Source organism: Acomys russatus, chromosome X (assembly GCF_903995435.1).
Source record: "Acomys russatus chromosome X, mAcoRus1.1, whole genome shotgun sequence".
NCBI lineage: Eukaryota > Metazoa > Chordata > Mammalia > Rodentia > Muridae > Acomys > Acomys russatus.
Genome location: NC_067169.1, coordinates 5,490,856 through 5,551,803, shown reverse-complemented (window position 1 = coordinate 5,551,803; position 60,948 = coordinate 5,490,856). Strand labels below are relative to the sequence as shown.

Here is a 60,948-nt window from a genome sequence, read left to right as displayed (position 1 = left end):
AGACGTCACGTATGCTGGGCGCAGACCTTCAGTGAAACTGCTTTTAGAAAGCCAGGCGTAGTGGCGCATGCTTTTATTCCCAGTACTTGTGAGGCAGAGGCAGGTGGATCACTGTGAGTTCAAGGCCAGCCTGATCTACAAAGCAAGTCTAGGACAGCCAAGATAATACAAAGAAACCTTGCCTCAAAAACAAACAAACAAAACAAAACAACAACAACAAAAAACAAAGAAACTGCATTTAAGTCAATGCTCCTGTTCATAACCCCTAACTAATACTCTGTAAGTAAGCTTAATAAACTCATTGGTTCCTCAGGGTGAACTGAGGTGTAATCAAACGTAGCCTTGCCATTGGACCTTATGAGGAGGATGTACATATTGCCTAGTTACAGAAGGTTGTAAACAGTGACATGGGTGGTGGGACTCAAACCTAGGTACACTGAAGAGCCATAGGGCTCTTAACCACTGAGCCTTCTTTCCAGCTCCAATTAATTCCATTTAAACCTATGTTGTTGGGAGGTCCCGACAAGAAAACAAAAAAAGGCTAAGATAAAATTAAAACAATACAAAATCTTTTATTAGCCCGCCAGCAACTACACTGGGTGTTTAGGATCCCAGTGTAGCCCCCTGAGCCTTTCTCAGGGTGAGCTTTTAAGCACAAAAAACATAGTCTGGGTTAACATACTTCAGTTAACAAGAACAGTTAGCCAGAAGCAGAACTACAGAAGCCAAAAATCAAGGTTGGTACGTTTAGCAACTTCCCCAAAACTATGGCATTTGATGGCTTTGTTTTCATTTCTGGCAGCTAGTACTATCTGTGGCCCTAAAATTTGGGTTAAAACCCCTTTTGTAACATCTTTTGTTTTGTGGACAAACAGATGAAAAGGTTTCAAGACATCTGGAGGTGGTAGGACTGGAGCCCAAGTCAGAGTTGTTTTTAAAATCCCAAATGCCATTCTGTTTAGTCTCAATCCAAATTAGGGTCTCAGTGGCCCCCTTTGTGCTGGTGTTAGAGGTCTTGTTATTTCCTCACACTCTGGAATCCAGAGGCAGCAATACCTAGCTGCACCTAGGAATTCTTTTCTATTGGGCTCAGGCCAGGGGACTTTTCCCCTTCCATGCTTGTTTAAAGCAGGCATGGAGTAGAAGAAATGCTCACCCAGAGGATCTATTTCCCCCTCCTTGTGTGCATTCTGGATAGATAGTAGGGGCCCTGGTTGAGAGGCCTGGCACCTCTACATCTCTACATAGGGACCAATCCTGACTGTGAACAGGAGTCAAGCAACAAAATAGGCAAGCACTCGTTGAGTAAAACACTTGGAGGTTTGGGATGGGGATTTCCTCTGGGCAACCTGGCAGGATTAGGGCCCTCAACAGAAGGGAGCACAGGCCTTAAGCCAGGGAATTCTCACATCAGAGAAAGCCACTGATCAATACAGGGAACCAGAACTGACAGAAACACACACACACACGCACACACACACACACACACACACACAGAGAGAGAGAGAGAGAGAGAGAGAGAGAGAGAGAGAGAGAGAGAGAGAGAGAGAGGTCCTGCATAAAAGGAACAGATAGAGAGTAATAGAGAAGGCACTTGTGGCTGATTTTGGCTTCTTATGCACTGTCCAGACACATGCCTCTGCATGGTATACATGTACATGCACTCACATAAACACGTATGTGCACAAAAAAGGAAGAAATCTTTTAAAATATGGCAAATGATGAAAAATGTAATGGTTATAAGAAAAATTATAGTTGCCGAAGTATCGACATATTAGACATTGCTGCATCCTGTTTTTAATACATGTTTAATATACCCACATATTTGTAAAACATTTTTTCAAACTGAATTTGAAATTACTGGGTCAAAATTTAGTGAATGATCTATGAATATTTAAAGTAATCAGAATGTATCATTTCTAATGAGTTATGTGACATATATTAATATATTTGTGTAATAAGTAAGTAGCTAATGATAGAAAATGTACCTCTAACTGGGTCATGATAAGAAATAATTGATCTGCCATGGATAGTATGTGTTCAGTACAGGATAAGATGCTTCATTGAATTGGACTTAGTTTTGAGTTGTTCTCAATTAAGTTCTCTATTTGTAAAAAAAAAAAGAAAAAAAATCTGGGAAATAAAGACACAAAGATCCGCAGTTCAAGGCTAGCCTCACCTACATTGAGTTTGAGGCCAGGCTAGGCTGCATGAAACCCTGTCTCCTGAGGGGCAAAAATCATTTCGTATTTCACTCTCAAACTTAACCTGAAAGAGCCCCGGGACTAAGTCACTGTTCTTTTTCCTTGTGCTAGCTGCCATCTTGTGGTCTTTAAGTTACAATGCAGTGCACTTCCTTTAACTGAAAACACAAATTGTCTTCTTTCTTTCCTTCTTTACTCTCTCCCTTCCTTCCTTTACTCTCATTTCTTTTATTGCTGGGAGTTGGAGGTGGAGCCTAAGGCCAGCTGGGTAAGCTTTGTACCAGTGAGCTTATCATCAGAATGACCTCATACTGTGATCCTCCTGCCATTGCCTCTCCAGCTCAGAATGCTGACAATATTTAACCGGAAAATAAATATTTAACAGAAGACTAAAAATGTTACATATAAAAAGAAGTGCCTAATATATTCTACAGAAGCTTCATGCCACCTATTGTGACAATTTGGGATGAACTCCTATAGCATGATTTTGACTTTCATCTACACAGAAACCTAGTAAATAACAATAGCTTCCTATTTTCCTTGATGCATTGGCCACTGTCTTTAGAACATGGATTCTCAGCCTTACCACTGTTGATATCTGTCCTAATATTTTTTAAACGTGTTTTGCACATGAGTATTTATGTGTACCATGTACACACTTGGTATCCTAGGAACTGATGTCTCATCCTTCAAAAGAGCAAATGATCCATTTCTCTAGCCTAGGTCCTAATTCTTTTTTGTATAGCTTCATTTTTTTGTGGGATATATTAGTTATACACGTTTGTGACATTTTATACACATATATAATACAGTGTAATCATATTAATCCTGTCACACTTTTGCCCCTCTCCGACATGTCATTACCATTGTTTACAGCAACACAGGTGAGTTGTTTTTAAGACCACATGCACCTTATCAGTGGCTGTATCCCTGACAAAATTTATTTTTCCCTTAGCAATCATTCACTAATCTATAGGGATATCGATATTTAGGGAAGGGAGGACCTCGTGAGCTACTCCCCCAAGGCAGCTGTTAACTGCTAATAAATCCTCTTGAAGGGGTGTGCCACTTAACTCTCTTGTGGGACTGTTGCATGCTTGACAGGATGTTTAGCATCATCCCTGGCTTCTACCCACTTGATGGTAATATCACTTTTTTCTGGGTGCTGGACCCTGGGCTCCATCTATGCTAAGTGCATTTTCTACCCCAGAGCCTTCTACCCACAGGTCCTCCACAATTTTTAAACTTGAGAACAATTTTAAGGGTGTTTATACATGCACACACGTACATACACACACACATCATCATCATCATCTCTGGGGAGAGAAACTGTAAAACTCAGTACCTCTCCAAAGGAGGGAGATAGGAAAGAGACAAAAAGCTATGCCTGCCATATGGTGGACCGGCAGCTTTAGGGAAAGAGTGAAAAGGCCTGAAGTATTAGCTAATAAGGCTCTGGCCAGTAACAGAAAATGACACCAGAAAAAAAGCAAGTTACACCCTTCTCAGTAAGGTGGGCAGATCTAACAGAACCTCATGGTAGGTTGTAAGAACTGTTCTAGGCGACTGGGATTCTGGAAGAAAAAGTATATTATTTCAATAAAGGGCTGATTACTCCGTCTATATTGGTTGCATGGCTTCAGATGAACCTGCCTTTCTGAGGGGTACTCTCTTGGCCTGGTGACTGACATGCCCAACTAGATTGACTGTCTTAAAAGAATTATTTTTGATTGTATGTGTGTGTTATGTACACAAGTGCAGGTGCCTCAGAAGCCAAATGCATATCCCGTGCAGCTGCATTTACAGGTGGTTGAGCCATTTGACATAGTTACTAGGAACTGAACTCAGGTCCTCTTGAAGAAGAGTAACTGTTCCTAACTCCTGAACCATCTTTCTAGCCACTCAGATTAACTCAGGAGGAAACAATGGAACAACTCCACCTGGTTCCATTCTTTCTATAAATATATTTCAAATTATTTTTTGCTTTTGGTATCATAATGACATCATTTTCTCCTTCCATTTCCTCTCTATAGACCCTCCCATATACCTCTCTTCTTGTACTTAAATTCCATTTTTAGCTTGACAGTAAAACCATTTCCTTCACTGTTACTGTTTAGCCCTAAAACCATTTAGGAAGCCAACAAAGGACTTTTAGCTTTAAAAAAGTGCCATGACCACTGAGGGTGAACCACCACCCTCACTTTGCTAAGCAGCAATGGCAGGGAGATGAACATCTGGGAACAGGTCTCTGGGCCTGTTCTTTCAAGTACAGCAGTTAACCATCCTTTTGAATCACTTTCTGCCAGTGTTTAGTGTGTCATTTAGACCTGTTGAGTTACACTGGTAACATTAGAACAGAGAAAAAAGGGTGTAGTTTTTAACTTAGGAATGTCTATCAGTTGCTATGAGCAATCAGGAGCATTAAGTGTTTTTGCTTATTTGTAGTTACCCAGAGATGATCACACTATCAACACTGCTTAAGTAATAATAGATTCCTTCAAAGCAGAAATTTATCATTTGGTCATTATTTCTACCAGATGCAATAATAATAAATAAAGTTGCTGCATGTTGACACATTAATGACTGGATTTTTTGAGTGGATCAGAAAGTTTACTCCTACCTAAAAGTGAACACGAATCTGACAAAACTTCACCAAACCTACTTATGAAGATGATCAGATTAATTGTTCTGGGTATAATGGTGTATTCCTGTAATGACAGCACTTAGGGCAGTAAGACAATCTAAAGTTTGAGACCAGTTTGGGTGACAGGAAAGTCCAGGCCAACCTAGAATTAGTGAGACTGTGCCTCAATAAACAAGCAAAAGATAGAGGCTTATTACATATAGAAAGTACATCTTCGGAGTCTAATTGGAATGGGTGTATTAAGGTTCTCACAAATCCAGTTTACAAAGCTTTCAACTTCACTACAAGGCTGCTTTCTAATATTCTTACTGTAAGCTATCACTCAAATGGCACTTAGATCCCTATGTTCATTTTCAAATGCCTATCATTAATCACCTGCCAGGTGGCCAGTAATAAGCCCACACTCATAGTGATAGCTTTTCCAGGGAAAAGGGATTTGAATAGTGAGGGCATTCAAATTGAAGAAAGCAACAGGTAGATTCTTCTGGATACCAGGCCTCTTAACTACACGGAAAACAAAATTACCATAAAGTAACTGCTATACTTGGATGATGTAGTAGAGGAGTTCTGCTTAATATATGGCTAGCTATATATACTTAAAAATTCATATTTTAATTTCTTAAAAGAAATACAAACATATAAGCAACTACTTTTAGATTTCATCTAAATTGAAAATGTGAGTTTAGGGAAAGGATGGAGCCAGAAAGCTTTGTATTATTACAGATCAATGAGCATGGACTATGGGAGACAGGTATCCATATCGAAGCTGTGGATGGGGCTCACAACTCACTCTCTGTTCAAAGACTTTTGCAGAAATGTGAGCCACAGTGGACTGTTAAGAGTTCACACACTGAAGTAGCTTATCTGAGTCCAAAGTCTGATGTTGCCTATGCTAACTAGATATGTTAACATTGGGTAATTTACCCGAACTTCTTTCTTTATCTTACAATAAACAGTTGTGATAATAAAGTACAATGCCAGCCACATGGTATGTACTTCATAAATGGCAGCTATGTTGACTGTGAGTTTGCTCAACTTATTATTTCTTACTTTAGGAACAGAATGCTTTCTTCTGTTTAATGTCTACCTTGATCAGTAAATATCTTTGGACTGTGACATAGATTTTGATACTACCCAAGAAATTACAGCAACAAATCAATATGGTAACAACAGTGACCTTTATTGAGAAGGCCCAAACATCACAACTGAAGTATTTTTCAGTTAAGTTTGTCGAAATACTTCAGTTTTCCAGCTGGATCTGGGATTATCTGTTAAAAGAAAAAGCAAATTATTCATCTGAAAAAGCCAAAGTACATTATGAGTAGTTTGGCATTAATTGTCCTCCTCTTGACTAAAGATGTAACCACTGTCTTAGTATACCAAATCAGATTGTGTATCATGCTTAGGAAAAACTAGATTTGTTCTACCTACTAATCCTATCTATCCCCAAAAGCAAATAATATATTTACCATCAAATTAACATCACCTGTGCTCAAGCAACCCAAATTTTACCTACTGCTCTTCTTTTGGCCACCAAGTTTTCATGGCATATTTGAGTCTGACGTAATTAAATATATTGAAAGCATTGCCACAGGTGCTAATGTATTTTAAATTTTATCTGCTGATTTGATGTTATAATAATAACCTGAAAAAGGGGCAGTGTGTTCACTAAGAGTTTATCAAATGAAATTTTTGAGGTATTTTGAGTACTGGGTGTTGAACCCTGAGCCCTTTAACAGTTAAACAAAAGTATTATCACTGAGGTGTATATAAAGGTCCTTTTTTTTTGGTTATTTATGAGACAGGGTTTCTCTGTGTAGCCTTGGTTGTCCTGGACTCGCTTTGTAGACCAGGCTGGCCTCGAACTCACAGCGATCCGCCTGCCTCTGCCTCCCGAGTGCTGGAATTAAGGGCGTGCGCCACCACGCCTGGGTATAAAGGTCTTTTTAAAGCTTTTCATTTTTGAGATAGGACCTTGTATTTTCTATCCTAGTTTTGAACTCATATTCAAACTGGCTTATGTAGGCCATGAACTTTTAATCCTCCTACCTCAGCCTCCTAACTAGCTGGAATTACACATTTATATCACTGAACCTGGCTGATATAATACGATGTTTTATAATCTCAAGCTACAAAGTGAAAATGAAAACACAGATAAGTAATAACCTAGTAAATGAATACTCAGAAGAAAAAGAAATTCCTCCAAGTAGCATCTTAAAGGGGATATAAAATTACTGCAATAAAGGTATCTTGAGCTAGATAGTTCAGATGATAAATTTGCATAAAGTTGGTTTATATTTGGTTGATTACACAGGCTTACATCTATAACTATGAATCAGAAGCTATTGGTTTAAAAAGCATTTCTACTTTAAGTTAGTAGGCAATTCTGCATGTAGGTATATAGCAAACCAACCGGGACAAAAAAATAACATTGCAGGGATATTCTGAGTGTTCAGAGCCTGAAAGATCAATGAAAGTTCCCAAGGAGAAAAGATTCACTAGAAAAAGTATTATAGGATAAGTACTATACATTTCTGAAAATGTGTTACCTGCATAAACTTTTTTAAGAATCTGGTATAAAACCATAGATTTTCAGAAAAATGTGTATGTGTTAATATATACTGTATTTATTTTTTAATTGATAATAATTCCATAAGTTTCTGGGTTTGGGTCTTTTTTTCTTTCTTTTTTGGTTCTTTTTTCAATACACATTTACTGAGTACCAGCTATATGACAACAACTTAAACAATTAAGATTAGCCAGACAACATGCATTAATGAATTAGATAAATAATGTCTCTTGTCTTCAGATTTATATTCTGTCACGTTTGGACTTTGGTAAAGGTTTTTAAGAACAGGTTGATGGGCTGGTGGTGTCACATGTCTTTAAATCCCAAAAATTGGGAGGCAGAGGCAGGTGGAGCTCTGTGTGTTCAACGCCAGCCTGGTTTACAGACTGAGCTCCAGGACAACCAAGGCTACAGAGAGAAACCTTGTCTCGAAAATCAAAAACAAACCCAGGTTGATGTGATAGTGACAGAGTGCTGTGGAAAGACTTCCGAGATCACATATGAGTGAAAAGGAGGAGCCAGCCAGTCACACAGAGAACAATGCAGAAAGAACATTAAACAGGCTGACAAGATGGCTCAACTGGTAAAAGCCCTTGCCATGCAAGTTTGGTGATCCCTGGAAGCCACATAAAGGTGAAAGGGGAACAGACACAACTTGTCTTTTGCTCTCCAAATACACATAGTGGCATGCAGAGCCCTCTATCATGTAAACATACAATGCATAATAATTTTTCTTTAAAGAAAGAACAACAAAGATAAAGTCCAAAAAAGTTCAAAAAAGAGAAAGAAGTATATCTTAAGGTTAAAAGTTGACTACCACCCCTGGATGTCTCTGGCTAATGATGTTTTCTAAGATAATTTCTTCCATCAATTCCCTAATACTTTTCCTAACAACTGATTTTCAGAAGATTAAAAAAGCGGAATATTTCTACATGTTATTTAAGAAAAGGTTCAAGCAAGTTTACAAATCATTTTCTAGCTAAAGGCTACTTTGAGGACTGCTTAAAGACTGTGCCAGGATCCCAAAGTAAGAAAATACATTTGTTTGAATCTTTTTCGTTAAATGACAAGGAATGAACCATTAGCTTCAGTGTTTAGTAAAACTAGATTTTCTCAAAAGCATTCCACTATGCACAGAGAGATTTGGCTGGGACTGTCTTCTTGGCTCATAATATAAGATGAAATTCCATACCTATCCTCTAAATTTATTCTCCCTTATCTCTACTTCACCTTCTTGGTTTTGCCTTTTTATTTCTTAACATTATTTTTTTCTGGATATTTAGCTTTCAACTTCACAATATTATCCATATTCTGACTTCTCTGCTTTGAGCTATTCTCCCCATAGGCCAGGGACTCTCTGTGGTATAATTTCCGCTTAGTAATATTTGCCATTTTAGAAATCAGGGCAGTCTGATTATAAGGAAAGATTAAAGTTGGCATACATTTTTCGCTCCCCCCATGCCTTTAAAGAAACAACAAAATTAACATGACTTACTGTTTCACTACCAGGTTTCCAGCCAGCAGGGCAGACTAAAAGGAACAAAAAGAAAAAGGCAGTTTAAAAACAGTTTAATTTTCTCTAGTAACTCCTACAAAGCGAATCCAGGACAGCTACCTGTAACTCTTGACTCCAGGGGATGTGACTTCTGACTTCTCAAGTATCTGGACATAACCCCACACAGACATAGTAACAAACATGTATTTAAACAAAAAAAAAACAAAAACAGGCCTTTAATCTCAGCACTCAGGAAGCAGAGGCAGACAGACTGCTGTGAGTTCAAGGCCAGCCTGTTCTATAAAGCTAGTCCAGGACAGCCAAAGTTAACACAGAGAAACCCTGTCTGGAAAACAAACAAACAAACAAAAGCAAGAGTATTTTTAACAGCCTGAGTTATTTAAAAGAGTAAAAGGTGCTCAGATAAAATTTTTCCTCTGAGAATTCTACAGTTAGAATCTATAGTTAATTTTAATTAGTCTACTTTTTCATCTTACTAAAAAAAACTGAGGCAAAAAAATGTAACTTGGATTTTTAAAGTACAGAAATATTAAAGACAATGGGACTCAATGTTATAGTGTGATATGAAGATGTTAATATGAGATTTGGGGAATGAAGAATAAAGGAAAGATTATGGTTTTGGTTTAATAGAAGATAATTTCTGATTGTTTTATGGTTTTTCTTGCTGTATGTAGTTTTTTCAATTTATGTGTATATGCCAAAAAATAAAATCTTAAAAAAGTTGAAAGTCAAAAAAAAATTTGTGTATCAAATTGGAAAAAAATTAAATTATGACCCCCCCACCATACATCAAAACAAAGAAAAAAGGGTGAGAGGTCATAAGCCTTATGAGGTATCCTACGACTGTTGTTTTGCTCCACAGACATGATGTCAAACTGCCTTCTAACAATGTCTTGTGTTTATACATGCTGCTCTCAGGCATCATGTGAAAAACTATTTTGAAGTGCGTAGCAGTTAGTGCATAGATTCATAACTGGTTAAAGTGCTGAGAGTAAGTGACTGTTAAGTACTTAGCTCTAAAGAAGACAGCTGTATCACCCCCTCCAAGGCTCAGAGAACATATTGGAAGACAGACAGAAGCAGTGTTAAGAACCAGAGAATGAAGAGGAGTATTAGGAAGCTATGCCTTCTGGACATGATATGACAGTTATGCTCATGAGTACAGCAGTTATGGTTACCTGAACAAGATGGCCTATCAACATTCTACCATGGATAAGGGGAGGGATGCATAGACCCTATTCCATATCGAGCCTCTTAATGGGGGAGGAAGTGTCACTTTCTTCAGTGGTCTAGCTACTGATAAATTGTCCATGGTCCAGTAAATAATCCCACCCCTAGTTAACTCATACAAGCAACCCTAATTAAGCTCAATAAATCACCAATAATAATAACACAAGAGTTGAAGGGAGCTTGGCAGGAAGAAGAGTTTTGGTGGGAAAAGCAGATAAGCGGGTAACGAGGGGTGAAAAAAAGACCAAAATTCATTATAAGCACATATATTTTCAAATAAAAAATAAAGTTTTAGAAAGAAAGGTACCTTCCCCATGCTTGTCAGTGTACTGGAAAGCTTGAACCAAACGTAGTGTCTCGTCCACAGATCTACCCACAGGGAGGTCATTCAGAGTGATCTGCCTTAGAACTCCTTTGTCGTCAATAATAAAGAGGCCTCTGTGAAGCACAGGGATGGTAAAGGTGATCCCATTTCTTCTCAGTTAAGGTAAGTATTGTGCTATATAGAAGCAGCAGTATACTACCTGCCTACTCTATTGCCACATACATTCCTATTTTCCACTTACTATATACTTTTGAAATATCACCATTAAATGGTAGTTTGAAATTTTTGTTTTGGGGAACATACTGCTCTTCCAGAAGACCCAAGTCTTTCCAGCACCCACTCAGGTAGCTCATACACCTCTGGGCAGCAGATGCCTCTCTCTGAAGGCACCTTCACTCACATGTACACATCCATACACAGACATGCACAGTTACACATAATTTTAAAAATCTGTTTGAGGATGAGGGGGTTCTTCATATTTTTCAGGATTCATAAGCAGGTTCCAGAGGGGCTTAACCTCTCCTTGTATTTATAGGCAGTTAATGGCTGTTTGGAGAATAAAATACATCTTTCTTGGGCCACTGGTAAGGTTTTCAAGGTCCTATAAATCACCCTACTTAAAATTCATTGGGTCACACACATACACATACATATAAAAAAGATATGACAATAGAAGGACTAATTAGGAGAGGATCAGCAGGAGTAGGGCAAGAGAGTATAATGGGCAATTTAATATGATGAACATATATTCATTACATAAATGTGAGAAAATATTATAATGAAATTCAGCATTATATATAATTAATGTATGTTTTAAAAAATGCTTAATTTATCTGGTGGCTTTAATCTCAGCTCTGGGGAAGCAAAGGCAGTAGATTTTTGTTAGTTGGAGGTCAGCCAGTTCCAGCATAGCCAAGGCTCACTCTGCCTTAGAAAATAAATAATCTCTCTTAATCGCCCCCCCCCCCCCCGACTCTCTCTCTCTCTCTGAAGGAAAAAAAAAACCCTGAATCAGACTTTAAATAATCCTAGTACCTGGCTTGGGGGGGGAAAGGGGGAAGAGTAGAGGCAGGATAATTGGGAATTCAAATTCAAGGCCAGCCTGGGCTAAAGAAAAAAGAAGCTATTAATAAAAATAAAATAAAAGGGTAAATTCAGTATTAGGTAATATTACTTGGTCAATGTTCAATAACTTTTTAAAGTTAAAATTGCCCTTTTATGAAAGAATTCTATTTGCACTTATTAGCTCATGTAATCTAGTGAAAGCTTCTGGGTAAAGGTAGGAGGGTTTGGAAGCAGAGGCAGGCAGATCCCTGAGTATGAGGCCAGCTTGGTCTACAGAGTGAGTTCAAGAACTCATTCTGAAAAACTTTGAAAAATCAAAAAATGAAAAAGCTGCTAGGTGAAATAACACCATAACCTTTCCAAGGTATGGGTTTGTGATGTACTAAGTATGCATTAGAAAAACATTACTGAAACCAGTTCAGAAAAAAGAAAAAAGAGCTAAGGAGTTAGGAGTCCCAGATACAAGTCTGGTCTCTGCTATTAACTTATTCTGACCCACACACCTGTTTCTTTTATCAATAAATAGAGAGGTTGTCAAAGGCCTCCAGCAACTCTAGTTTAGTTTAAATAGGGCATCAACAGTTGAAAGACCATCTACAACATTCCTGCAAATACAGCAAAATATTTTTTTTGACTCAAAATATATATCTTGTGATGCCTAAGTATCACTTATTTTATGAGGATTATAAATGCACTTGGATGGTGTAATATGTTAACCAATGAACGGTACCTAAGGGTATGGCCTGAGTCCTCAAGGTATACACCATAGTCCTTTGAGATCTGATGGTTTAGGTCCGAAAGAAGTGGAATACTTATTGGCCCCAGCCCTCCCTGTCTTCGAGGGGTATTAATCCTGTAACAGAAAGAACATTTCACCTCTCAGAGATAAGTAAATAGCATACATTAAAAATCAACTTCACACATGAAGGTATATAAATAAAACTATATACATATACCACCTTTAAAACAAAAACAAGCTACTGTACTTTCTATTTTCATGCCTTTTTTCCCCTCACTGGGTGGTATATTCATATTCCTTAAGTACTAAATATAGATACACAAGACATTTTTAATATATGAAATACTGTATTTTACTGATCTCTACTGACAGACATAAAACTAGTAGCATTTTTCTTTTATAAACACTGCTGGAAGTATCCTATATTTTAATTTTTGTACACTTCTCTGTTGATTTCTAGAATTGATAGGTTAAAGGATGTGCAGAGTGTGCAGGATAATTAGGAAAACAGGCTGACCTCCAACTTACAGAGATATATTCACCTCTGCTACCCCAGTGCTAGGATTAAAGACATGGGCCACCATGCCCACACAGATGGAGGATTTTTGAAAGTTTTAAACACATATTAATTATATATTATACTGGATTTTTTATAATAAAAGGGTGTGTCTCAAGTCAGAGTAGATCACAAGATAAAGCCTTGGAAGACAGGTGGGATGCAACGAGAAGACCTTCCTTCCACTGCTTTGTAAGGCCAAAAATTACAAACTCTGTATGAAGAAGTACAGGAACTTAGTCATGATCTGAGATCCATCAATCCTCAGATTTAAGTATCTGTAACCTGAAATGACAGCACTTGTGGGCTGTTACCCCATGGAAGGATGCTGACATAGCAGCAAAAACAAAACAAAAATACAAATACTGCTCTGGAGGAGGTCTGCAGCCCTTGTTCTGACATCAAAGTAGAAACCTTAGCTAGTACTAGTATAAAACTTACCTAGTTGAGAACACAGCCTCTAATTCCCTTAGGAAAGCACACCTAAATTATTTGGAATGGTATAACTTTTTTCTTAACTGACATGCATTTTAATCCTAGAAGGACTTATAATCAATTACAAAAATAATAAAGCAAATGAATGTGTATATTCAATACTCTTCTATTAGCAACCAGGATATATGACTTTTAATTGTAGGTCTTCAACCAATTGGACTTTGTTATATATACTTAAACATTTTAATGTGTCTGTCTATAAAAACTGCATGTGAAAAAACATTCTGTTTTATATTTATAAGTTTAAAGAACTGAACATTACATTTTAAAATCAAAAGAATTCTCAATTATTTTTACTATGTGAAAAAATTTCAGCAAAAAACTCCTGACATTATTCAATACTCATATATACCCACATACACTTTTCAGATTTTGAGACATGTTGCCGAGCTCCTCTCAAGAAATGTTGAACCCTCAACTATGCCAGAATGTCATTCCTCCACATCTCTAGTGACAGTGAGCTTTTTTCAATCTTGGCCAATCAGACAGGGAAAAATGGCATGACTTATCATTTTCATGTTGGGAGATGGTCTGATGTATTGTGATGTCAATTAATAAAAAAGCCATCTCACCTGGGCAGGGCAGATGAGACAGGACTGGCTAAGGTTCCCAGGCTTAGAGAGAGACAGGGGAATCCTGGGAAGAAGAAGAAGAGGAAGACCCGAGGGTCTGAAGAAGGGAGGAAAGAAGAGGCTCCCAAGAAGAGAGGAGAAGGCTGCCATGGGTTAGATGGAAAAGAAGCACATAGCTGGCATGGATGTAGATTTGGTCCCGATAAAGAACATTAGCAAATATTTGGGATTATGGATGGGAGGTAGATTGATAGACATTACTAGAAGCAGATGGCATGGGATTGGGGCAGGTACCCCACTATGGGAAGTAGTTTAGAGGATTAATGCCTGCCTGGCCCTAGGTTAACTAAGGCTATTTTAAAATACAACAAGTGTCTGTGTCTTGATTGATTGCTAGCTGGGCATACTAATAATAAACAATTACTAGGCTAGAATTGATAATTTAAAAATAACATTTTAACTTGCAGTTCTTTATAACTTACTAGGTAAAACCTCTTCTCATAATATATTTTTACAGGTTACTTTTACAACTAATTCTTTGATTTTGAATTTTGGGACAGTATCTCACTTTGTAGCCTGCACTGGCCTTGATCTCATAGAGATCCTTCTTTTCAGTCACACTAGTCTAAAATTAATTTTTAAAAAATTACTGTTTTGAAAACTATAAAAGCTAATGACTTTGAACTAACACACCGATGACTATGTAGCAAAATGGAGTGTTTTAATTTTTCTCACATTAAGGATACCCAATATATAATTATAATATTACCATGTTAGGAGCTATGTGTCCACGACTAAGAAGTAAATCTATTCATTTTATCCAACTTTTAAGACAAAACACTGACCAGGCCAAGTGGGTAAACTGAGAATCAACAGAGCATGCTACCACTTCAGTATTTATAGCTCTGAATTCATCAATTCGGTCACCAAAAGCGATGATTTCAGTTGGACACACGAAGGTGCTAAAAGTCAAAAAAAGAAAAGTCAGTTTTCTCAAAGTAAGCAGATACCTGAACTTTCAAAAGAGTTTATATTGATTACAGATCCTCTGAGCATACAAAAAATACACTTTAAGAACAATTGATAGATTATTTTTCTTTAAGTGAAAGTCTATGACTATTGAATTAAATATTCAGAGAAATTTTGAGTTCTCAACTCCATTTCAACAAACATTCTTCTTATAAGTCAATTGACCAATGAGTGGTCAATGTTTTTTTCCCAGCTGCACCCCAATTTCATGAACTTTTAGTATTTTGTAGCTGTGTTTTTATAGGTTTTAAGGGATCTAAACACCGTCTATTATCATTCTGTTACTTGTTTTTCTTATTCCCATTGGATAGCTTCCTCTGCATGCATTTTATGAGAACAGCAGGTTGAGAGGATGTTACTCTGGGCAGTGGTTATGCTTATGAGTATGTTGCCTGTATGCTTGTCTGTGTCACATGTATATCCTTGGTGCCTGGCGAGATCAGAAGAGAGTATGAAGGCCCCTAGAACTAGAGGTACAGAGGGTTGTGAGAGGCTATGCGGGTGCTTGGAATTAAACTCTGGTCTTTTGGAAGAGCAGCCAGTGCTCTTAACCACTGAGCCATTTCTCTAGCCCCACTAGGAGTATTTTTTCAAACTACGATTAAACTGATTTAGTTAGCTGCAACCAATATTAAAACATAAGCAATGATAATACACCATACCTAGGGTAGTTATTTATTAAGACATAAATGTGTACGTTTGTATTCAGTAGTGATATTCAATCTCAGGTTTAGATCTCAAATTTTCAGAAAGTGACCACTTGGGAAAAGCAAATTGGAGAGGTGTGTGGGGAAATGGTTATTTACCACTTTGTATGGAATTTTCCAGTATTTTAACATTGTGTGGCTGTGCTTCTGCACACCAACTGAATGATACCCTGTGAATGTATCCACGCATATTGGGTGACAGACAATGAAATATGTGATTCTTAATTTATGAGTTATAGCTCAGGAATTTAAAAAAAAAAGACTTAGGGGACAGGTTCTTACTAGAGCACAACAGAGGATTTAAAATAATTCAGTTGTTCAAGCACATCACTGTCATGTGAACACAAACTATTCTAACTGCCCAGGTATGAATACTTCCAGCATTTTCTAAAAGGGAAAATGATCAGATTCTGCCTTCTTTCTTATTATCTCAAGATTTCTACTTCTGATGTCTGTTAGAAATTAACTTATTCTTTTAGGTAATGTAGACAGAGTATACTCTGATTAGATAGATAAGTTGTTTTGGCTTTAATGCTTTAATTTTTATTAGAATTCTTTCCACATGGCTTAGTACAAAAGTGTTGGCAAACTTTGTCCTACTGGCGAAAGCCTGTCCTTTATTGGTAAAATTTTTCTGCAGCAAAGCAACAATCATGCATGTATATTTTATCTATAACTCCAAGCATGAAAGGGGGAAGATGGACAGCTGCACAGAGATAACAAGATTAAAATCATTTACTGTTCTTTGTCCTATAGGGAAATATGTTAACTCTTGGGTTACAGTGTATAGAAATGAGTTTAATTTTCACCTTCACAGTTCTAGATTCATCTTACTGGAGAAAGGTACAATGGCAAAAATAGAGGAATCTTTTACTTATTTTATATAGCCCTCTGAAAAACTCAAATAGAAAAAAAATATAAGAGATTGAGATAACTATTTGGGGGGTTCTTTTCACTCTTGTAATGAGTAATGCATTCTCAGAATTGTATTTTTCCAAAATAAACTCCTGAATGTGAATAAAGCTATAAGACAATTTACTGTGAGTTGACTTTATGGCCATGCAAATAATGCTGTCAGAATTGAACCCCACAATCAAAAAGTATCACATATTTTAAATATACTACTATTAAGATGTTCAAATCTCAGGAAAATGACATAGCAAATAAAAATAGCAAAGCCTTTATAGTAAACAGAATTATTAACTCTTGTATTAACTTGCTAAATTATTACCAGTTTATTCACTTATCTTTGTGACTCAAATATATAATTGAAACTGCCTTTTTTCTCTTAGCTTGCCTTACTAAGAACCATCAGTTAAAAAAAAATTGTTTGTTGCTCTTGGATAACAAATGACAAAGACTGGCACTTCATTAATGGTTACTTGTGTATTACTTACAAATCCAGTGGGTAGAAGAAAAAAACCAAGTATTTCCCACGATAGTCAGTCAGTTTGAGCTCCTTGAATTCTCCGTTTATCACAGCTGTTCCTTCCCAATAAGGCGCTGGCTTGGAAACTGAGACAGAGAAACAATGTTCTGTAAACACTGAGAAAATTGTTGGAATGGCTTTAGCAAAACACTAAAAATTAAGGCTTCTAAATCTTTGGACTTCGTAGGCAGTCTGGAAGCTTGCAGACTTCTGAGAACTTAGAACAATAACTTTCTGTTAGAGAAAACATAAGATACATAGAATTAAAATGACACCAATTACACCAAAATGCAAGTATAAGTATTTTAAAAGTTGCTGATGGAGAGATACCTGTGTATCCATTCACAACACCTTCAAAGTGCAAATATGGGAATGACCCTCAAACTGTTAAGATAAATTGTCAGGATTCCTGCCATAGCTATCATACAGCATAAAAGTCTCTGTGACCCTATGGGCAACAAGTACAAGCAAGTACTTCTGGAGTGAGTGTGTGCTGTTGCCCATATACGTAACAGGAGGAAATTTCACTGTGACGACAGTAAAAATACTTTTAATATAGAATTTTTCATGGTTATCATAAATTATTAACACACATTTACTGAATAAAATTAGAAAAATGTTTCTGTCCATGCCCACAACGTCTTACATCTTATTCCTGCACGAAACCCTACTGGATATCTCACTAAAACTCCTCCAAGTTATCCCAGATCACGGAATAGTTTTCCTAGAAGGCTTTGAAAAAGAAGACCCCCCCCCAAAAAACTATAAACAGGTTTCAAGTGACCATATGAAAATTCAATACTGCTACTGTCCTGTAAGGGCACACTGTAACTCTAGCCAGCACCCTTTGATAACTATGTCCCTTTATGCTGTTGACACATTCAGATAACACTTTTAAAACTATTACATACAGTGAGATCGATGATACCTACTTGCAAGTTGAACTAAGGTTTCTAGAAACCAAGCCTCATACTCTTGTGTAAAAGCTGGCACTAACAGTCACTCAACAGAGACAAACTAAAGATGAATTCTGTGAAACTCATACATAATACGAGATTTCTTACCTTGACTCAGAACTACCTAATATAAATAATCCTGAATTTATTAAGAGACCAGAAAATAATATTAGAAATGTTCTAAAGTATGTATATTTTATATACAGTACTTCAAATGCTTAAACAAGAGGATACAAAATAATTGTAATGACCTCTTATGACACGCCCTTAAAGATTTTACATATACAGAAAACCGTATCTGGAAAATGAATCTTGCTCTGAATTTGATTTTGCAAGTTTTTCTTTTTGATTGAAAAATTGAGCTGGGCGCAGTGGTGCAAGCCTGCTATCGGGGAGGCAGAGTCAGGTGGATCTCTGTAAGTTCAAGGCCAGCCTGGTCTAAAATGAGAGTCCAAGACATACAAAGCTACACAGAGAACCCCTGTCTTGAAAAACCAAACAGAAAAAGAACAGAAAAATTGCAGTTACCTTGCTAAGATCTTTAAATACAATTCCCAAAGCTTCCCTTTGTATCTATTTTTAAAAACATGGTGATGCATTTTTTTAATTTAATTTAATTCAATTTAACTTAATTCAGGAGGCAGAGGCAGGTGGGTCTCTGAGAGTTTGAGGCCAGCCTGGTGTACATAGTGAGTTCTAGGAAAGCCAGGGTTACATAGTGAGATTGTCTCAACAAACCAACAATGCTATATTAAATATATATTAGCACAAGGACTCTGGTAAATATAGGAAAGTATAATGAAGACAATGAAATCCTTTCTGTATTCAATTTAACTACTCTAAACATTTTGCTGTTTCCCATTTTTTCATAACATAAATCTGGATTGTGTTGCATCACTTTTTCCTTCCATTGAGGAAAAGGTAAATTATAATTTTTACATGTTATTAAAATGATTTGGAAAATATAGGCAATCTACAAGATTCCCATTTGTGAATAAAAAATCCCCAATTTTCTCCAATTCTGGGTAAGCCTGTATGTGACACATACATGCACCAAATATATACAAAATTTGAAAGATTTTTGGTAACAGGAAGCTATTATAAATAGTAGTTTTTCTTTTGTATTTTCAAATACAGCTTTAGAATGGCTTGGTTTCCAAGAGGAAGTATATCTGAGTGAACATATTTCAGAATAGCTTCTTCAGGCAAGTGAAATAAATGAAACTTGGAAATAATTAGTTTTAAAGCAAAGAAGGCTTTCTAAAAACAGTCCCAAAGTAGTGAAATTGTACTATGAAACTACAAATGTTGAAGGAGGCAAAACAGGCTTTCTCATTCATGGCATGTGGTAGCAACATCCCATTATCTCTGGAGGTTCTTAACTATCAGGTAGCCAGATGTGGAGCAGCACATTCCTAACCCCAGCACTCTGCAAGCTGAAGTAGGAGGACCATAGAAATTGAAGCCGTTCTGTCAGATTTGTCTAGTCCCCATGTTCAAAGAACAGACCCAAAAACTATTTAATATAACCATGTTTTCCCTGAATACTAGCACAGAATATGCTGCAACAACCAAAATACTAACACACGCCTACAGAATGTTAAATAATCCCTAGGAAAAGTGCGTTATGGAAAAGCAAGCACGAAATGGTCTGCAACCGCATGCGCTGGTCACTTTTCTGGCAGTCTTAATATCCAGATGTAGCAGGCCTCAACTTTCTCAGTATCTACTTAGTCTGACGTGTCTTTCTGAGAGTGTCCACTGGCTTTAAACACTGGACAGAAAGACAAATAATGAAAAGCCCAGCTGGCAGTACACACGATTTACCATCAACCCAACTGCGCCACACACTTCCACCTCTACCTGGTTTCCCTCCAAAATACTTTATAAGAAAGTCTTCATTTAAAACAAACAAACAAAAAAGAAACATCGATATCCATTAACTCTACAAATTTTTTGGTAGATTGCTTTCAATAATAATCTTTGTAAGCTACGAAAAAAATTTGAACTTCTGAACATTTTGTGTAGCCACTTCTCTGTTTAATCAAACTTTCTGTGAATCATTATTCAACTTATCAATGTGCTTTCTTCCATGAAAAGGAAAAAAAAAAAAAAAAAAAAAGACAGGACTGCTGCAGGCACTTTCGGATATTTAAGGAAGTCTTTCAGTTTGCACAACATCCTCCACGCCTGAAAGCCCAGGACTGGGAACAACCCCATCTGTGGCTTTTGGGGTAACCGCTACCTCTCTTGAAATCAGGTCAGAGGAAACCATCTCTTTCTTCACCCCAGGAGCCCACCTCCATCCTTACACCAACAAAGGCAACAGGGTGGACCCAGAGTTCCCAGGCAGCCTTGGGGGTGCGGCCCAGCTCCACCCTTTCATAGCATCCACAATTAGGGTCTAAGTGTCCCCAAGTTCTGCCCCTATCCACCCAACCTCTGCAGGGTACCACCTACTCTTGGCTTTGCTTAGATGCAAGGAGTGATCTGCAACCGAAACCCGGGACACCTCTCCAGGGTATACTTGTCCACCAGCGTAGAAGTGGCACTCATTTTCGCGGGTCCGGAACCGCTCCTCAGTCTCCAAGCCCTGCCTAGCTTCGGTCCGCAATAGGAACAGCAGAAGTGGCGGCAGGAGCAGCACCAGTTTTCGGGTCCAGCGACGGAACGGAGTGGTAGCGTCCAGCAGCTTGGACCGAGCCTCCATGACCAAGCGAACGCGAAAACACGTCCCTCAGCTAAAACTCGCAAAGACCTGCCGCCAAGCAGCTAAAAGGGCGCGCTGGAGACCGCGGGAACTAGGGCGCGGCCTCGCGAGACTTGCTCCGCCCCACTCAGCTCCTTCCCTCCCCTCCCCCCGCCCGCGTCGCCACGTGGGAGTAGGCTCCGCCCCTCCCTGCCCACCCTCCCACAATGGCCTTCTGCGCCTGCGCAATAGGGTGGGCCAAGCTGACATGTTTTCCCAACTTGTCAAAAGTGGCTTCAAGAAGCTCTGGCTATCCATATCCCTGCTGGTGTTTCCTTGTCCATCTCTGTAACAGAGCCTCCCTTACCCCCTTATGCTATCCCCTCAGAAATTCAAAATAACCTATGTGCCTGTGAAGGACTTGCAATATAACTTTCTGATTTTTGGTTTGAGACAGCGTTTCTCTGTGTATCCTTGGCTGTCCTGTAATTCAGTAGACCAGGATCAACTCACAGATCCACCTGTCCCTGCCTCCCTGAGTGCTGGGGATTAAAGGTGTGTGGCATCAGGCTTGGTTACAATTTATAATTGTAATTAAAGTCACCTTCATAATTTTTTTGTTTTTCTTTTCTTTTTTTTGACAGATCATACTTGAACGTACTTATAGGGTACAGTCTGATGAATATAATGTGGGATGCAGATACCACTTCATTTACTTTTTATGGGAAAACATCCAAAACAGTTATTTTGAAATATGATTGACTATATTTGTCCTGTTGGTTACTGGATGTTTAGGAGGCTGGGAGGTCCCAGGCCATGGACAGTACAAACTTTCTGGAGTTAACAGACAAGTGTGTGTCCCCTGTCCTGCCCCGGAGTGATTTGTCTGTACAGTACCATGATTCTCCCATCTTTTCAGCCCTTTTCAGTCCCGGAAAATCTTGAAAGCAAGTAGCTAATCCTTTGCTTTTCTCTAGCTGGCAAAAAGAACTTTGGGTGAGTTAAATTAATTCAAAAGTTTTTTTTCCCAATCAAGACCTGAAAATTCTTGGGAATCCCTTCTATCTTCCTGCAACAGCACAATTACCCGTTTACCCATCTAGCCCTCTCCCTTGCCTGCTTTGCCTTTCCTACCCATGATACACTATAGCATACCCTGCAGCCATTCAGTGGTTGCTCCCGGGCCTAGGTCACTCGCATTATAGCGTCTCAAAGATTGAATTGTGACGTCACTTGCCAGCTCCCTTGGCCCTTAGTGCTGCCCTCCTGCCCTCATGCACTCCTAACCACAACTATGGTTTAGACCCTGCCGGTCCTTCTATTCACGTTTTGTTTTTAATGAGTGTTTTGTCTGTGTGTTTGTGCTTCGCTTGTGTGCCTGGTGCTCATGAGGCCGGCGGGAAGACAGCTTTAAAAGATCCCCTGGAACTTGTTACAGTTATGAGCTGCTACGAGGGTGCTTGGAACCAAATCCTTGTCTCCTGGAAGAGGAGCCAGTGCTCGTAACTACTAAATCCCCTTTCCAGCCCCTAATCCCATCTTTAATAAAAAAAAAGTTTGACTATGGACCATTATTATGTCTGCTCTCCCTTCTTCTACACGTTTGACCCATTACTCCTTTCACACCATACTTTCCCAAAGCACAATGGACAAGCATTTTATTACTGTTAGTCTGGTATTCCTTTCCTTGCGGAATGATCTATTAGTGAGCTCGGAGGCTTCCCTCGCTAGACATAGCCTTTTTCAGTTTCGTGAAACTCAGAGATAAAAGGGTCTAATCTGAAAAGCAATATCTCCTTACTGGCCTTTCTCTTCGATCAGAAATTACAAGGTAAACACTTTGGTGACTTAAGTGTGTCCCAGGGGTGTATGGTTTCATATCAAATGTGGTGCTACGGGTAGGGATGCAGCAGGGCTCCCAGTCTTAAAGCACATGTCCAGAAGATTCTGGGTTCAGTTCCTAGAAGCCTCACACCCCCCGCCCCATCCCACCCCTCACAGAGAATATACTTACTCATAAGAGTTTCCTGTGGCTCTTCATTTTCTGAAGGTCCGCAGAGGACAGGCCTCTGACGAGGTAGCTCTCGCTCCGATTCTTCTCCTTCCCTAGCCTCCTGCTCAAGATGGAGCGGAAGCAGGGACCTGGGAACTCGGATTTCAGTTCCAGAGACTCGACTATGGAGTGTGGGCCGTTGGCGGCCACGGTGATCCATGGTGACTGTAAAAGAAACAGCCACTAGCCCTAGTGATTTCCAGGCCCTAAGTTGGACCTCTAAGCTTGAACTTGGGTTTAAAAAAAAGCTGTGAAAGAGTGGTATATCTACACCTCTCTGCTCTCAGCCAAGCTGAGATTCCCCAGTTGTTAGCAGGGGACTGCTCACCAGCTGGGCCCCGGTGAACTCTCTGCCCGCTGGGGAGAGTGACCAGGTTGGCCACCTCCCTGGCGCCTACTCTGTGTCCCTCAGTTGATCTGAAATCTCTTGGTAGCTGTCATTTTGACCGTCACTTGCCCTGAGGCCTTTCAGCCAATCACAGTTGGGCAGACATTATGCTGTCATAGCATCATCCACCAGGAAGCTTGAGGGGGGAGGGAGCATGACCCTCTAGGCACCTACCATCCAGTTAGAGTCAGTTACCCATATTAAAAATGTAATACCATCAGACACAGAGGGGGTGGTCTGATTCTCCAATATCACAGATGTTAATCAATGGTCGCCTAAGTGTCTATTTATTAACTTGACTTGCCCATACATTGTTTTTGATTTCTATTGGGACCCTACATAGTACAGACATTTTGAGCAAAGTGCACATCCTTACATGATTGTGAGTCTCTGTTTTCTATTTCCGTGGCAAAACACCATGACCAGAAGCAATTTGGGGAAGGAAAGCATGTTTGGCCTACACATTCTGATTGTAGTCTGTTATTAAGGGAAACCAGGGTAGGAACTCAAGACAGGAACCAGGAGGCAGGAACTGAAGTTCCTGAGACCATGGAGGAACACATTGAACTCTGGTGCCCCATATTTGACCACTTCCCCTTGGTGGGGAGGCCTGGTGGCACTCAAAGAAAGAATAAGCGGGATACCAAGATAAGACTTGATAGCCTATGACCATATAGTGGGGGAGGAGGTCCAACTTGGTCTTAGACCTAGGGGAAGGGAATAGTGTGAAAGTGAGAGGGAGGGAGGAATGGGAGGATACAAGGAATGGGATAACAATTCAGATGTAATCTGAATAAATTAATTAAATTATTTTTAAAAATAAAGTGATTTTTTAAAAAGAACATAAGGGGGAAAATTTTTCAGAGAACTAGACAAGCTTTAGATTCATATTGTATGTACCATACCCTAGAAAGCAAACCGGAAAATAGCAATATTTATGATAACAAGTCATTTATTTTATCTAGAACTTGACTGAGGCTGATGTTATCTGCTTCTGCTATCAAAGGCCCAACCTTCCTTCCAACTATGAGGTATAACTTTGTCCTATTCACGTAGCACCAGAAATGAGAAGGACTAGGTTTTAGAAAGGGCTCATTGGTTGATATTAGATAGTATTAATGTCAATTGTGAAGTCAGTTTGTGGGGGATGGGGCTACTGAGATTACACCTCTAGCTGAGGGAAATTGACAGTTGATAGCTGTTGGAGGACGGAGTCACTTTTCTATGGGGGTGTGGCCACTGATAGCTTGCCTATGCTACACTGCATGACTCAAAGCCTATGCACACATGAGCAGCATTAATTTGACTCAGTGGATCATAAAAAAGAATACATGAATTTGGAAGGGAGATATGTTGGGAGGAGTTGCAGGGGTGATATCAAGGTAAATTGTATACATATATGATATTTTTAAAGAATTATACTTTTAAATGAAAGAAAATAATCATTATCAAAAAGAGTAAGTACATAATTTGTTATGTGCTAGATTATTTTTTAAAAGTATGTAGTCAGATTGAGACAGGACTGCAGAGTTAAGGAAGGGATGCAGAACTTAAAAATGAGAAATGAGAATCTTGCAGAAGTGACTTGTACTCTGCAATGAGTTTAATAAACATGAATTTAAATTCATTTGATTCCAATAGATAATGTGTGTCTTAAAGAGAACTGAAGTCTACATACTAAATCAGGTCAAAGCTTCCTAAGGAGAAACTTACAGAGTTTTCCTCTTTCCAAAATAAAAAACATTCTTCTATCAAGCAAACTTCCAGTTATATTTGGTAGTTCCAGTTTAGCTTGGAATAGCACCTAAACCTCAGGCACTTAAAAGACAACCTGTTTTGTGAGGTGGGAGGATAGGGAGAGATAAAGATCTACGTCGTTCACTGGTAAGTCTACTCCAAATATAACCCAAGCCAACCCAGGAAATTCAAGGAAATGCAGAATGGCTTAAGACCTTCAACTATATTATTACATACAAAAAACAATTTTAATGGTTTTCTTTCCTTGTTACTAAATTATACCAGAAGCATGGAATAAAGCAGTAGTTCTAAACCTTCCTAATGCTGTGACCCTTAAATACAGTTTCCATGTTGTGGTGACCCTCAACCATAAAATTATTTTTTTATAAAATTATTTTTGTTGTTACTTCATAATTTAATTTTTCTACTGTGATGAATTATAGTGTACACACCTATGTTTTCTGATGGTCTTAGTGACTACCCTCACAGGAATCACTGAAGGGGTCATAATCCACAGGTTGAGAAACACTGGCATAAAAGCCGATAGAAAATAATAGTATTTTACTTTCTTTTACTGTCTCCATTTTAAAATAGGGGCAAAGATAAATAAACCAGTGATATTCAGAGGAACTACTGACAGAAGAAGTGAATTTGAGTTTCATTTTACACATTTCCAAGGTTATAATCAGGTTTTGAATCTATGGCCACATCATCGTTATAAATTATAACAATCAAGACCAGTCTTGTATGATGGCCAGGGCAGGCTATTACAAGTTGTAGTGAGTTCATGATTTCAATGGCTCATGATTTCAGTCTCAGCTAGATATAGGCAATTGCAATCAGGGCCACAGAAAGAACTAGGGAGCCTAGCTGTGACATCCACCTGTTCTTATGGCAGGCTTTTTATAGAAAATCCAAGTGTAGAAGGCAAAGAGAGGGCAGTGCTACATTTTGGCTAACTATACAAAGCAATATTACACTTTTGGGTAAATAGACAAAGTATCATCAGCTAATCTTTGAGCTTATTAGTCCTAAGTGAGGTAAGTGAGGCAGTAGTTACGGTCTTCCAGAGTACAACTATAGTATAGCCAAGGATGGAGATAACAAAACATGAGTTATGACACCATTGAATCAAAGTAAAATATAAAGCTTACTTGAACCTCTGGCAGAGTCTGTTAGTATAGGTTAACTTGACGCTCTGGCACAGTTTGTTAGTGTCAGCTATGAATAGCTACTTCTATGAAGCAGAGGTTTAAAAAACTTGAACTTAGTTTCACCTTATAAACAAAAATAGATACTGAATACACAGTGGCTTCAGCTATGTTATAAAGAGCAGGCCTCAACAGCTTCTTTTGTCTATGTGTATAAGCATGGCTATTATCATAGTTAGTGTTTTATTGCTGTGAAAAGACACCACTACTATGGCAACTCTTATAAAATAAAACATTAATTGTAGCTGTATTACTGTTGTTATAAAGAACTAAATTCCAATCATTTGATTTTACCAATAAAGACTCAGGAGCCAGATGCTTGGGTCGAAACTTGCTAGCTCAGAGAGGCAAGGAAAGAACTCAATTGACCTTCCTACTCAGCTGACACCTCAGAAGGAAAAAGCCCTTCCCACTCAGCTTGCATCACAGAAGGAAAAAAACCCTTTCTCCTTCTCCATACTTCAACTCAGTGTCTCTCCTTTCTACTTCCTGTGAGTCTCTCTATCCATCCTCTGGATTTCTTCTCACTCTCTATGTTTTTGCCCATGTTCACTTCCTGTCAGCTGGTCTCTTGGCCCACATCTTGACTTGGGGTTAACTTTATTTAATCCTGTTTACAGAAAGTTCTTGGATTAAAAGTGTGTGCTAGGGCTGAGCCACACCACAATTAGAAACATGTTTTGTTTATTTGTTTTGTTTTGTTGCTTTTCATTTTACAATCTCAGAGTTCACAATGAGATCAAATATCCTGCAACAACTTACAGTTCAGAGGTTTGGTCTATTATCATTATGTTTTGAAGCATGTAGTCACACAGGCCAACATGGTGCTGGAGAGGTAAGAAGGGATTCTACATCCAGATTGGCAGGCAGCAGGAAGAGAAAGAGCAAGACAGACACTTGGCCTAACTTGGGCTTCTGAAACCTCAAAACTTACCTCTAATGACACATTTCCTCCAATAAGCTCATACCTACTCCAAAAAGGCCACACCTTCTGACTGTGTTACTCCTTATGACTCTCTGGGGGGAGGGCATTTTCATTTAAACCATCACAATTATTTAGGAGGCAGTTTGATGCTATGTCAATTTATTTAAACAATAGTAATAAGTTCCCTACCTGGGATAACAACCTCCTAGATGAGTTTATAATGGCTGACATAAGTTCTTGTCAGCTTTTATGGAGTAGGCATCAAATACAATCAGAGAGCAACTGACCTTCTCCACAATAATCAAGACACTAATGTGAAGTTAGACACATCTTGCCTGGCAAGTTAGCTTTCAAGTTTGTAGAGTTGACAGCTAGGCAAAACCAATGATACTCTTTTTCCTCCAGTAGCCTGCACAGCATCCTCCAGTATTTTGAATGATAGTAGTAAGAGCATTCCCATCTGGGTTGTATCCAAGATGTGTAACACATATCACAAGACTGGTTGTGATGGCTAATCTTTGTTGTCAACTTGGCACACCTAGAAAGAGGGACCCTTAATTGAAGCTTCTATCTGATTGGTTTATCTATGGGGCATTTTCTTGATTGCTAATTGATGTAGGAAGAGTTAGCCCTTTATGAGATGCACCACTACTGGGCTGGTAAGTCTAGGCTATATAAGAAACATGAGTGTGAAAGAAAGCCATTAAACAGAAGTTGGCATAGGCTTATCCCCAGGGCCTGATTTTAGAGAAATTTTAACCCAGAAACATGGCTCTCTGTCAAAGGATTACATACAAATATCAAGGTGTATTTGATCTGGCTGGAATGCAGACACGCCAAACACCTTTAATCCTTCTGGCTGGAATACACACAGATCCTTATTAGACACATTTAATCCAAAATAATGAAAGTAAGGTTAATTTGTAGAAGGAAGCACCCATGTTTGAAAGTAATATCTAATTGGGGGGGCAGACAAAGTGACAAATCAGAGAAAGATTTGACAAAATAAGTCCGAAATAGAGTATGTCCAAGTCTCACAAGAAGAGAGAAGAAAGAGAGGTGACTTTGTTGTGTTCAGGCTGGAACCCAAGAAAACTCACTTCAGATGCAGAAGCTTAAATGAAATCTTTATTTTCTGAGCTCAGAGAGGTGGCCAGTTTCATATCTGAACTGCATCCCTTGGGGGGAGGTGTATTTTATATTTAAAGGGTGAAAACCGCAATTAGCTTGTGTGGTGGGGCATGCAGATGGTGGAACATGGTGGCCAGGTCTGATTCAAGCTTTTTTTGATAATGAGAAATTCTAGCTAACTTTGAAAGTGTGCCTGGCAGTCGGGGCCAGCTGGGCTCATGTTGGGGAATTTTTTCTGATTCATAAGGCCACTGAGTTTCTCATTGAACATAAACACTGTTTATGATCAACCTGACATTGTATAGAGATTCTCTTACATCAGCAAAAAGCTGAGATTATGTGGTTGATGGGCCTAAAATAAAAATATCTATAGTTATGCTATTTAAAAGGCAGAGGCCTCAACAACTTCATAGAGATTAGGGCAGAGAGAGAAAGAAGTGACTTAAGAGAGGAGCACAGAGAGTGAGAGGGAGGAGGCAGTTTTACAGAGATAGGTTGACAAGAGAATAAGCTAGACACAGGTGAAGACAGAACAAGCCAGAGAATGAGAAGGTGCCAGATTATTAGATTGCTAGAGTTAGTTTGTGTTTCATTTTCTTCCTTTTGTATGTGTGGAGTAAGGTCTTGCTATATGGTCTAAGTTGGCTGTAACTTTCTGTTTTGACCTTGAACTTGCAATCCTCCTGCCTTTGTTCCCTAAGTGTTAAGATCATTGGCATGCTCCACTGAAGCTGACCATCTTTTTGTTTTCTTGATATAATTTTTCCATAAAAATTATTTTTAATGATATACAATTCATTTACTTTTTCATTGCCTGATGGTATTGTTAATAACATACTAAAGAAATGCTTTCTATTTTTAATTTATTTATTCACTTTACAGCCTGATGGCAACCCCTTTCCTTCTTTCCTCTCAGTCACACACTCACACCCTCTTTCTTATCCCTTTATCCTCAGAGAAGGGAGAGGTACCTTATGGATACCAACCCACCCTGGTATATCAAGTTGCCACACTTCTAGGCATGTCCTTTCCCACTGAGGCCAGACAGGGCAGCCCCAGTAGGGGAACAGGATCCAAAGGCAGGCATCAGAGTCAGAGACAGCCCTGGTTCTAATTGTTAAAGGGCCCACATGAAGAACAAGCTGCTCATCTGCTACATATGTGCCGGAGGCCTATGTCCAGCCCATGTATACAGTTTGGATGGTGGTTCAGTCTCTTTGAGCACTCATGGGCCCAGGTTAGTTTTCTATAAGCCTTCTTATGGTATCCTTGACCCCTCTTGCTTCCTCAGTCCTTCCTCCCACTCTTCCACAAGACTCCTTGAGCTCTGCTTAATGTTTGGCGGTGGGTCTCTGCATCTGTTTCCATCAGCTGCTGGGTGAAGCCTCTCAGAGGATTTATATTAGGCTCCTCTCTACAAGTTTAATAGGGTAACATTAGTTAAGTCAGGGATTGGTTCTCTTCCATGTGATGGGTCTCAAGTAAGGCCAGTCTTTGACCGGCCATTCCCTAATCTTTGCTCCATCTTTGTTCTTGCATATCTTGTATGCAGGACAAATTTTGGGTCAAAGATTTTGTGGGTGGGTTGGTGTCCTTTTCCCTCCACTGGAAGTCCAGCCTGGCTACAGGACCCTTAGCTAGGGTAACCTCCATAGACTTCCTGGGGCCTCCTCTATCCCAGGTCTTTAGCACTTCCCAGAGATGCTCCCCACCTGATTTCTGTTCTCTCTCCCAGCCCTCTATTTCCTAATCTCTGCTCTCCCTACTCCTAATCCCCACTCCCGCTCCAATCACCAACCTCTCTCCTACTCAATTCCACCCCTCCATCTACTTTAGATGTCTATATTATTTTCTCTTCTCAGTGAGATTCAAGCATCCTCCCTTGGGCCTTCCTTGTTACTTTGCTTCTTCAGGTCTGTGGATTGTAGCATGGTTATCCAGTATTTTATGGCTAATATCCACTTATACATTGGTATATATCATGCATGTTTTTCTCGGTCTTGGTTACCTCGCTCAGCGTGATCTTATCTAGTTCCATCCATTTGCCTGCAAAATGAATGATTTTTAAATAGCTGATTTCATTGTGGAAATGTACCATGTTTTCTTCATCCACACTTTGGTAGAGTGACATGTAGGTTTTTGCCAGTTTCTGGCTATTACAAATAAAGCTGCTTTGACATAATTGAGAAAGTGTCCTTGTGGTATGATGGAGCATCTTTTGTGTTATTCCCAGGAGTAGTACAGCTGGGACTTGATGTAAACCTATTCCCAACTTTCTGAGGAACTACCAGATTGATTTTCAAAATGGTTGTACAAGTTTGCACTCCCACCAGCAATGGAAGAGTGTTCCTCTTTCCCCACAACCTCACTAGCATGTGCTGCCACTTGAGTTCTAGATCATAGCCATCCTGATGTGTGTAAGCTGTAATCTCAGGGTCATTTTGATTTGTATTTCCTTGACAATATAGCTGGGTCGGGGCAGCACAGAATAAGGCAGCTGGGCATACCTCGGGGGACTCAGTGGGCAGGGGGATGTGGAGGGGAGGATCTAACCTTGATGTTCCTGGTGCGGCAGGCCTGGTGAAGGCTGGCAGAGAAGTGGCCAGACAATGTTAAAGAAATGTTTATATAAGCCTAGTATGGTGTCACACACCTTTAATCCCAGCACTCGGGAGTCAGAGACAGGCAGATCTCTGTGAGTTCAAGGCCAGCCTAGTGTACAAAGTGAGTCCAGGACTTCAGAGGCTACACAGAGAAACCCTGTCTTGGAAAAAAACAAAACAAAACAAAACAAAAAGAAAAATGGAAAAAATGAAATGTTTATATAACAAAAGATCACAACAATTTACAAGTATTTCTCAATTTAAGGAATTAATAATTTGCAGGTAAGAGAAATTGATTTTGGAAAAGAAGGGAGAGGAACCTAGAAGAAGCTCAGGGGCTCTAGTAGGAAAGTATATGTATGGGTTCGTTTTTGCCAACTTGACACAAAGCAGAGACATCTGGGAAGAACTAACCTCAATTGAGCCTTCATCATATTGACCTATGGGTATGGTTATAGGGCATTTTTTAATGGCTAATTGATGTGACAAGGCCCATCCCACTATGGGCAGCACTGTTCCTGGGCTGATGTGTCTGGGTTCTATAAGAAACAGTTATTAAACATAACCTGGAAGCAAATCAGTAAGCAGCATGCTTCTGTGGTCCCTGCCTTCATCCCCCTCCCCTTGGATTCCATTGACAATGAACTATGAGATAGAAGTGTAAGTCAAATAAAATCTTTACTCCCCAAGTTGCTTTTGGTCAGAATGTTTTTTATCAAAACAAGACACAAACTAGACGAGCATGCATAGAGAATGCAGGCATGTTTTACTGTATTTATTCCATTAGGACTGTCTACAGTCTGCTACCCCTAAGAAAGTCTTAATAAGATTAGAGGTCTGAGCCAGCTCAAGAACTCATGCCTTCTTTACATACATGCTTTGGAAAATCAGAGAGAAATCAGGAAAAGAAATGAAAATTAGGAATGCCACACAGAGAGAAAAAGGTGAATTTGGGAGGAATACTTGGCAAACAAGTGTCCCTGTACCACATTCTTGTAGTTGTCAAGGTCTATAGAGTTAACCCATATATGTGACCATTTTCCTGTTGTTGGACCTTAATCCACCTGGTTGCTATAAAAAGAATTTCCTCCTTTCTTTCTTTCTTTCTTTCTTTTTTCTTTCTATTTCCTTCATTTTTAAACTTGTATTTTTATTTAAAATTTACTTTTTAGCATTTTATACAGATACACAAAAGTATTTTGATAACATTCACTCCTACTCCCCTGTTCCAGCTCCTTCCAGACCTCCCAATATGTCAGCCTTCTAATATCATGTCCTTTTCTTTCTTTTAAAAAATAATTCATTGAGCCTAATTAATGCTGCCTATATACATTGTGCATGAACAATCTACCAGGGTCCACACTCCTTTTTCCAACAGCCATCAACTGCCAATAGCTCCTCAGTGAGGGGTGGAGCCTTGTGAATCCCTCCCTCCATACTGGAAATGTTGACCTGCTTGATCATGTGCCGATCTTGTACAGGTAACCATAGCTACTTTTTATGAGTGTAGCAGCCATACTATGTTAGTAAGATATATGTATGTATATATATATATATATATATATATATATATATATATATATTTAATCTTCCTGACTTCCAGCTCTTCTTATCTTTTTACTTCCACTTCCTTGAGGTTTCCTAAGCCACGGGAAGAAAGGGGTATGATATAGATGTCTCATTTGTGGCTGACCACTTCAGGGTCCAGCTTTATGTTTATGTGGGCCCCCAAGTGGTTGAAATTTCACAAGGACTGGGGGCTCATTGCCCCAGAGGTTTTGGCAGATCAGTTCTGTGGGATTTTTAACTTCTTCCAACTGAATGTAGTTTTAAGGCCATAGTATTTTGTAGGACAAATACAGATGAGGCCTTACAGGCTGCAATAGGATGCTTGCTTTTTAGTATCATCTGGGTAAAGTAAGATTTACGTCATTGAGTATGTCTAGTCTCTTCTGAGAATGGCTTCTTTTGAGCAAGATTTTTTATATTGTCCCCCATTGTTTGAAGGAAGGCAGACTCTTTCCTCAAATGTAGACATTTCCCCAGATATGTGACTATAAGTTTGTTGAACATTCTTTTATGTGCATAAAGAGAAAGATACATAGCAAGTGCTTTGGAGACCTGTTCTTTCTATATCTTGGAGGAAACTTCCAGAAGCGTCATTACCATCTGTTTACTGGTGTATTTTCGTCTGTCTTTAGAGACTCCTTACTCGAAACTAGAGCCTTCCTGAGTTTTGTCATCTTCCTAGCAGTATTTTTATATGTATAGTAGGATAGATAGATATGGGAAATCTTTTGGCATTCCTTGACATCTCATCTTTCTTTGACTATAGCTCTTATTGTGGTACCCAGAGTGGGAGGTGGAGGGAGGGAATAAAAGCCTGAGGGAGGGTGGGAGGGAGGGAGGGAGAAAAGAGGGAAAAGAGAGGGAGAAGGAGAGGGGGAGGGAGGGAGGGGAAGGGGGAGAGAGAAACAGAGACAGAGAGAGACAGAAAAGAGAGAGAGAGAGAGAGAGAGAGAGAGAGAGAGAGAGAGAGAGAGAGAGAGAGAGAGAGAGAATGGGGAATAGCATATCCTGACAGGGTTGGCAAAGTTGGATGGTAGATTTGATGCTATGAGCATATGAGCAGAGGAAACTATAAAAGTTTTTGTATTACAGTAAAAGAGGTAGATTATGTGGGGGTTTTACCTTGTGTGCTTTTTACAGATTGAGATTGTTTACATTCTATTTTACTTTCTATTTTTGTGCAGGCTGATAATATCATAGTATTCTTTTGATAAAATTATAGACATGACCATGACCAAGGGTGGAACACATTTGGGGGTCAGAAGCAGACCTCATTAATTAGAATTTGATGAAAGAAGCAGTCAGTTATGAGAAATGTGTTGAGATGCAGTCCTCGAGTGAGTTGGAAAAGAATGATACTGATGGTGTTCTTGGGCACATGTCCAGTGAGGTTATCTGTATTTTGTTTCATGGCTAGCAGATAAGAGACTCCTGCCAGATGTGCTGGAGAACAGGGAGTGGAGATCACCAGGTTGTTAATATTCTAACCCTTGTTCTAAGCCAGTTGGGCCAAAATCACATTGCTAATCTCAGAAAGGTTTGCCAATAGACATATTTTCGTTAAAATATCTGCACTTCTTATTTTATTTTATTTTAATTACATTTTGAGGTTATACTACAAAGTAATGGGTTTCATTCTGACATCTTTCTGCATACATGACACTAATTATATTTTGTTTTAATTTGTTTCTTTTCCCTACTGCCCTCTTCTATGCCCCTACCTCAGCTCATTCCCTTCCTTCCACCAATTATTCTTTCCTTTAAGATCTGTTTTCCCTAAAGTTATGTATGTCATAGGATACATTTAATACCTTTCTACATGTGTCTTATGAATTTTAAGAACAAATGTATCTAAATCAGAGGTCGTGGTTCCTGCTTTTCTAACTGGAAGTGGAATTTTTTTGTACTGCTTGAAGTCAGTTGGGGAAGTTACCATGGTCAAAACTATTCAGCCATTATGAACATGGAGGCAAAAATCACTATGGATCTAAGAAGTTCCAGTTTACATGGTAACATTTTACTTCATGGAAAAAGCTGTCAAATCATACTATGGATAGGCTTGAGTTTATTGGTCCTTTTGTGTCAATACATAAGTGACATACCATATAACAGATACTTCAGAGTGTGTTTTTCGAGCTGTGTTTAGTAGCTTTTATCTCTTTATTGTAGGAAAATATTCCTATTGGGGAGCTGTTATGATAGAGTAGTAATGTTAGTTGCATTATTAGGAAACTGGGAACCTTCCAGGCTTCTTTAACCTGGGTTATAAGTGAAAGAGTATAGAATTACATGTTGTGGACTGGTGACACTAATTCCCTTGGTTGATCAAAAAGTTGGAGAAATGGCTCATCGGTTACGAGCACTTGATGCTTTTCTAAAAGATTGAAGTATGGTTTCTAGTATATATATGGCAGCTTATAACTGCATGAAACTCCAGCTCCAGGGGATCTGACAATTTCATCTGGCTTCTTCATGCATCTGCACACATAGCACACGCACACACACACACACACACACACACACACATACACACACACACACACACACACACACACACACACAAAGTTTTATATTACCTGTTGCCTCACTGTGACATACCATAAACTCAATGTGGCAACATTCTTCCTTATTGCTTGAATCTCAGATATATATTCAGAAAGAGTGGCCTGGTGCATGGTGGTAAACACTGTTGTATCGTTTGTTCAGGGCAATTACAGCTTTGTAGAGCCCAGATTAAAGTACTTGTTGTCAGGAGGGATCATGTGTGTGTTGGGGGTGGGATGGAGGGAGCGATTATGGAGAATGATAACTGGAATTGGAAGGCATTTGGGGAGTGATGTGGAAACCTATACATAGAGACTCTCAGGATTCCATGAGGGTGACACTATCAAGGACTCCTAGTAATGGAGAATACAGAACCAGAACCATCTACCTTCTATAACCAGACACCTTCTAGTGGTGGGGCCTGGGACACCAAACCAGCCACAAAACCTTCAGCCTGCAATGTATCCTGCCTTCAAGATGTGCTGTGGCAATGGAGGTACAGAACTTGTGGGAGTGACCAACCAACAACTGATCTAATTTGAGGACCACTCCATGAGAGAGAGAGCTCATGCCAAACACTGCCTGGATGGCCAGGAATCAGAGACTGGATAGCTAAGAGATTAAGGGTAAGAAAAAAATCAATAAAATGATTCTTAATGATGTTCTGCTACACTCATAGATTTGTGCCTAGCCCAATTGTCATCAGAGAGGCTTCCTCTCGGATGAGAGCAGATTTAGAGACCCACTGCCGAACATTAGGAGGAGAGCTACCCCACACTGAAGATCTCCATGGAGCCCTTCTCCTTAGAGCTCTGGGAACCTATGGAGGAGGTAAGAGGAAGAATTGTAGGAGCCAGCAGGGTGAAGGGTACCAGAACACAGCCCATAGAATCAAACTTAGCAAGGCTTATAGGGGCTCACAGAGCCCCTGAAGAGGTAATCACAGAGTTTGCATAGGTCTGTGCTAGATCCTCTGCATATACCTTGTGGTTGTTAGCTTGGTGTTTTTGTAGGACTCATAAGAGTGGGGGCAGGGGCATCTCTGACTCACCTGCTTTTGAGACCCTTTTCCTTCTACTGGGTTGCCTCACTCAGCCTTGATATGAAGGTATGTGCCCAGTCTTATTGTATCTTGTTATGTCATGCTCTGTTCGTATTCCTGGGAGGCTGCTCTTTTCTGAAGTGAAATAGAGGAGGAGTGGATCTGGGGAGAAGGAAGGAGAGGTTGTGAGGAATGGAGGGAGGAGAAACTGTGGTTGGGATGTATTGTATGAGATGATGATGATGATAATGGTAATAATAATAATAATAATAATAATAATAATAATAATAATAATAATAATAATAATAATAATAATAACTGTCTTATAGTGATCTAAACCTGCATGTGATTTCTCATCAGTCCATAGGATTCAGAGATATTCTGGAACCTTTAAAAGATGGCATCATTTTGTTTGGGAAGACTAACACACCATATTGTATATGCTTAACAGATAGCCAAATTTCTGAGTGACTCACACTGGAAAATTAACCCTGTCAAGGCTCAGCAGCTAGCCATTTATATATAATTTTGAAGAACTATGTGGGTGTTTGCCTGGAGTTTAATCTCTATGTCTGTTCAGGAAAAATTGATGGTGTTAAAATTTCTACAAAATTAATTTAGTGTAGAATATGATAGCATATTTATTATCGAGCATATGTCATACTTTCCATAGGATTATTTGAAAGGTGTTCAAATTAAACAATAGTCTACATTAGACACTCTCAAACAAGCTGAGCTTTAAGCTTTTTATTTTAACAAGGTGCAAGTCATCCAAGGGTACTTTGAAAAAAAAAGTCAGTAACTGATACCAATATTAATAGGAAGGCTTAGCAAAATATGTGGTCTCTGAGCAATTGGCACTCTGTGGGATTCATCTGCAGTCCTTGGCCTTGCCTGAAACTACCACTTAATGTACCCTATTTTAGAGACCTTTTGGGGCTTGTTAGTGGCTATGAATACAGTAAGAAGGCAAGAGCTAATTTTTGGTGACCTCTGACTTCTTTATGATGGGATAGGTTGCAAGAGAGAACACTACTAATGCAAATTTTGGGCAAGAAACATGTATTTTTAAGAAAAAAGTGCCTTTTAAGAGAAACTGTCCATCAGATAGTGTCTTAGAGTTTCTATTGCTGTACAAAGACACCATCACCATGGCAACTCATATGAAGGAAAACATTTAATTGGGACTGGCTTGCATTTTTAGAGGTTTAGTCCATTATGGTCATGATAGGAAACATGGCTGTATATATGTGCTGGAGAGGTAGTTGAAATCTCCAAATCTGGATCCACAGGTAGCAGAAAGAAAAAGTGACACACTGAGTCTGGCTTGAGCTTCTGAAACCTCAAAGCCCACCCCCAGTGACACACTTCCTCCAAAAAGGCCACACCCACTCCAAGGCCATACCTTCTAACAATGCCACTCTCCATGAGCCTATGGGGGTCATTTCCATTCAGAGCAGCACAGGTAGTGTGATGGTTAGTGTGTACATTGAATGGCTTGTGTGGTCTCTGGCTGAATAAAACATAGAAGTGAAATGAGGGGCCCCAGCGTTGATCTCCCTGATTATTGACTGCAGATGCACTATTACTAAATACTTTACATTCATATTGCTGTGTCCTCTCCTCCATGATGGTTCGTGTCCTTTTCAACCATCAGTAAAGTTAAATCCTTCTTTAAGTTACTTTTTTTCATGCACTCTGTCACAACAACAATAAAAGTAATAAAGATAGTAAAGGTGCATACAGGTGCCCAGTTATCCTTCAGAGGCGGCTGTGTAAGATTCAGGATCTGTGCCATCAACTTGATCTTCTTTGCTGCTCTGGTGCATCCAGGTTCCTAGACATGCAGAGTCATGTTTATGGATATATCCGTAAGTGAAAGTTAGATTGGTTGTAATGGGCTGTGGAAGCTGTATAATCCTCTCAAAATCTGTGTACTATGTGTATGAGAAGATTATTTTACTTCATTGGTTCAGATATAGGCTGCTCTTCTTGCCTTGGAAACCATTCCTGTAAATTCTTCTTGCTCATTTTTTTTAAGTGGAAAGAGATTCAGTTCTTTTTCTTTGGGACTTGTAATTAATCTTACCAACAACTGTATCAGCCATTTGGACATTGCATGTGCTTAAAGTACTCTAAATTAAAGATAGCCTACATTGCTAAGATCTTTATTAATTTTTTCACTCACTATATTTCATTGCTATTCTTCCCCTCCTTCAGCTTCTTCCAGATGCTCCCCAAATCCAACTGTATAACTGTATATTCTTTCTCTATCTTAAAAAAAAAAAAGAAGCCCAAAATTGAATTAAAAACAAGCACAAATCCAACGAAAAATAAACATCAAAACTCACCACATGCTGTTCTTTGTTTTGGTTTGCTTTTATGTTTTGTTATGGTGTGGTTTCAGGTTTTTTTTTTTAAGAGAGAGGAAGAATATGAAGTTGGGGCACACACTCAAGGGACTCAGTTTAGTAGGAATGTGACATTTTCCTATCAGATTCTTCCCCTTCAAGTTAAATATTTGTTTATGAAGCTTGGGAAAGTTGGAGGGAGCTTGACTGAAGCCAGGCCAAAAATGCTTAGCATAATGACAGCTCCACCAAAAATCTCCGTGGTAGTTTGAAAAGGTATAGCTCCCATAGAGTAAGTTGGGACTTTCTTTGAGTCAGTAGCTTCTGAATAATGACATGGGGATTTTTTTTACTAATTATGTAAGCTTTGCCTTAGCTTTGGCTTGTTCCCCAGCTAGCTCTTATCTCAAATTAATCCCTTTATGCTAATCTACATTTTGTCATATGGCCTGTTACCTTTCTATCTTAGTTCTGGCACTTGTTTCTTCCTCTGCATACAGCTGTGGACCTCCTGCCTCCAATTTCTTCCCAGAGTCCTAGCTCTGCTCCAAAGTCCCACCTTCCTTTCCTGCCTTTCCTATAGGCTGCCCAGCTCTGTATTAAACCAATGAGACAGTGAGGGAAGTATATGTTTAAAAATATGATGCAGGGGCCAGCGATTAGAATAATAAAACCAAAGGTGACAGTACTCAGCTATCTGGCGGTACAGAAATCAGGATTTGAATGATACAAAGACAACCTTCACACAATGTACCAAAAAATCACCTCAACAATAGACTCATGTGTTTGAATGTTTGGCCTGTAGGGAGTGGCACTACTAGGAAGTAGCCTTGTTGGAGGAAGTGTGTCACTGTGGAGTCAGGCTTTGAGGTCTCTTATGCTCAAACTATACCCAGTGTGGCACACAGTCTCCTTCTTCTGCCTTCAGATCAAGATGTAAAATTCTCAGCTCCTTCTCCAGCACTATATCTTTGTGCATTCTGCCATGCTTTTTGCCATGATGATAATGGACTGACTCTCTGAACTGTAAGCAAGCCCTAATGAAATGTTTTCCTTTATAAGAGTTGCCATGGTCATGGTCTCTCTTAATAGCAATAGAAACCCAAAGACAATAATCTTCTTTCTCATATCCCTTTCTTTCTCCTTACCTTACCCCTCTTCTCTTTTCTCTCTGTCTCCCCGCTCCTTCCATTTCCCATATTCCTTTCTTGTACTGAGAATTGAAACCAGGGACTTGCATATGATAGGCAAGTACTCTACTACCAAACTATATTCCCAGTTTTATAAGCATTTTTTGAGACAGGGTCTTTTAAAATTGCCCAGGCTGGTCTTGAACTTAACATCAGAGAGATGTTAAGTTCTGATTCTCCTGTCTCACCCTTTCATTCTTTTCCATCTCAGTTCTTTGTACTTCTGAGGTGAGAAATGGGTAATACCATCTGGCTGAGTTTTGTTCATGCATATATGCTATGTATTAACCAAGACAGTATACTACCTTGCTTTGGAATGTAGAGTCCTAGGCATTTATTGTTTTGGCCTTCTATGCCAAAATGCTTACAATTGAAAAAGGATATTGCTTCCTGGGACTGGGGAGATGGCTCAGTGGGTTAAATGCTTAGAGCTCAAACAAGAGGAACAGGATTTGGACCCTAATCTCTCATGTAAATGCTTGGCTGGTGTGGTAGCCTGCCTGTAAGTCCAGTGCTTGAGGGACAGAGATAAATGATCCCTAGAATACAATAACTAGCTAGAGAAGCTGAATTGCTAAGTATGTCCCAAGTTTAGCAGGAAGAAGTACCTCAAAATATAATTTAGAGAGTGATTAAAGAAGACAGGATATCAGCCTCCACATATGCACATAGACCATCTCCCCACATCTAACCTTTATACAAGTGCCATGTATGCCACACATATACATAAACATATTATTTTCAATGTCATGTTTAAGACATATTTTTAGAGACTTTTGTAATTCATACCAACTTTCTTCAGTGACACTTAAATTTAGGTCTGAGACTGTGTTTTCTTAGTCAATTCACATATTTCAAAAGTGGCTGTAAACTCAGGGTCACACACACACACACACACACACACACACTCTCACACACACACACACACACACACACACACAATATATATTCCCTTCATGATATCATCCTGTGAGTAGGGAAAATACATCCATACATTGATACCCTTCCATTTTCTAGATTTAAAGCCTTCTGATTTTTCATAAATAACTGATTTTTAAAGCTTTAATATTTACTTTTATGTATATGCTCTTGTCTGTATATATGTAGAAATAATTTTCTTTGTTGTATTATTTCCATATATTCTGCCAGGAATTTTAAGACTGGTATGCATTTTCTTCTCAAAAACTTATTTTATTTATCTATTCTTTGGAAATTTCATACAGGTGTACAGTATATTTTGATCAGATCCATTCTTCTCACCAACTTCTTCTAGAACCCTGGCCTGCCCTATTCCAACTTCATAGCTTCTTCTTTTTAAATTTATAACCTACTGAGTCCAGCTAGTGTTATGTGTATTCAGTGGGTGTAGAGTCATCCACTGGAGCATGGACAATATGATGGCTAATCTTGGTTTTCAAGTCAACATGTAGGAACCTCAGGGTAGGAGCTGCCTCTACCAGATTGGTTTGGCATGCCTATTAAAACAGTTTCTCTATTGTTAACATGTCAAAGAGTTTCTTGATTATTTATTGACGCCTTCCCTGGGCAGGTAGACCTGGGCTCTATGAAAAAAAAAAAAGAGCTGAATGTGAGCCTGTGAGCAAGATACTAAACAGCTTTCTTCCGTGGTCTCTGCTTCAGTTTCTGTCTTTATATCTATCTTGGCTTTTCTCAGTGATGGACACCAACATGTAAGCTGAAACAAACCTCTTCCTCCCCAGATTGCTTTAGTCCAAGTGTTTATCACAACAATAGAATGTAAACCAGAACTGGCAACCTATGAGAAACCATAATCCTGAAGAAAAACTACCAGTAGCTATTAACTACCCATAAAGCTTAGTTACGAGTTGAGGGCTCATTGGTCCCTCCCTGCTCCCTGTTGGAATGTTGACTGACTTCATCTTTTGCAGGCAGCCACAGCTGCTGTAAAACTGAAATGAAGTGGTAAAATGAGACCTTAGTGCAGCTTCTGATACTAAATATCACAGCTTGCCTGTTAGATTAGGCTTCTGGCCCTATTCAGTAAACCATTTGATTCTTTTGTTATTATTTTTCATGAATTTGAGAAATGTTTAAACACTCAAAGCCAAAGAGAAAATGTACCAGTCCAGGATCTTTCAGATGTAATTAATAAAATTCATTCACTAAAACCCTACCACCAATTCTTCTAACTTAGTTTATTTTCTCTGTTAACACTTAAAATTTGCCCCAGAACAAATAACAAATGCAAATCCAAGTATTTACACAGAATCTGGGCTCCTCCTCCTCCTCTTCCTCCTCCTTTGTCAATTATAACTTAATTATAGCATTTCTCTGTTCCCTTTACCTCCCTCTAAACCCTCCCATATACTCCTGCCTGCTCTCCTGGCCTCTTTTTGTACTAATTGTTATTGCATGCATATATGTATATGTCCCCCAGAATCATTGATATATGATGAATAAAACTTTGTAAAGGAGCTTCTGGTCTGGCTTTCCTTGGCATGGACCCTAAACTGTAAATCAAATAATGTTCCCGAAAAGAAATAGTGTCGATTGAGTCAACATTCAAGAAAATACTTCCTATCAATGTTCTCAATGAACTTTCTCTCTATTTTTTTTTTTTTGCAGGGGTGTTATAAAAGGTTGTTATTCAAAGTGCTCCTATCCTACTCCCACTCTCATTGCTGGATCTCCTTATAACATTAGCATCTTTCTCTTGACCTAAACCACCTAATGTTTTCTTCCGCCTGCATTCACTTGAGCCCAGGCTTGATATATTACTGAATGTTCATATATATATCGGATACGTTTATGAGATGATTACAATGATCTAGTTATATCCACTATCTTATAGCCATCATTTGGTGTATTCGTACAAGTACACAGTATTATTAACTTTAATCACCATGTTGTAAGCATATCAACATAATTTTTTTTTCCTAGACAGGGTTTCTCTGTGTAGCCTTGGCTGGCCTGGACTTACTTTGTAGACCAGGCTGGCCTTGAACTCACATTGATCCACCTGCTTTTGCCTCCCAAGGGCTGGGATTACAGGTTTGTGCCATCATGCCTGGCTCAAACTTCTCATCTTATACCTACAGCATTTTACCCCTTGACCAATAAAATCCCCTTGACTTGACTCTAGGAACCACATTTATACCTGTTTTCGTACTTTCCACATTTTAAAAAGATTCCATATGTAAGTCATAAGTAATATCACTTACTTATTAGGTCTGTCTCCACTTCTCTGCAAGGTGTCCTAATATCTCACTTTAAAATATGGCTGCATTGAACAGTTTTGTTTTTTTCCTTGAAGCCTGATCAAACTGCTACAACAAGATCCATAGTTTCAGTAGTTAAACAACAGAAATTTGTCTTCTAATTTGGGAAGATGGAGGTGAGAAATCTTTGGTGCTAGTACTGGTGGTTGAGCCTAGTACCTCATACATGTTAGGCAAGTGTTATATCTACCACTAAGAGACATATCCAGTTCTAGAAGGCAGACATTAATGTGTTAACAGTTGGTTCCTCCTGAGAGCTGTGACAGAATGATCTGTTCCAGGATTAGTCTTTGACCTACGTATGGCCAACTTATTTTTAACTTGACATTATTTATATGTATCTGTATTTTCTCTTCCTATAAAGATAGGTTGAGGTCAAATGATAGGGCTCCCTCTTTCTGAGGACTAGGGGCAGAGGGAGGGAAGGTGACACCAGGAGGAGACCAAGGAGGGGGCTTCAATTTGGAAGCAAAATGAACAAATTAAAAATAAAAACAAATTTTAAAAGATGCCAGTTGTACTTGTAGGTTTCTAGGACCCTCTGGATCCTTCTACTTTGCTATTCACCCATGCTTCTCTCATCTAGAGTCCCAATAGGATGTCCTCCCTTCTGTCCCAGAGACTTGATACCCTATGAGCATATACAGAGGGAGGAAATCCCCTTCAGAAACAGTCATAGGGGAGGGGAATAAGGGCAAATTGGAGGGAGGGAAGAATGGGAGGATACAAGGGATGGGATAACCATTGAGATGTAACAAGAATAAATTAAAAAAAAAAAAAACAAGAAGTAAAAAAAAAAAAGGTGCCAGTTGTTACACTCAAATGACAGGAGGTATCTTGGTGGATCCAGGCCAAAACATGCTGCTGCAGAGAGATCATCCATGCAACAGATCTCACATAAGAGGTTTATTGAGGGTGGGGAGCAAAGGGCCATCTTAGAATGGGGAGGGAGGGAGAGCAGGAAGGAGGGAGGGAGGGAGGGAGAGAGAGAGAGAGAGAGAGAGAGAGAGAGAGAGAGAGAGAGAGAGAGAGAGAGCGCTAGATGACAGTCAGAGGAACTGGAAGACAGAAGAAGAGAGGGGGCTGTGATGTGTGTCACATAGGAAAATATGCAACTCATATAGTGACAGTAGAAAGGCACTGCACCTGGTGGTAGCAGTGGTGGGTGATGACATAAGATGCTGGCACTGAGTTTCTGAAGGGCAGGCTGTGGAGCTCCAGAATCATAACATTCCAACCTAATATTCTCTGCTTCCTTTATATGACAAAATTCAAATAAAGCTGCTTCATTGAATGGTCACTTATATAAAATTGCATGCTTAAAGTTTACAATCTCATGTTTTAATATTTGTATGCAATGTTTTAAATGTTCACAATTAAGTCTATTAATATATCTATTACTTCTAAAGTTACATGCATATGTTATGAAGATTTAGGACCATCTATACTATTTCCAAATTATAAGTATACTGTACAGTATTGTTAAATCTAATGACCATGTTGCATATTAGATCTCTAGAAACTAATCATTTTGGTTAACTGAACACTAATAGCCTTTGATCTACATCAGCTTCTTATATCCTCTAACCCCTTAGCCATCATTTAAAATTGACATAGGAATGAGTTCATAAATATTTGTATTCATGCTTCTTTCACTTTACACAACCTAGGCCATTTCATGTTGCTACAAACGGCAGGATTTCCTTAATTTTTTTTAGGTCAAATAACCTATTATACACATGCATTACATTTTAAAAATTCACTTATTGATGGACACATAGTTTCTGTATTTTGGCTACTCTGAATAATAATGTAATGGATGTGAGAATATAGGGTTTTTTTTCAATCCCTATTTCAATTCCTTTGGACATTTATCCAGAAGTGGGATTGATGGGACATATGGTAGTGCTATTTATATCTTCTTGAGGAACTTCTATACTTGTTTTTATAGTGGCTGTGCCAATTTACATTCTTACAAACAGTACAAAAAGATTCTTTCATTCCTACATTTTTGAAAAACTTATCTTTTAATTCTTTGATAATAGCCACCCTAACATGTGTGAGAAAATATTTTATTATTTTGATTTGTATTTCCCTGATGATTAGAGCTATTGAGTACATTTTAATATACCTTGTTGTGTATCACTGCAAAAAAAAAAAATGTCTGTTCAGGTCCTTTGCCAATTTTTTTGAGAAGGTCTCCAGTGATTTTAAGTATGGTTCGTTACGGGAATATAGGTGAGGGGTTATTTGCAGAAACAGAAACTTTATAATGCCTATACTACTGAAACAAACAAACAAAAAAAACCCCACCTCTTTTCCTTACCAACCTTTAATGGCCTATAGATTCTCAGAAGGAGGTGGGCCTGACTTTGTAAGTCCCTCCATCTTAGCGCATTAACTTTGCATACATTATTCAGGAGGGGTAGGGTCTTGTAAATGTCTCTTTTCCCCATGAGAAAATGTTGATGGATGCAGTCTTGTGTAGCTCTCCGGCAGATACTCACAGCTGCTGAGAGTTCATGAGTGCAGCAGCCACACCCAGCATAGAAGATAGTACTATAACACCCTTTCTTCCAGCTCTTCCAGCTTCCTGTTTCCTCTTCCTCTACATTCTTTGAACCTTGGGAGGCGGGGGTGATACAAATGCCCCATTTAGGGCTAAGTATTAACTAGTTCATTATTCTCAGCTCTTGAACTAATTATGAATTTCTGAAGTAACTGCTGCCTACTCTTAGTCTGTTTCATAACTGGGAGCAGTTTTTAGTTTTCTTGTTTAGTTCTAAGAGTTCCTCATATAGTTTGAATATCAATATCTTAAGAGATTTGGTATGCATATACTTTTCCCAATAATTACCACTTCATTTTGTTAGCTTTCTTGTTCAGAAGCTTTTTAGTTTAATGTAGCCCTGTTTATTTAGCTTTGCTTTTGTTGTCTCTAGTTTTCATGTCCTATTCCCAAATCACTGCCAAAAAGAACGTGAACTAATTGCCCCCTAGGAATTTTATAGTTTTAAGCTTTAAATCTTTAATTTAATTTAATTAATTTGTATTATTTGTGAATTATGTAAAAAAGTTACCAATTTCTTTCTTTTGTGTGTATATTCAAATTTCTTTATACTGTTTGAGATACTATTCTTATTCCATTATGTATTGATACTTCTGTTGAACATTACTCAACCATGTAAATACATATGTCAGTATGTGTGTTTATTTCTTAGACTTTGTTTTTCTTCTTTATCTATATGTCTATTATTATGCTAGCACCACACTGTTTGGATTAGTATAGGTTTATGATCTCACTGTATTTTTCAGGATCTTCATGTTCATATGGAGATTATATTACCTTTCTTCTGTAGGAGCTACAGGTGCATAGCATACCCTTGTTAAAGTTTACTTTTGTACATTCTTTAAAAAACTTTAAAAATGTTATTTACATTGGTATTCTGCCTCCATGCATGTCTGTGTGAGTGTTGTAGAACTGATATTAATCTGTGAGAGCTTCTCTACCAAGGCTAATTTCCAAGTTGCTTGCCATAATAATTGCTGCCTGGGCTGCTTCTGTCCCATAAGTCAATCCCCAGGGCAAACTTCACTTGGCCTGGTGCTCATGGTCCCTACTGTGCCATGGTTACTTCCTTCTCTCCTACTTCCTCTCCTCCTGTTATATCTTCTGCTTCCTCTCTTCTCCTTTCCTGGCCTAGTAGTGCCTCTCAGACCCCAGGCCTGGGAACTAAGCCCTGCCTACCTCTCTCCCCAGTCACAGGCTTCAGCATTTTAATAACCAGGCAATTTTAGATTAGGCATAGCAAGGTTTACACAACAAAGACAGTCGTATGTGAGAATGTGCTCTTCTGGGCATTGATAAAATCTTGGGGGCCAGTAATTACCATTAGAATACATAGGACCAAACCAATCCCCAACAATGTGAGGGTGTCACATCCCCTGGAGCTGGATTACAGGTGTTTACTGCATGTGGGTGCTGGGATTTGAACCTTTAGAAGAGCAGCCAGTGTTCTTACTCACTGAGCTATCTCTCCAGCCCTCCCATCTGTGTATTCTTGTATGAATAGTCCCATCCCCAAATTATCTTTATATATGAATCACATAGTGATATACATGTATATATGTGTGTATATGTACACACACACACACACACACACACACACACACACACACACACACATGCACAGGGCCATGGATAGAGCTTACTCAATCTATTCACTTGAATTATCTATTCAATCCTACATCCCATGGTCCGTTGTGAGTATCCAATCATGAAGGTTAGGCTTCCACAGAGAAAAGCATGGTACCTGATGGCTGGTAAAAGTTTTTCCAGCAAGAGAAACTCTTTTAACATATGAGGGTTTCCAGAAGAGAAAGTGCTTATGTGCCCTATATGTAGTACTTGGCATATATATTTTGTCATAGAGACCTTAGACATATCTGTACAGGAAAAGAAAATATACGGAAAATCTTGTAGCATAGTTCATATGAATGTGGCAAAATTTCTAGACACCATTCTGGAACAAGAGAGGATATGAAGCAATGTCCTACTAATTTTCCTATTTTGTATGAAATGTCATCATAGAATTCTCTTTCATTGGTGATGGGTAACTTTCTTTTAAGGCTTTTTGTTGTTGATGGTTTGATCTTTTTTCAAGACAAGGTTTCTCTGTGTAGCCTTGAATGTCCTGAACTCACTTAGTAGACCAGGCTAGTCTTGAACTCAGAGAGATTCGCTGCCTGTGCCTCCCTGAGTGCTGGGATTACAGGTTTGCACCACTGTGCCTGGCTTCTTTTATGTTTTAAATATCATATATTTTTATACTTTGAGAAGTTTATACAGTTCCAGAATGTATTTTGACCATATTCACCCCCTTCCTTCTTCAATTCTTCTTGGTTATCTTCCACATTGGCCTCTCAGCCTCTCTTTTTCAATTTCCTAATAAGTCTAATTAATGTTGTCTATATGTGCATGTATGTGGGACTGCCCACTGGAGCATGGCCAACCTAAAATGGGGTGTGTCCCTCAATAAAAGTGACTCCTTTTCCCCTAGTCAGCACCAACTGTCAATAGCACCTTAGCTATGGGTGGGGACTCATATGCCATTCCCCCTTCCATGCTGTATGTTGACTTGATCTTGTGAAAGTCTTCTGCTGGCAACTTTTGCAGCTGTTATGAGTTCTTAAGTTCAAAGGTCCTGTGATATTCAGAGGGAAGAACTTACTACTATTATTTTATTAAATGGGCATAGTATCAAATTGTCTTCTAAATGTTTATCTCTGTGTCCATGAGTGACTTGCTCATTGTTCACCAGAAAAACTTCTTTGTTAAGCTGGATGATGATGGCATATAACTTTAATCACAACACCTTGAAGGCAGAGACAGATGGTTCTCTGAGTTCAAGGCCTGGCTTATCTACAAATTGGTTCCAGGAAACTTTGGGATACACAGAGAAACCTTGTCTAAAAATGACTCCTGCTGCTGCTGCTTCTTCTTCTTCTACTACTACTATTATTATTACTACTAGTAATAATAATGACAAAAAGGTTTCTTTTTGTATTTTCATTGTTCTTTAATGAGAGAACATAGTACTGTCAATTAGCACCTAGTTTTTTTCTGAATAGTACTAAAAATATTTATTCACATGAATTGATATACCCTTCTCAAATGGTTTATTTAGTGAATTTTGAATAAGGAGGAATGGAATGCATAAGAGAAATAACATAGAAAAGGCAGTTTACAACTCATTAAAATATATCACTCAGAGCAAGCATTGGCAATGTTCCCTATTATAGAGTTACTCACTGTATCCTTCAATAACCAAAAGGACTCTAAGGACAGTTGACTACTAATGGAAGCCCAGATTGACTGGCAAGTGACAACATGGCCAGAGAGGTTCTCAGAGTAATTCAATGAAATAAGTAAACATATAACTGTTTGTGTAGATTCTGCTTCCATCAGTGATGTCAGTTAGAACTAGATAGATGCATTCAAATTACAGATAAGGTTCACTATGCAGGAAAGAAAACCTCAATTGAAGTACAGATGAGAAGCCTAGGATGAGGTTCAGGGTTCAAAGTTTAACAGATTTATTACAGCATGTGAAATTTAATGTAGAGACTCAAAACTGATTAAAGTATAGAGAGTAAATGTCTGTGGAGTACTCATCTATAAATGGGACATCTTTAACAAATACTCCCCTCCACACCAAGGCTCATGTGGACATAATTAGAGATGGCCTAGTGGTTTGAATAAGAATAATCCCCATAGGCTCATATATTTGAGTACTTGGTTCCTGGTTGGTGGAACTGTTTGGCAAGAATTAGGAGGTGTGGCCTTGTTATAGGAGGTATGTCACAGAAGTGTGCTTTGAGTCTTCAGAAGCTCCCGACCATCCTCAGTATTTTCTTTTTCTTGTTTGTAGTTTTGAGTTGTGAACTCTCAGCAGTGGTTCAAGCCACTGACTGCCTGTTCCTTCTGTTCTGCCACCATGAACTACAACCCTCGGAAACCATAAGCCACAAATTAACTTTTTCTTCTTCTTCTTTTTTTTTTTTTTAATTTATTTACTTATTATCGTGTATACAGTGCTCTCTTGCATGTACTCCTGCAAGCCAGAAGAGGGCACCATATCACATTACAGATGGTTGTGAGCCACCATGTGGTTGCTGGGAATTGAACTCAGGACCTTTGGAAGAGCAGGCGGCGCTCTTAACCACGGAGCCATCTCTCCAGCCCCAACTTTTTCTTCTATAATTGCCTTGGTTGTAGTGTCTTATCACAGCAATGTAAAGGTAACTAATACACGGTGAAAATAAGTATAAGAGCCAGGGGTTGTGATGGCTAATCTTTCCAATTTGGTTCATTTGAAAGATTGATGAAATCAGTCAAATGCATCTCTAGGTGAGTCTGAGAGTACATTTCCAGGGACAGTTAGAGCATAAGGAATCTGACTCGATGAATTCACCAATGAATTAAAAGTCCAAACAGACAAACCTGGCATGGTAGAGCACATCTTTAATCTCAGTACTCAGGGAGTGAGAGGCAGGTTGATCAATGTGAGTTCAAGGCCAGCCCTGTCTACAAATCCAAGAAAGCGAAGGCTACACAGAGAAATCCTGTCCCAAAAAATAAAAGAACAAGCAAAAAATTCAAGCAGACCAGTGAAACTGTGGAAGGTGGAGTCTCATTGGAAGAAGCAGGTCATTAGGAACATGTCCTTGTGTGCTATGTATTGCTATGTTGCTGCTGCCCTCTGAGTCTTGGCTGCCACGAGTTGAATACACATCCTCTATTCCATTATGGATTTGCACTTCTGAAATCACGACATAAAATTATTTTTTATTTATAACTTTCTGAAATTATAATTATATCATTTTATTTATTTTAAACATTATATTTGTGTGTGCCTGTGTGTGTGTATGTACGTATGTATGTACATGACTGCAGTTTCCTTAGGAGGCACAGCCACATCACAACTAGAAACAGGTTTTCTAGTACACAATCTCAGGGTACACAGTGTGGTCAAATATCCTATAATAACAGAAAACAGAGACCACCCAGTTACTTAATGATTAATCTGTATTCCAAAATGACTGCTTTGCTGATGACAGGATGAGGATAAAGACACTTCCTGCTGAGATCTATGTTGTTTATTTTGTAGCATGCCCAAGACCACTTTTCTATTTACACCTTTCTTTTTTTCAAGAATAAAGAGGCCTAGGGTAGAAGTTGAAGGCCGTTCTCCTTTGACTAGAACCAAAGGCCCTATTCACTGATGAAAGTTTGTTGGAAACTATCACATGCAAGGAAACCATTGAGATTCTTAGAAGCTCTTGCAGACACATAAAAATTTTCCTGAGGGTTTGTATTTAACTCTCAGATTGAGTGATGGACTGATGTGAGATTATTGTGTAGCAGTTTTCTCTGTGATTGAAACATTATATCCTGTATTGCAGTTCCTTAGGACAAAATATAATCAATTCAAATACAGGTGCACATGCCCTGAAACTGACCAGATTCAGTAGGCCCTTCCCTCCCAGAGTAAGCAATAAAGACAGCTGAGAGTCAGTCTCAGACTAATCAATCTGCAAAGACTGGTCAGAGAAGCCAAGCTGGGAAGAAGACTCTGAGACCAGACCAGTTTCCTGGAAGAAGCATAAACCAGCTAAGCTGCCTGGGAGAGGTTTAGACCAACTGAGTCATTTGTAATGGGTACTCTCCAATCTGTTGAGCTGTCTATAGGTTGTATAGCATGCTCTAGGCTCCCAGTTTTGTGAGCAGTAAACCACTTAGGGATGGCCTTAAATGATGCAGCTGCCTTTGAGTAATTTCTGCTCAGGTAGGTAACTCCAAGCACATAATCCTGTAAATATTTCAATACAACTTATTGATTCACAAAGGTGGACTTTGGTGGTATCCTTCCTTTGGTCTCCTTATTTGGGTTAGTTTAATGCATGTGCATTTTTTTTTCTTCAAGAAAAGTTGTAACGCAACATAGCTTAAAAGTAGGTACTTAAAAATATTTAAACGGGGTGTGATAGCACACACCTCTAATCCCAGTACTTGGGAGGCAGAGTCAGGCAGATCTTTGTGAGTTCAAGCCCAGCCTGGCCCACAAAGCCAGGGATACACAAAAAACCCTGTCTTGAAAAGCCAAATGAAATGAAACCAAACCAAAATCCACCAAAATATATATGTATAGTTGTAGTGCAAACTTGTATAACACTTTGGAAATCAATCTGAAGGTTTCTCAGAAAATTGGAAATAATGCTATCTGAAGACCCAGCTATCCCACTCCTGGGCATATACTTAAAAGATGCTCTACCACACAACAAGGACATTTGCACAGCTGTGTTCATAGCAGCTTTATTTGTTATAGCCAGAAACTGGAAACAACCTAAATGTCCCTCAACCAAAGAATGGATGAGGAAACTGTAATATTACTCAGCTATTAAAAACAAGGAAATCTTGAAATGTACAGGCAAATGGATGGAACTAGAAAAGATCATGTTGAGTGAGGTAACCCAGACACAGGAAGACATGCACGGTATATACTCACTTATAAGTGGATATTAGCCACATAATACAGGATAACTGCACTAAAATACACAGACCCAAAGAAGTTAAATAACAAGGAGGATCCTAGGGAGAATGCTTAATTCTCATTCACAAGTGCAAATAGAATAGACACAGGAATTGGTTGAAGAGAAGGAACAGGACTAGAGCTTACCATAGAGGTCCTCTGAAAGACTCCACCTAGTGAGGGATTGAAGCAGATGCTGAGTCTCACAGCCAAACTTTGGGTTGGAGTACTACAAGGAGTCTTATGGAAGAGTTGGAGGATAGAAGGACCTGGAGCGGACAGGGGCTCCACAAGGAGACCAATGGAGCCAATGAATCTGGGCAAAGGGTTGAGGTGGGATGTGATGCAGAGACTGAAGCACCAACTAAGGACCATGCATAGTCCTCTACTACTCAGATATAGTTGATAGGCAGCACAGTCTCCTTGTGGGTCCCATAATATGGGAAGCCAGGGTTACCTCTGGCCTGAACTGTGGTGCTCATTCTTGCCAGGCCACAGAGGTAGAGGATGCAGGCAGTCCAAATGAGACTTGATAGCCTGGGGTCAGATGATAGGGGAGGAGTACTCCCCTTTTCTGAAAGCTAGGGGAGGGGATGAGGGAGGGAAGATGGGACTGAGAGATGAGGGAAGGGGTTGCAATTGGGATGTAAAGTGAATGAATTTAAAAATTGAAAATTATCTATCTATCTATCTATCTATCTATCTATCTATCTATCTATAAGTGGTAGAGATCAAACTCAGGGCCTTGTATGTACTATAGCAGAATTTACCACTGGGTTATATCTATAACTCAGCATAGGCAGTTCTGAGACAATAAAAGGCATACTAGTGTCAATGATGCTGTTCAATGTATTGTGGGAAGAGTTGAGAGAGCTTCAAAGAAAAGCTAATGCTGTTTTGTTCTCACTTACTGTCTTACTTATGGTTAGGTATCAAGTAAGAATATTAACAAAGTGAATTTTGGCCAAGAGTTACCATTTTTGAAGAGTTATCCACTGTAAGTGGAAAATTATATCTTACAAAAGTATAGGTAAAAGTATCCAGTACCCTTTCAAATGAGGAAGTCTCAGATACAGGAAATGAGTTAGCACCTATGCCTTCTCTTGGAGTCAGTGAACCTATATATTTGAGACCACGTGCATGATTTTCATGAATATATCAGCTAAGCAAAGCTCGGGAAGAGGTATAAGCTGTGTAAGCTATAGGATCGAGAAGAAATGGCTTGCTTTTGTGAATGGAAGATGGAATTCTCATTAATGGGTGGAATCTGAGGCATGTTGTTTTTAATTTTCAAAAAGCCTCCAAATGTGCCTTATGTTTTGATGGTATGTAAGGCAGATGCCTTCCAGATGACGGAATGGACTTGTGCCCGACATTTGGATGAGACTAGAGGATCTAATCCCAATCTCTGGTGGTGACAAATATGATCACTACTGCTTGTGCCATATGCGTATGAACATGAATAAGGACCTCTTGAGGTGAAAAAGAGTTGAATCGACAGGCTCATGATACCTATACCAGTGGTGGCTATCTATATTATCCAAGAAGGCATGGCAATTCATGAATGTTTTGGGACCAAATTCCCATACCAGTATGGGTTGTAGGAAGCCTTGTTAATGTGCTCAATCTGCTACCTGCATAGAGAGAGAGAGAGAGAGAGAGAGAGAGAGAGAGAGAGAGAGAGAGAGAGAGAGAGAGAGAGAGAGAGAGAGAGAGAGAGAACTCCTAGGTATTAGCTAGAAGCACTAGACCCAGTGCTTCTCTCAGGTGTACTGAAAAACATGGGCTGCATGCATTAGACTCTTTTCTCTGCTTATGGTGTTTCCAAGCCCATTTACACATGCACAAAGATGATGGTGGAATTCTATGTAAGAACTTCTAATTAGACTGTAGTGTTTTGAAATTTCATTGATGGAATAATTAATTGTTTTCTTTATCGTGGTGCTGGAGTTCTAATCTAGGAGCTTGCACATGTGAGGCAAATACCAGGGAGCTTCACTATTAGCCTGGACTGTTTGTCTATATTTGGATTCACCCTCCATATTGAGTCATGTCCAGTTCTAGGTGGGTATTCTAGTGCTGGTCTTAGGCAGCCATGCAGCTCTCATGTCACCATACACAGTTCTCTTCTTTCATATAATTAGATTGCTCAGCACTTTGTTTTGCCCCAAAGAAAAGAGACTAGCACACGAAGGTAAAATTATAAAAGGGAGCTTGGGCACTTGCTCAGGTTAAATTAGTTTTGTGAAGGAAGGCAAATTTGATTGTTTATTTACAAGTATTTATCACTTGGGTAGCTCTTTAATCATCACAAAACAGCCTAGAATCATAAACAGGGTTTGCAGTTAGAGCATTATTGGAATTTTCTCCACTAGGTAACTTCATGTATCCAAAACAAAGGAACTCAAAAGGTCTTCACATGGCAATGCTAGCCTTCTTGTAGCTACATTTGTGCTCTTTTGTCACCCTGTACTTGCAGTAACTTATTTTTGTGGACAAGTAAATGTTAGTCCATTTGGACCTAGTGTGAGCTCAGTTCAAAGATATTTGTGGGGGCTAGAAGAGGTGATAGAGCACTGGTAAAGATGGGCAGCAGGGACATTTGTTGCTGTTTCACATACACCCCCGGTCCCACTGGATGAAGTAGTAGAATGACCACATTAAAGCAAAAAGCGGTTCAGTGTCATTCGGTGTAAAACTTACCAATTCCACTAGATGGTGGCAAAAGGCTACATGTTGTCCTTTCATAGCCACTGTGCCTGGATCATAGGTCTGCATTGCTACCATTAGAGGAATGTTTCTGGGAAAGTGAAAATTAGATCTGAAATACTGGTTTCTTTGAAGAGGATAAACACACTAGGCTCATACCTATGAAAGAAAGTGCTTGTGAAAGTCGTCTCAATAAAACAGTCTGCTCAAATGGCAAGCAAACACCAGTCATGGGCCTGGAAGAATACATTTCTTTGGTGGTTAACAGCTTCTCTGTTTGAAGTGTAAGGGCTCCTTCACCTCCGTTTGTTCTAGTATGTCCTTTCAGGGAAGCCCAGTGCATTTGTTTTTGCCTCTTCCAGAAAAGTGGCCAATAAAACTAAAATCTAGGCAGCAGCAATGCTGATAAAACCCCACACATACATTATTTGGCACAAGTCTTTGTACAGAGGCATCAACAGAGTGCCCATATTGCTGCATGCAACTTTAAGCACTAAAGGGAGTCAGTTTTTAATATAAATATTGAAAGCCCGTACTATTATTTATGTGAAATCAAGATGAGTAGTTTAGGAATCCTTGAGCCTCCCCCACCAAGGGGTCCACATGGGACTAAGAGATACAGCTTGTAATTTCCTGATATATTTTTTTGGTCTCTGTGCTATATTGAGATGCCTTGTCTGTAGCTCAAATTGGCTCCAAGTAGACCTTCAGATAGATACTAGAGTGTCACATTAGCTTCCTCAGAGAGCCATGAAGTAGAGCCTCCATCCTCAAGGAACTTACCACTGAGTTGGAGTCACTTACCCATATTCATAATAAAGAACTGAGACTCTGAGGTCTGAAAGATGTCTCAATGGTTAAAAGCTCTGACTGCAAGCCAGGCATCGTGGCTCATGTCTTTAATCCCAGCACTTGGGAAACAGGCAGGTGGACCTCTGAGTTCAGGGATAACCTAGTCTACAGAGTGAGTAACAGAACATCCAATGCTACATAGAGAAACCCTGTCTTGATAAAATAAAATAAAGCACTGGTTGCTCTTTTAAAGGACCCACATGGCTGCTCATAGCAGTCTGTAACTCCAGCCTCAGAGGATCTGGCACCCTCTTCTGGCTGCTACAGATATTGCATGCATTTGGTGTACAATGAAGGCAAAACACCAATAAGCATAAAAATAAAAATAAATAAATCTTAAAAACAAAACAACCCTTTCAGGCTCAAAGGGGGAAATTCCCGTCTAGGACATACCTCTGCACTGCATAAGGACTCAGTGCTATGGATGATTGAACTGATCATTAAGTCCACACGTACGTATCTTTGGTTTCATTCATGTCTTAAAATAAAACAGAAATGATGGAGGTTAAGAGGACAGGTACTAGGTGTATTAGTTCTTCAGGATTCTCTAGAGCAGTGGTTTACAACTTTCCTAAGTCTGCAACCATTTAATACAGTTCCTCATGTCATAGCGACTCCAACCATAAATTTATTTTTGTTGCTAATTCATAACTGTAATTTTATACTTTTATGAAACATATTGTAAATATCCGTGTTTTCCAATGGTCTTAAGCCAACTCGTTTAAAAAGGTTATTCTAACTCCCGAGGGGGTCATCACCCACATATTGAGAACCATGACTCTAGAGGACCAGGACTGATAGAATGAATCCATATTAAAAGGGGCTTTCACACAAACTCTAGTGCCCCCTATTTGACCATGTCCCCTGGATGGGGAGGCCTGGTGGCACTCAGAGGAAGGATAGCAGGCTACCAAGAAGAGACTTGATACCCTATGAGTATATACAGGGGGAGTAGGTCCCCCTCAGTCACAGACATAGGGGAGGGGAGTAGGAGAAAAGTGGAAGGGAGGGAGAAATGGGAGGATACAAGGGATGGGATAACAATTGAGATGTAATATGAATAAATTAATAAAATATTAAAAAAGAAAGGGGCTTTGTTAAAGTGACATTCAGACTGTAGTAGGGTTAGTCAAACAATGATTGTCTCCTAATGGAAAGGTTAAGTATCCAATAGTTGTTCAGCCCATGAGGCTGAATGTCTCAGCTGTCTTTGGCCTAGGTTGGAAGTTCTAATGCCAGGAAGAAATACTTCAACCGCAGGGTAGATGTGCTTGGCAGCAAGAATGAAGGAAAGCATGCAAAATTCAAAAGCTTCCTTCTTTCATGTTCTTTCATGTCAGCTGCCACACCACCAGAGATATGGACCAGATTTATGGTGGTTCTTCTGATCTCAAATGATTCAGATTTAGAGTGGTTCTTCCTACCTTAAATAATCCAATTGAGAAAAATCCTATACAAGTGTGTTCAGATGCTTGGGTTTTAGTTAATTCCAGATGTCAAGTTGACAACAAAGATTATCCATCACCCTAAATCACCTGTTTGTTGAGTCAACAATGAGCTCTAATGGCTCTGGCTAGGCATCCTTGGCATTCTTGGCTATGCTCGCCCATTCTGCATAGCTGCATTATTATTTCACTAATGGTACAGGCATGCCTGGAATAGACGGTTTGGTTCCCCTAACCTAAATTCACAGTGGACTGTATAAAATGGTAGGTTTGAGAGGCTCACTTGAGTCTGTCACTGGCTCCAGGGTACTGAGGACTTAAGTGCTAGAAGTCATTCTCAGCTAAGAACCAGGTCCTATTTGTGGAGTAGGTCATTTTGGATATAATAGTCCAGGGCTGATGTCTATGATTTTGCTTTTGTTTTTGGTATTTAGACTAAATCCAGGGCTTTACATATAAGAGGCACGTGCTCTACCAGTGCTACATCCTCAGTCTTTTTTTTTTCTTTTTTCTTTTTGTATTATGTGAGGTTTATTAAATGAGCGTGGGGAGAGAAGGAAAAGGGGGAGGGGTTCCCCAGAAAGAGGCAGGGACAGAGACAGAAAAAGAGAGAAAACAGATAATAGGTAAGAGAGGAAGCTTCAAGATAGGTCTGCCCTTTTATATACTCAGCAGGGCCACACCTCCATGGCAGATAAGCAATGACATCACAGGTAGACAGACCAGAGCACAATCCTACCACATTATCTCTACATTTCAATCTTTTCACCTTCAGCTCTACAGAAATACACTTCTTGGCTTTTTGGTGTTTGTTTGTTCTTGCTGTTTTTCGAGACATGGCTTCTCTGTGTAGCCTTGGCTGTCCTAGACTCACTTTGTATACCAGGCTGGCCTCGAACTCAGAGAGGTCCACCTACTTCTAACCCCTTGGGTGCTGGGATTACAGACATGTGCCGCCACGCCCAGCTCACTTCTTGTTACAAGAAGCAGAATATCATACTGAAATGACTGAGCTGAACTTTAGAAATGAGAGAGCATGGAAGAGAAAAACGGAGACCAGACATTGAACATATAGGATACAAGAGAAAAAAATAGGATGATTCTCATAAATAAAAAGACACAGAAACAAACAGAGCTATTGGTCTACCATAGATCTGGGAAAGCATTTTAAATCAGAAAAATATCTCAAACAATTTGAAGAAAAAGCTTGGGAAAATATAATGTAATATTTTATTTAAGCACTAACATCTTCAGTGTTGATCCCTGTCTTTTGTTTTACTTGATTTAACACAACTGTTCAAGTAGGAATAATCTCCATGTTAGATTGTTGTTGGGATACAAGATGAGAGGTCTGGCTGCTGGTGAATCATTTATGGGGAAATTGAGGCAGGGAAGAATTAGAGCAATGATGGCCAAAACAGACCCCAGACCTTAAAAGGTCATAATCTAGTGGGAGAAAAATGTTATTAGAAATGGCTTATGTGGAGCTGGAGAGACGGCTCCGTGGTTAAGAGAATGTAATAGTTTTCCAGAGGACCTGAGCTCCATTCCCCACAACAATGTCAGGCAGATCAGAAGAATTTATGATTACAGCTCCAGGGGGTCTGACTCTGGCCTCTACACACACACACACACACACACACACACACACACACAAATGATTAAGATAAATCTAGAAAAAACAAGAAAGAACTGACTTGTGTTAGTTTGGAATGAACCAGATAATTTTCTATTTATTGTGGTGTCTATTATAGATGTTGACATTTTGATCTGCAATTTAAAAAATAACACGTAGCCAGGCATGGTGGTACACACTTGTAATCACAGCACTGGGAGGCAGAGGCAGTCAGATTGCTATGAGTTCGAGTCCATCCTGGTCTATGAAGTAAGTCTCTAACAGCCAAGGCTACACAGAGTAGCTCTGTCTTAAAAACAAAAACCAAAAAAAAAAAAGCCCAACCAACCAGGCAAAAAAAGAATAACAATTATTTGCCCTGTCGGTCAATTGAGAAAAACAATTTGTTAATACATTTGATGCATTGTGTCCTCCCTGAATTTTGGTAAAATGTACCTTTACAATTTATTATTTTTATTATATACGCATCTATTTCTAAATAATATAGTGATTTATTTGTAGTGTAGTTTTTCAATGTCTATTATGTTTTGTTTTCAATTGAATTGTTTAATATGAAGATTATAATTTTAATAAAATTTGGAAAAATTGAAAAAAGGGGGATTCCGGGCTGGGTGTGGTGTCATCATAGCACTTTGAAGGCTGAAACAGAAAGATGGTTGTAAATTCAAGGTCAGACTGTGTTACACAGTGAATCACAAGCCAGCCTGGACTATTTAGTGAGTCTCTGAAAATCAAACCAAACTAAATCAAACCAAACCAAACCAGAGCTCTGGGCTGGGAAGATAGCTACACTTATTTGCCTAGTATGTGTAAGGTCCTGGGTATGATCCCCACTACTGCAGTAAAGCCACAAACTAAACAAGCAAACACTCTTGCTCCTTTTAGCCTTCTGGTCTTGTGAACATGGATGTGCAAGATTTTCAATAGTATGATGTGAATGCTTTTGGGTATACACATAGTAGTGGTTTAGTTGGATCACATGGCTTATCTATTTCTAGTGTTTTGAGAAACCACCAAACTAATATCCAGAGTGGACGTACTAGTTCACACTCCCACCTGCAGTGTAGTAGGATAGCTAGCTGGCAAAGATTTTCTCCCATTCTGTGGGCTACTTCTTCATTGACCATTTTTTTTTTAATTTCATGAGATCCCATTGGTCAATTGTTTACCATTTTTTTAGTGGCCTGAAACTGGGAGAGTTGTACCTAAAATGGAGGACATAAAGTCTGAACCATCTATCTTCTGTAACCAGGCAAGTTTTCGAGTGATAAGACTTCCACCAGCCCAGCCACAAAACCTTCTACACTCTGTTCTGCCAGCAAGATGTGCTATGGCAATGGAGATTGAGAACTTGTGGCAGTGGCCAACCAATTACTGGTCTAATTTTAGGCCCACTCCATGAGAGGGAGAGAGGGTGCCCATCCCGAACATTGCCTAGATGGTCAGGAACTAAAGGCTATATAGCCCAGAGACCAAGGTTAGACCCCCAAACAACTGCCCCTGACCCCAAATCAATGAAATGATTTCTAATAATAATGTTCTGGTATACTCATAGATCAGTGCTTAGCCCAATAGTCACCAGGGAAGCTTCCTCTGACAGCTTGATGGGAGCAGATGTAGAGACCAACAGTCAAACATTAGATAGAAGAAAAGCCCACATTGGAGGTTTTCATTAGGTCCCTTACTTTGCAAGTTGGAAAACGCTGCCCAAGAGGAGGAGGAGAAATCATAGTAGCCAGAGGGCCTGAGGACACCCAGAAAACATGGCCCACAGAATCAACTAAGCAGAGATCATAAGGGCTCACAGAAACTTAAACAACAACTGTGGAGCTGGCATGAGTCTGTGCTAGGTCCTCTACATATATATTATGGTTGTTGCCTTGGGATTTGGGGGAGAATCCTGACAGACTCCTGACTCTTTGGCCTGATTTTTGGACCCTTTTCCTCCTACTGGATTGCCTTGGCCAGCCTTGGTGTGAGAGTTTGTGTCTGTTCTTACTGTAGTTTGTTCTATATTTGGTTGATGTCCCTGGGAGATCTGCCCTTTACTGGGGAAAGACAGAAGAGTGGGATGGGGTTCTGGGGGAGAGGGGAAGTGTCAGAGGAACTAGGAGGAGTGGAGTGAGGAGAAGCTGAGGTTGTGATATATTGTCTGAGAGAAGAATAAATAAAAAGAAAACATGACAAATGAGATGGACTAAAGTTTCATGCAATAGTCAACTTTATTCAGAGCATCAGACAATGTATACTCTGAGGCTTAAAATGTGACATGAGTAAAGTACACATTCACAAAAACAGATTTCATATGGCAAAAACATGTTTTTCCACAAAGGACTATAAGCAATCTAGCTACAGTGAATAATCTGAAGTGAACTCACTCCTACTCACTACATCTGGGAGGGGCATGAAAGCATGTTACAAGAACAACCTATGCTATGTAGGAAGAAAAATTACAAGACTCTTGACTTATTTACCTGGAACTTTC

At 39.2% G+C, this 60,948-nt stretch overlaps 1 protein-coding gene across 1 annotated transcript; it reads right to left on the bottom strand.

Annotated features, from left to right (window-relative positions):
• Window positions 1–6,007: 6,007 nt before the first annotated feature.
• Prdx4 (peroxiredoxin 4) lies at window positions 6,008–20,843 on the bottom strand. Its single transcript, XM_051141565.1, has 7 exons — window positions 20,497–20,843; window positions 17,049–17,166; window positions 14,761–14,877; window positions 12,284–12,406; window positions 10,471–10,601; window positions 8,913–8,947; window positions 6,008–6,116 (listed from the first exon to the last, which is right to left on the bottom strand). The coding sequence occupies exons 1-7, from the start codon at window positions 20,744–20,746 to the stop codon at window positions 6,066–6,068; spliced, it is 825 nt and encodes a 274-aa protein (XP_050997522.1). The 5' UTR covers window positions 20,747–20,843; the 3' UTR covers window positions 6,008–6,065.
• Window positions 20,844–60,948: the final 40,105 nt, after the last annotated feature.

Bases quoted from the DNA above. Each gene is read 5' to 3' on its own strand.
- Prdx4 (XM_051141565.1), bottom strand. From the start codon at position 20,746: ATGGAGGCTCGGTCCAAGCTGCTGGACGCTACCACTCCGTTCCGTCGC. The intron at 10,602-12,283 runs GTACCGTTCATT...TGTGCTTCACAG, and splicing joins GACTCAGGCCATACCCTTAG to AGGCCTCTTTATTATTGACG. The intron at 8,948-10,470 runs GTACCTTTCTTT...TGTTCCTTTTAG, and splicing joins CACTGACAAGCATGGGGAAG to TCTGCCCTGCTGGCTGGAAA.